The sequence below is a fragment of the Lithobates pipiens genome, unplaced genomic scaffold (assembly GCF_037356315.1).
Source record: "Lithobates pipiens isolate NorthernLeopardFrog02 unplaced genomic scaffold, aLitPip1_a1.2 Scaffold_25, whole genome shotgun sequence".
NCBI classification, from domain to species: Eukaryota; Metazoa; Chordata; class Amphibia; order Anura; family Ranidae; genus Lithobates; species Lithobates pipiens.
Genome location: NW_027507787.1, coordinates 124,755,057 through 124,827,145, shown reverse-complemented (window position 1 = coordinate 124,827,145; position 72,089 = coordinate 124,755,057).

Here is a 72,089-nt window from a genome sequence, read left to right as displayed (position 1 = left end):
AACTGTATCACATTAGAGATGTTTATCATCCCAGCAAATTCCTTGAGGTTTGGCTGCTAGCCGGGGGCTGTTGCTCTTGGATGGAGATGAGTCCTGCAAGCCATTGGAAATAATGTTTGTTAGAAAACACAGGAGTATGTAAAGACAGCAGCAAAACCCTTTCTTTTTTTGTAAACATTTTTTTTAAGGAATGTACATCAGTACACAACTTTATACATCAGAAAAGTATTTTAAAATTATTTTTTAAGAACAACTGAGAGGCGAGTAAGGAAAAGGTAAAAACAAAACAAATGAAAAGAAAAAAAAAAAAGAATGAATCTGAACATATAAAGCTAAAGTCTACATTTTCTGGAGCAATCAGAATCTGGTGTAACAGTGCACAGCACAGTGGTGTAGTGGGTAGCACTCTCACCAAGCATTAAAAAGGATTGCTGGTTCAAAACCCAACCATGACACTACCTGCCTGGAGTTTGCATATTCTCCCTGTTCCTGCATGGGTTTCCCCCAGGTACTATGGTTTCCTCCTACACTCCAAAGACATGCAGGTAGGTTAATTGATTTCTGTCCACAATTGGCCCTAGTATGTGAATGGAGACCTTGGATTGCAGGCTCCTTGAGGGTAGGGACCACTGCAAGTGTGCAATGTACAGGGATAGAGACAATTGTAGACACTCACTCAGGTTGAACTGGATAGACTGGTGTCTTTATTCAACCTTACTATGTAGTGAGTCAGCCTTTGACTCCAGCTTGTTCAATTAAGCTTTGACAAGAAAAACTTGGAAGTTTCTATATAGAGCTGCACCATATTTTTTTTAATCTCCAGTTTTAGTACATCCCCCTCTATTTATACTTTGAAATGGGGGTAATCGTTTAGGCTAACACTTAACAAAACATAAAAATCACTACTCATGCTATACATGCTAAAGAAGGCATTATGTTATCCTTGAGGTTTTGTTATCCCTTTCAGGGGTGGACTGGCCAATCGGGCACTCGGGCACCATGCCACTAAGGGGCTCCATCAGGGTTGCCAGCCTCAATAAAACCAGGGACAGTATGTAAAAATATGTGTTTTTAAAAAAAATCCCAAGCCTCTACAGTACCTTTTCAGTGTGTGTATGTGTATTCTGTGTGTGTATAGTGTGTATATACTGTACGTGTGTGTGTGTGTGTAATGTGTGGCCCCATAATCTATTGCCTGGGGGCCCCATAATTTCTTATTGCCCAGGGATCCCATAATCTTCTCCTATTTCCTGGGGGCCCCATAATCTCCTATTGCCCGGGGGCCCCATGAGTTGTCAGTCCACCCCGATCACTTTTATTAGTGACCTTCCTATAGAAAAAAATAATGATTGACCTGAGGCAACAAGATTACATTTAAAGGGTAAGCCATCTAAAGTGAAGTATCATTTATGGGGGGAAATATTTTTTTTTAAGTAGCTAGCATAAATGCAAGGGGTATTTAAAACCCAGTAAACCCTTAAAATTCACATTCATTTTGCCTTCCCCAGTGATTTCACAAAAATGTAAAAAAAAAAAAAAAAACTCTAAATTTCATTCATCCATAATAATATTAAATACAATATAATTTCCATCAGGGAAACTGTAATTGATTTAGCAGGTGTGTATACCTGGAAAGTCAGGTGCTGAATCTTGGCAGTTTTTGATGTATTTGAATTGTCAGCCACCACCCACTTGCAATCTCTCTAATAAAAATTGAAGGAGCCAGGTAGAAAATTGTCAGCTGAACTGTTCGGGCAGTTTGACAGCCAGTGGGGCAAGCTGTTAATATACAATAGCTGCAGTAGGAGATTCCTCCATCCACACTGTATAGCATCAGTGGAGGAATCTATTGTTTTTTTTTTATGTATTTAACCTGCAGACTGAAGGAAGAAAGTGAATACTGTATGTGCATGGCCAGCTTATATTGACAATTGTAAAACAGCATCTGTCATCGAATACAGACCTTCAAGGTTTCAATGCATACCAATATATAAATTAAGTGGAGAGAAGAAAATTACTTAAAATGCTTAAATCAAACCTATAATCAGTGGCAGAACTACCAGGGTTGGAGCAGTCGCACTTGCCACTGGGCCCTGGAGCTCCACTGCTGTGGGTGGGGCCCAGACCCGCCCGGTTGTTCTGCACTGTTCTGGCTGTGCTTAGCTACTGCTAGAAACCCAGCCCCATGCTCCAGGGGGCCCTTGTGGGGGGCTGTCAGTAACCTCCAGCATATTATAATCTTTTTCCTGTGGTGGGCTCCGATTCTCCTAGAGCGATGTTGCTCCTATCTCTGACCGTACCATGTGCTGTGTGGGGAGCTTTGTACTAGGCACATACCGTGCACCACCCCCCTCCGCCGAGTCCTGCAATGGAACATTCCAGAGTGCGGTCCTCATTACTGTGAGAGCCAGCCCTGCACACAATGGTACAGAGACCAGCCAGGCACATGGGGCCCCTCTGGGAGTCCTTGACATGGCCGCTGTCACTGTACAGGGCTGCATCACTCTGAATGGAGATATGCAACAGAGTGTTTTGCACCCTCTATGAGTGGGGGGGGGGGGTGATGGGAGACCTGTCAGAGGGCTGTTCTATTAGCAATTAGTATGCAGTGTGGGCTAAAGAGCCAATCAGACAGAGACATCTGCAGAGTATGAACACAGGGGGTCTATACCTGGCACCTTCCTACATGGGCTGAGATGTCTGTATATGGGGAGCTGTGGGCACAAAACTGTGTGTCATATGTGCTGCATGCAGTCTGCAGGTCATGTGAGCACAGTGTAAAATTCATATAGGATGTGTATGGTGGGTATAGTAAAGTCTTGTAAAGAGTTGTGTTCAGTATAGTCATACCATGCACTGTGTAATCTATAGTGTGAACATGGCATAACCCTGGTATTGTGGTACCTGTGGAAACAAGATAGTCTGTACCTTGTACATCTGCCTGCAGCATGCTCTACATCATATATATAAAACACAAAGCCTAAAATCCAGCCCACCAGGCATTGTCATGTGGCCTTCCCACCCAGTTTTGCAGCCAGAATGTGGCAGAACTCCATTCTGTCACCTCCAGCTGTCACCTTCCGCTCCCGCTCACTGCTGTCACTTGTAAACACAGAAGAATTCTGTATTTACATGGGACAGCTTTGCTCTCAGTGGATTCCAGATGTAACCGATCCCTGCACACACTTGGAGTGGAGTGGAGGGCCCACACAGGGAGGTATAACAGTGCCACCTATACAGGATGGGCCTGGGGCTGCCTACACAGGGAGTTACTAGAACCAGGCAAGTTGGGGAGTGGGTGTTGTGAAAAAGAGCACCACTAAATCCTGCATTTTGTACTTAGCGCATCCCTAAACCTTTTACTCTGTACATAGTGCACCCCTGAACACTGAATTTGGTGAAAAGGGCAACCCTGGAACTGCACTCTGTTCATAATGCAACCCTGAAATCTGCACTCTGTACATAGGGCTTTCCTGAAACTGCGCTCTATACATAATGCACTCCTGAACTCTGAACTCTGTATGTAGCTAGCGTACCCCTGAACTCTACACTCCGTGCGAAGCGTAGAGCACACCTGCGACTGGGCCCTGGTGTTCTGCCACCATGGGAGTTCCCAGCTTGGGGTCAGGGGGGGCCCTTTATGTTTTTTTGCATCTGGGCCCTAAAGATTCTAGCTACGCCTCTGTCTAATACACAAACATTCAGACTGGCTTGTTGAAAACTGAATAGCAAACATCAAATCATTCATTGGCCCACCGTTTCTTTTAGAGCCCCATATAGTGTTCTGACATAGGCAAGCATTAGAATCTTTATGATACAAACACACTCAAGATGAGAGAACTCAGTATGGCAAAATCATATTTTTTTTCGTAAGCTTTTTGTCTGAATATAGATCCATGTTTGTCCCATGCATGTTTAAAACCATTTACTATTGTCTGACTCACTACATCTGTTGGAAGTGTATTCCAAGCATTACAGTAAAATAATACTTTATAGGAATGGTTTTGAACTTTCCTCCAGTTAGTTTGAGGTCATGTTTCCATGTTCTTGATCTTGGTTTCATATTGAAAATACTGACCTCTTGAACTTTAGCCATCCCCTTGATGTATTTGAAGGTTTTAAATCATGTCTCCCCTTTCTGTCAGGTGCATGCTCACTCCTGCTCCATCATAGCTGCTGGTTCCGGTGTCCTGGTTTTGGCAATAATGCATTTTCCCTGTCTGTCTGTCCACCTGCAAGGTGATTGACATGATTGAGTGATGATCAAACCTGATTTAAGTCAGCCAAGCCTGCAGTCTCATGCTTGTGATATTGCATTTGTAACATGTGCTCCATGCTCTCTATTTGTCTGCCCTGCTAGATTGGATTCCCTCATCGGCAACCTCGGATCAGATATCGACTACTCTCTGAACAGAAAACAGGTTATAGGTGTTACAACCTTCCCACATAACAGTTCTGCCTGGTGCTCAGACCATGAGGCTTCTGGCACCTCCAATGTACCAGAATAAGGAAAGGAATGGTTGGCACTCAAGATGACATCCAGAAATTGTTATTCCTTTATTGAAAAGACATGTACTGCGCTGTAAAAACAGCCTGTCAGCAAAGGCTTGCCAGAAACAGAAGATCTGTGCAAGCTGGTGCGCGATTGTGGGAGCCAACGCACATGTGCAAATGCACACGTGCATGAGTGTGCACGAGAGCGAGATTGCTATCCCTGGCACCAAACGGGCTATTTAAACCAGGCTGACACACAGAAACATTGCTGTCTGATCTACAGCATCCCCCGTGTGTTACCTGCAACTCTGCATCTGTTCCTGTGTATTACCCGGCTTGCCTCTGACTATTCCTGCTGTCAGCCTACATCTGACGCCGTCTTGTCTTGACTTTGCACCTGCCTGCTCCTCTGGTCCTTCTGTTGCCTGCCTGATACCGAGCCGGCTTAGTCAAGCGACCCTGCTCTTGCCTCTGCCTTGTTCCAGTATACCTATCTCTGTATGACCCAGCTTGCCTGACCCTCCTGAGTTCCAGCCCTGTGGGAACCTCCTCCCTGTCTGTTCCAGCCTTTATTCTGCTGTTCCAGCCTGCTGAACACCCTGCACAGTGCCATGTGGAATTACGGACTGACCTCCTTGCTGGTGATCCTGCCAGGCACTCATGCTACTCTGCACTCCTGCGCCTCCTGTTTGCTCTATCAGGGGCCTCGAGTCAGAGCTATAAGAACATGTTCAAGCACTATCAGCTCTAGCCAGCACCCAGGGGTCTCCACATCCCTCTGCTTCCTCAGCCAGTACAGCCTCTCCTCCTTCAGTAGATATGCTTCCTCCTGAGCAAAGAGTTTCCACACCTGAAAGGGCACACCGCCTCCTGGAACAGAAAGCAGCAGCTTTAACTAACCTGACTACATTTTTTGATGCTAGGGCCCAGCTTTACGAGGACCCTCAGGTTTCCGCAACCGCTGAAGCCACACTGAATACTCTACAGCAAGGACGCAGGGCAGCGGAAGACTACGTCTCTGAATTCAGACGTTGGAGTGCTGATGCTAACTGGAATGATGCTGCCCTCCACTACCCGTTCCGTATGGGGCTGTCAGACCCTCTAAAGGACAAGCTGGCCGGAGTTGGGGTACCCCAAACCCTGGATGCACCCATCAACCTGTCCATACAGATTGACCAGCCCCTGAGGGGAACAGAGATCAGAGAGGTCTACAAGTCCATCTCGTCCCACCTGGATGCTACCAAGAGTCCCCTGTTTCTCTAATTCGGCTCCTCCAGTACAGCCAGCTTCCGCATCTGATATTTCAGAACCTATGCAACTGGGTTTGCTCCATCCCTCACTTATGGTTGAAGAACACCAACTTTGTTGGCTGAACAACCTGTGCCTATATTGTGGAGAACCAGGGCATCACGTCAGAACCTGTCTAGCTAAGCTTCGTAAGTGCCTATCAATTTCTTCTGACCATGCATCTGCTTTACCCAATACTTCCTCTCACGTCGCTCTTCCGTCGCTGTTGCAGCTTCTAGGAAGGAACTTACAAGTTTCCACCATTATTGACTCCGGAGCCTGTTGCTGCTTCATGCACTCATCTTTTGTGGCCAAACACTGGATTCCCTTACAACTCAAAGCCCAAGGACTTTCTATACATCTGGCTGACATGTCTGCTATTAAGAACTGCTATGCTTGGATATTATCGCCTCATCCTTGTTCCCAGTCATCCTTGGCATGCCTTGGCTGCAGGCCCACAGCCCACACATCAATTGGGTCACTAGAGAGGTAATTTTCCCTTCTTCATATTGCCATCAGTTCTGTCTCCTTAAAAGCACCTGTGACCTGCCTTCCCTGCTGTGTCTGGACATGGACACTGAGATATACCAATCAATCCTGAAGGCTTGATTTCATAGACATTTTCAGTAAAAAGGGAGCAGGGACTCTTCCTCCCCACCGGGCCTAAGATTGTCCTATTGGGGGGCCAAATTTCCTTTTGGGAGAATCTTTCCTCTAACAGAGCTGGAGCTGGGGACATTAAAGGAGTACATTGATGAAAATCTGAAAAAGGGATTCATCTGCCCATCCACATGCCCAGCAGGAGAAGGTATCATCTTTGTACAAAAGAAAGATCACTCCTTACGGCCTTGCATTGACTACTGCGAACTTAACAAAATTACCGTTAAGAATCGATATCCTCTTCCCCTGTTGCCTGAACTATTTCAAAGACTTGGAGCTGCTACCATTTTCACTAAACATCACCTCTGAGGGGCCTACAACTTGATCCGCATCAGGGAATGGGACGAATGGAAGACGGATTTTTCGCACTCGATTCGGGCGCTTTGAATATCTGGTGATGCCATTCGGGTTGTGTAACGTTTTTTGCTGAATTCCAGTATTTCATCAACAATATCTTTTGAGATTGTCTAGATCTGTTTGTCATCGTCTATCTAGATGATATTCTGATCTTTTCATCCTCCATAGACTCTCACTGCAAGCATGTCAGATGTGTGTTGGCTCAGCTCCCGCAGCATGGCCTGTATGCTAAGCCCGGAAAGTGTGAGTTAGAGCAGCGGAGTATCCATTTCCTGGGACTATTTATCTCAATTGAAGGAATTAGGATTGACCCTCCAAAAAATTACTGCAATCCTGGATTGGCTAGTCCCTGTGGACAAGAAAGGGATTCAACCCTTTGTAGGTTTTCCTAACTTCTACCGAGAATTCATTAAAGGGGTCTCAGCCACCATCATACTAGCTCATTATGCCTTTGTCTTGCAGGTTTTTTAAATTTTTTAAAAGGGTTTACAACCACTTTAGCCAAGCAGGGAATCTGGTTCTATTGATCTCCTAAAGCCCAGGTTGCTTTTGAGACCCTTACGAGACTGTTCACCTCTGCTTCTGTTTTAAAGCATTCTGATTCGACCCTGCCATTCGTCCTGGAAGTTGACGCCTCCAAAATTGCTGTTGGAGCAATACTCTCCCAACGACAGGGAACCAGAGCCCAGTTACATCCAGTTGCTTTATTCTCCCATAAATTATCAGCAGCATAGAGGAATTATGATGTTGGGGACTGAGAACTGTTGGCAAAAAAATCTGCACTGGAGGAATGAGTGTACCTGTTAGAAGGGAAAGCACATCCAATCCTGATCTATACGTATCATAAAAATCTGGAGTATCTGAGAACTACAAAGAGATTAAGGCCACATCAAGCCAGGTGGACATTATTATTTTAAAGATTTTCTTTCCATGTCACCCACCAGCCCGGCTTGAAAAACACGAAACCTGATGCATTGTCTCATATGTTCAATGAATCTAAAGAAAGTACATCCCGGACACCATCCTGTCCCTAGGAAATGTTTTTCTTGTGCAGGAAGATCTATTCTCAGGGATTAAATAAGCCTCCATGGGGTTGACTTGCTCAGAGTGGCTATAGATGGCCTGTTCTGGTACAGAGACAAAATCTTCATACCTGAGAGTCTACGGGTCACCATACTGGAACTCTGTCATGATCATGTGCTGTCTGGACATTTTGGCATAGCTAAAACTTCTGATTAGGGATGAGCCCAACACCCCCCCCCCCCAGGTTCGGTTTTCAGCAAAACATGCGAACAGGCAAAAAATTGGTACGAAGATGCGAAGTCTATGGGACATGAACGTGAAAAATCTAAAGTGCTCATTTTAAAGGCTTATATGCAAGTCATTGCCATGAAAAGTGTTTGGTAACCCAGATCTTGCCCCAGGGGACATGTATCAATGCAAAAAATAGTTTTAAAAATGGCTGTTTTTTTCGGGAGCAGTGATTTTAATAATGCCTAAAGTGAAGCAATAAAAATGAAATATTCCTTTAAATATCATGCCTGGAGGGGTCTCCTTAGTCTGCCTGTAAAGTAGCACATCTTTCCCTACATAACAGTACCACAGCAAATGGTACTGACATTAAATTACAGCCGCAAGCAATTTTAAATGATATTTCTAAAGGAAAAAATGTAATTTAAAATTCCTCGTGTATTGTCGGATCCTAGCAATATAGACAAAAATCATTGAAAATAAACAGTGTGGGTTCCCCCCCCCAGTCCATTACCAGACCCTTTGGTAATGACCAAAAAAAAAAAATGGCGTGAATGCCCCCCCCTCCCCCCCCCCCCCCGCCCAAATCCATACCAGGCCCTTCAGGTCTGGTATGGATATTAAGTGGAACACTGCAACCATTTTTTTTTTTAAATGGAAAGGGGGTTCCCCAGGCCCTCAGGCACTATATACTCTGAACAGCATTACGTATACTATACAGCCTTCCCTATATACTGTGCAGAAATTTTTTACCTCAGGTGTTGGTGGTGCCAGAACACTGTAACCCCTCACAGTTACTCTTTGTCGCAGGAACGGGTTCTGCTGTTAAATATTATATCAAAAATTTTAATTATATGTCCCTGTTACACAGGGGAAGAAAAATTGGGCCTTTGATTTTGGTGGCGCCAGAACACTGTAACCTCTCATTTACTCTTGTTGGGCGCAGGCTTTGGTGGTGCCAGAACATGGTAAGCCCTCACAGTTACATTTGTTGGGTGCAGGAATGGGCCCTGACTTGAAATATTGTATCAAAAATTTTTATTACATGCCCCTGTTGAACAGGGACAGAAAAATTGGGCCTTGGGTGGTGGTGCCACAACACTGTAACCCCTCACAGATACTCTTGTTGGGCGCAGGAACGGGCCCTGCTGTAAAATATTATATCAAAAATTGTAATGTCATGCCCCTGCTAAACAGGGGCAGAAAATTGGATCTTGGGTGGTAGTGCCCTAAACCAAAAATATTGTTGGAAGCTAGCATCAGCAAGATTGCGGAGGAATAGAATAGTTAGCATAGGCAGTCTTCAAGGGATCCCAGATCCATAGCAAATTCAATCAGTTACTTCAGCATCAGGTCCTTGATAGCTGCTGATCTAAGACTGATTCATTTTTATGTGAGCCTATCAATGGAGTCTGTGGACAGCCGCACTCTTTGATTCATTAAAAACCCTTCAGCAGCACTAAATGTGTGTTCAGAAAGCACACTGGATGCAGGACAGGCCAGTAGCTCAATTGCATATTGAGCAAGTTCTGGCCAGTGGTCCATCCTCAAGACCCAGTAACCCAGTGGAAGCTCTGTTGGAAAGGTCTTCAATTCTGCTCTTGCCCCTAGATATTCTTGCACCATACAACGCAGACACTGGCGATGGTTGCTTAAACCGATCAGACTTTGGCACTGAGGACTGAAAAATTGTTTAAAGGCATTGGTTAGCCAGCCACCTGTTCCACCGCTAACCTCCCAAGATTTTCGAAATGTGTTACACAAAACGTTCTTCAAGGTCTCCTGAAGATGTTTCATCTTTTGCTTCCTCAGCGAAGGCAGGATGAGTTCTGCAACTTTACCCTTGTAACACGTTTGCAGAGGCATTTGATTCTGAGTCCTCTGGGTCACTAAGGATTAGGGATGAACCGAACACCCTCCCGATTCGGTTCGCACCAGAACTTTCTAACGGACCGAAAATGTGCGCGAACTTTAGAACCCCATTAAAGTCTATGGGACTCGAACGGTCAAAATCAAGAGTGCTCATTTTAATGGCTAATATGCAAGATATTCTATTAAAAAGGGTTTAGGGACCCGGCTCCTGCCCCAGGAGACATCGATCAATGTTAATTTGTTTTTTTTAAATGGTTGTTTTTTCGGGAGCACTGATTTTAATAATGATTAAAATGAAAAAAAAGTGAAATATTCCTTTAAATATCGTGCCTAGGTGGTGTCTACAGTATGCCTGTGAAGTGGCACATGTTTCCCGTGTTTAGAACAGTCCCTGCACAAAATGACATTTAACTGAAAAAAAGTCATGGTGGTGGTGCTGGTACTGGTGCCACAACTATACTATAAGTCCTCACAGTTACTCTCGGTGGGCACAGGAACGGGCCCTGTTGTGAAATATTATATCAAGGATTGTAATTACATGCCCCTGTTAAACAGGGGCTGAAAAATTGGGCTTTATGTACTGGTTCTGATGCCATGACACTGCAACCTCTCCCAGATACTCTAGTTGGAGAGCAGGAATGAGCCCTGCTGCAAAGCATTGTATCAAAAATTGTAATTACATGCCCCTGTTAAACAGGGGCTAAAAAATTGGGCCTTATGTACTGGTGCCACGACACTGCAACCTCTCCCAGATACTCTAGTTGGAGTGCACGAATGAGCCCTGCTGCAAAGCATTGCATCAGAAATTTTAATTACACACCCTTGTTAAACAGGGGCTGAAAAATTGGGCCTTAGGCACTGGTGCTGGTGCCACAACACTGCAACTTCTCCCAGATACTCTAGTTGGAGTGAAAGAATGAGCCCTGCTGCAAAGCATTGCATCAAAAATTGTAATTACATACCCCTGTTAAACAGGGGCTGAAAAATTGGGCCTTAGGCACTGGTGCTGGTGCCACGACACTGCAACCTCTCCCAGATACTCTAGTTGGAGTTCAAGAATAAGCCCTGCTGCAAAGCATTGCATCAAAAATTGTAATTACACACCCCTTTTAAACAGGGGCTGAAAAATTGGGCCTTAGGCACTGGTGCTGGTGCCACGACACTGCAACCTCTCCCAGATACTCTGGTTCAGTGATGGCGAACCTTGGCACCCCAGATGTTTTGGAACTACATTTCCCATGATGCTCATCCACTCTTCAGTGTAATGGAGCATCAAGGGAAATGTAGTTCCAAAACATCTGGGGTGCCAAGGTTCGCCATCACTGCTCTAGTTGGAGTGAAGGAATGAGCCCTGCTGCAAAGCATTGCATCAAAAATTTTAATTACATGCCCCTGTTAAACAGGGGCTGAAAAATTGGGCCAAAAATGTTCTTCCAAGCTATCAGCAGGATCATTGAGGAGGAAGAGGATAGTCAGTCAACATAACAGGACACTCGGCATCAGCATAGGCAGCCTTGAAGGGATGTCGCATTTCAAAAAAAATGATTCAGTTACATCAGCTTCAGGTGCTTGGTAGCTGGTGGTGATCCAAGACTGATTCATCTTTATGAAGGTCAGTCGATCAACCGAGTCGGTGGACAGGCGCACCCTGTGATCGGTTACAAAGCCTCCAGCAGCACTGAAGGTGCTTTCCGAAAGAACGCTGGATGCAGGACAGGCCAGTAGCTCAATAGCATACTGTGCAAGCTCTGGCCAGTGATCCATCCTCAAGACCCAGTAAGCCAGAGGATTTTCGGTGGGAAAGGTGTCCAAGTCTGACCTTGCCCCTAGGTATTCCTGCACCATGTAAATCAGACGCTGTCGATGGTTGCTGGAACCAATCATACCTTGGGGCTGCGGACTAAAAAATTGTCTGAACGCATCGGCCAGACGGCCAACTTCTCCACCGCTCCTTCTGTGACTGACCGAAGCCTCAGCAACACGTTGTCCAGGACCAGGAGTTTGTAACCTCCCAGTCTCTGGGAACGCATTGCACAGACCTTTCTGCAAGGCCTCCCGGAGATGTCTCATCCTCTGCTTCCTCTGCGATGGCAAGATAAGGTCTGCAACCTTACCCTTGTACCGTGGATCAAGAAGAGTGGCCAGCCAGTAATGGTCCCTCTCCTTGATCTGAAGAATACGAGGATCCTTCTGCAGGCTTTGTAGGATCAGGGAGGCAATGCAGCATAGGTTAGCTGAGGCATTAAATCCGGAGTCCTCTGGGTCACTAAGGACAACATGATCCGCAGCCACCTCCTCCCAGCCACGTACAAGTCCACGGGTTTCTTGGGACTGTAAATCATCCCTAAAAGACTGATGCTGATGATGCTGAGTGCCAGGCTCCACCTCCATGCTGACACAATCCTCCTCCTCCTTGTCCTCTTCCTGTATGATGGGTGGGACAGCAGGAACACTGTCTGGATAAAGAGGGCCATGAGAGGCAAGGAAGTCCTCCTCTTCCTGCCTCTGTTCTGCCTCAAGTGCCCTGTCCATTATTCCACGCAGCGTATGCTCCAACAGGTGGACAAGAGGTACAGTGTCACTGATCCATGCACTGTCACTGCTCACCATACTCCTGGCCTCCTCAAATGGTGACAGGACAGAGAATGCATCCCTGATAATGCCCCACTGGCATGGTGAAAAAAACAAGCTCCCCTGACCCTGTCCTGGTGCCATAGTCGCACAGGTACTCATTGATGGCCAACATTGAGTTCCACCTGGTGGGCATATCACATATAAGGTGGTTCTTGGGCAGGTTCAACTCCTTTTGGAGCTCAGCCAGCCGAGCACTGGCATTATATGATCGGCAGAAATGCACACAGACTTTTCTGGTCTGCCTCAGGACATCCTGTAAGCCTGGGTACCTGCCCAAGAACCGCTGCACCACCAGGTTAAGGACATGAACCACACAGGGCACATGGGTCAGTTGTCCCTGTCGGAGGGCGGAGAGGAGGTTGGTGGCATTGTTGCAAACCACCATTCCTGGCTTAAGCTGGCGTGGTGTCAACCACCTCTCGGCCTGCCCCTGCAGAGCTGACAAAATATCTTCCCCAGTGCGGCTCCTGTCCCCCAAACAAACCAGCTGTCAGGTCACCTTGAGGCAAGGTGACAGGTGCACACCGTAGGGATCAGGAGTGCACTGCAAGGTTGTGGACCCTACGGCTGACTGCTGCAGATGGGGGACAGATCCCACTGGGGTTAGAGCGTAAGATTCCCTGGGGCGCGGAGTCTAAGAGCCAGTAGGTGTTCACCAGCGCCTCTAGTGGTGAGAATGGACTTGGCTGCAACTGGCTCCAGGTCGCGACCCCCAGGGTCCCCCAGCTCACACCCACAGTAGGCAGCAGGAGGATAGGGATGGTGAGGGACAAAGCCAAGGTCTGGGCCACAAGCAGACAAGAATAGTCGGGTACATGCCAAAAGGCCAGGATCACAGGCAAACAGGGATAGTCAAGACACGCCAAAGTCGGTAACGGAAAACAGAAGCAGAGCACACGGCAGGAAACAGGAAGCTAACACACAAAGGAATACACAATGGTTGATCAGCACTGATGGCCTGCAGTGCACAGGTTAATATAGGGCTCCCTGATAGGGCCTGGGGTGGAGCCATGCTTAGAGGAGAGGTTATAAAAACCACCAGGTGGAAGTGGCTGACCTCTTAGTCTGAAGAGGGAAGGTAAGCAAACACAGGAAGATCACTGCATAACCATGACACCAGCGCAAGCACTGCATGGCATCTTTTTTCCTACATACTTGCGTAGCCCCTTGAACGTCTACGGAGCACCGCTGATTTTGAGGACAAAGCCCTGGAAGAGGCCATGGAGGAAAAAGAAGAGGAGGGGGTGGAGGAGAGAGGTGTGTCACAACCAGTAGTAACATTTTGGAGGCATGGTGGTAGAACAACCTCCAACACTACTGCACCTTGTCCTGCATCCTTCCCAGCTGCCAGAAGAGTGACCCAATGGGCCATGAAAGATAGGTAACATCCCTGTCCATGCCTGCTGGACCATGAGTCAGTGGTAATATGCACCTTACCGCTGACCGCCCTGTCCAGCGAGGCCTTCCACATGCCGGTAGAGAGACGGAATCGCCTTCTGTGAGAAAAAGTGGCATTTGGGAACCACACATTGCACAAACTCACGTAAGGGGGCCGAGTCTACCAACTGAATGAAAAGGCAGCAGTTGAAGTGCTAGCAATTTCGCCAAGCTAACATTCAACCACTGGGCATGTGGATGGATGGGAGTGAACTTCTTTTGACGATCCAGCAGCTGGGGCAGGGAAATTTGCCTGCTACAATCGGACATCAGTATACTGCTAGCAGAGTGCCCACAAGAACTTGGCTGTTTCTGCCTGTATTGCAGAAATAGAACACCAGTAATAAAGGGTAGCTTCAGGTGTATATTGTGCGGGAGGCACACAACACCCACTTTAACTTCTGCAGATGCCTGTATTACAGAAACAGAACACCAGTAATAAAGGGTAGCTTCAGGTGTATACTGTGCAGGAGGCACACAACACCCACTTTAACTGCTGCAGAATGCAGATGTATGTACTACAGAAACAGAACACCAGCAATAAGGGGTATATTCAGGTGTATGCTTTGCAGGAGGCACACAACACCCACTTTAACTGCTGCAGTTTCCCAAATGCCACTTTTTTGCATGAAAGGCGATTCTGGCTCTCTACTGGCATGTGGAAGGCAATGTCTTGGCCTTACTGGACAGGGTGATCAGCAGTAAGGTGCATATTACCGCTGACTCATGGTCCAGCAGGCATGGACAGGGGCGTTACCTATCTTTCACAGAGCATTGGGTGACTCTGCTGGCAGCTGAGAAGGATGCAGGACAAGGTGCAGTAGTGTTGGAGGTTGTTCCGCCACCACACCTCCAAAATACTACGACTGGTGATTCTGACACATCTCTCTCCTCCACTCCCTCCTCTTCTTCTTCCTCCATGGCATCTTCCAGTGCTTTGTCCTCGGAAATAGTGGTGCTCCGTAGATGTTCAAGGGGCTACGCAAGTATGTAGGAAAAAACATGCCATGCGGTGCTTGCGCTGGTGTGCTTGGGGGACAGGAGCCACACTGGGGCAGATATTCTGTCAGCTATGCAGGGGCAGGCTGAGAGGTGCCACACCAGCTTAAGCCAGGAATGGTGGTTTGCAACAAAGGCACCAAACTCCTCTCTGCCTTCCAACAGGGACAACTGACCCATGTGCCCTGTTTGGCTCACGTCCTTAACTTGGTGGTGCAGTGGTTCTTGGGCAGGTACTCGGTTGTCCTGACGCAGTCCAGGAAAGTCTCTGTGCATTTCCGCCAGTCATATAATGCCAGTGCTCGGCTGGCTGACCTCCAAAAGGAATTTAACCTGCCCAAGAACCGCCTAATCTGCAACATGCCCATCAGGTGGAACTCAACATTGGCCATGCTGCAGGGAGCTATCAATGAGTACCTGTGTGACTATGGCACCAGGACAGGGTCAGGGGAGCTTGTTTCTTTTCCCCCACGCCAGTGGGCCATGATCAGGGATGCATGCACTGTCCTGTCACCATTTGAGGAGGCCACAAGGATGGTGAGCAGTGACAGTGCATGCATCAGTGACACTGTCCCTCTTGTCCACCTGTTGGAGCACACGCTGCATGGAATAATGGATAGGGCACTTGAGGCAGAACAAAGGCAGAAAGAGGAGGACTTCCTTACCTCTCAAGGCCCCCTTTATCCAGACAGTGTTCCTGCTGGCCCGCCGATCACACAGGAAGAGGACGAAGAGCAGGAGGAGGAGGAGAATTGTGTCAGAATGGAGGTGGAGCCTGGCACTCAGCATCAGCAGCATCCGCAGCAGTCTTTTAGGGATCATTTACAGTCCCAAGAAACCCGTAGACTTGTATGTGGCTGAGAGGAGGTGGCTGCGGATCATGTCATCCTTAGTGACCCAGAGGACTCTGAATGCCTCAGCTAACCTATGCTGCATGATCTCTCTGATCCTGCAAAGCCTGTGAAAGGATCCTCGTATTCGTCGGATCAAGGACAGGGATCATTACTGGCTGGCAACCCTCTATGATCCATGTTACAAGGGTAAGGTTGCAGACCTTATCTTGCTGTTGCAGAGGATGAAACATCTTTGGGAAGCCCTGCAGAAAGTTCTGTGCAACGCATTCCCAGAGACTGGGAGATTCAAAATTCCTGGTCCTGGACAACATGTTGCTGAGGCTTCAGTCAGTCACAGAAGGAGCGGTGGAGAAGGTGGCCATCTGACGGATGCGTTCAGACAATTTTTTAGTCCGCAGCCCCAAGGTATGATCGGTTCCAACAACCATCGCCAGCGTCTGATTTACATGGTGCAGGAATACCCAGGGGCAAGATTTGACTTGGACACCTTTCCAAGTCCTTGACCTTTGGCCAATTATGGCTCTCTTATGGCTCTCTTAACTGAGGGCGCTGTGATTGGCCAAAGCATGCAGGTCATGGTGCATGCTCTGGCCAATCATCATACAGCAATGCACTGCCCTCCCGCAGTGCATTATGGGCCATTATGCACAGCTTGAATTTGGCGCGAACGCCCCATAATGTTTGGTTTTCGACAAACGGGCAAACAGCCAATGTTTGAGTCGAACTCATGTTCGACACGAACAGAAAGCTCATCCCTACTAGAGGTCTAAGAGCAGCTACGCGACATCGGAGAGGACATCAAAGATAACCATATTGTTGCCCTGCTCCTTTGCAGCCTTCCAGAGACCTATAGTGCTCTTAATAACGCTTTATAAACCAGACCCGAGCAGGAACTAACACTGGAATATGTCAAAGGAAAATTAATGGATAAGGAAACTGTAGACACATCATAGAGTGACACCTTTAAAGTGACACAGAGTGGCAATCCACGCGGCTGGTGCATAAACTCAGGAGTGACAAGCCACATGACTAGCGATGAGACTTCCTTTACAAACATTGATTACAGTGCAAAAGACAAAGTTTTCCTCGCAAACAGGAAAAGCATTACTGCAGAAGTTAAAGGCCAGGGCTTCCTGAACTGCATTACACCACAAAGAGGCACAGTATCCTTGCAAAGAAAGTGCTGTATGTTCCAGAACACGAAGGCAGCCTTCTATTAGTGAAAAGTCTTGCAAACAAAGGTCTCACAGTTATGTTCCAGGGTGATGAATGCACAATTCACAATAATAAGCAATTCCCCGCAAAAGGAAAACTGGATGACCAGCAAGCCAATTTAGTCTCTAATGACCTACACAGTAAATGTATTCACTTATGGCACAGAGGGCTGGGGCACAGAAGTCCAGAAGCTATACAGGACATTATAAAGAGAGGCTTATCAGAAGATTTGACAATAGTACCTTGCAAAGTGTTTATAAAATGCAAGTGTTGTACTGAGGTGAAAGCCACATGTGCTCCCCTTTCACAGGCATCTGAAAGAAAAGTTACACACACCCTGCTTCTCATACGCAGTGATGTAAGCAGTCCAATGAAAACTCCTATGTCAAGCAGGAACAGATATCTACTGACTTTCATTGATTATTCCAGGTACACAACTACTTAGCTGATGAAACACAAGAATGAAACATCAGAGAAACATGTCTAGCAACAAATTCCAACAGAAACCAGGAATAATTACGTGTCGACAATGGGGGAGAATACATAAGCAAAGAAGTGACCCCATACCTGAAGGGACAAGGAATAGTACACCAAAAAACCACACCATACACTCCTGAACAAAACAGTGTAACAGAATAATTGCACACTTATAGGAATGGCCAGGTCCTTGTTGCATGCCAACCTACCTCACAAGTACTCGGGAGAAGTAGTCAGCACAGCAACCTACCTACAGAACAGACTACCCTTAAGAGCCATTAAAAGTACTCCATTCAAAATGTGGCATGGATCAAGGCCAAGCATGGGGCACATCAGAGTGTTTGGATGTAAAGCATATGCCTATATTCCAAGTGAGAAGCAATCCAATCTGGAGACCAGAGCCATAGAGGGCATTCTAGTAGGCTACAGTGAGAAAACGAATGCCCCATACACACGGTCGAACATTCCGACCACAAAATCTGTCAGATTTTTTCTGGCGGATTTTGGCCAAAACTTGTCTTGCATACACACGGTCGCACAAATTTGTCTGAAAATCCGATCGTTCCGAACTAGGTGACATACAAAACGTACGACAGGACTACGTAGAGGCCAGTAGCCAATAGCTTTCGTCTCCAAATTTTTTCTGAGCATGTGTGCCACTTTGTGCGTTGGAATTCTCTATACACGATTGGAAAAAGTCAGATCGGATTTTGTTGTTGGAAAATTTTAGATCCAGTCAGAAATTCTGACAGAAAAAGTCTGATAGAGCCCACACACAATCGGATTTTCCAACAACATAATCTGATCTGACTTTTTCTGTCTGAATTTCCGACCGTGTGTATGGTGCATAATGGTTACAGAATCCTACACCCAATGACTGACAGAGTGACAATAAGGAATTGTGTTTAATTTTATGAAAGCCCATCACCATAAACACAGTTCCCTGAAAGCTGTGAAGTGAATATGCCCAGCAAACCGGAAGAACAGGTTGACCAAAGCAATATCATGTGCAGGAATCAGAACAATAGGTGGAACTCACATTGCCTAAATCAAGCTCCTCACCAGATCCTGCTGAACTGCCTGAAGTCAGAAGATCCACTCCGACTACAAAGGGGATACCACCCTGCAAGCTGCTACACATTGTCAAAACACACATCATACTTGAACCAACATCCTGGGAAGACATAGAAAACAGCCAAAATGTGAAGCCAATAAATTGTGAAAGGCAGCAGAAGAAGAATTAAAGTCACTTCAAGAAAATAAAACCTGGACACTCACAGTGCTCCCTCCTAACTGCAAAACGATAGGACTTTCAAAGTAAAGTCAGATGCAGAAGGGAATACCCACACATACAAAGCCAGACTAGTTGGCAAGGGTAACTCCCAGAAAATTGATGAATATTACTATGAAACATTCGCTCCTGTTGTAAAACACTCCACCGCCAGAGTGCTTCTTAGCATCGCAGCAAGAAACGGCATCCAAGTCAAACACCTAGACGTTAAAACTGCTTTCCTATATGGAGACAATAACGAAGATCTCTACATGGAGCAATCACCATGGTTTGAGCAAGGAGATAACCTTGCGTGTAAACTTCAGAAGAGCATCTACGGTCTTAACCACTTCAGCCCCAGCAGGATTTACCCCCTTCCTGACCAGAGCACTTTTTGCGATTCGGCACTGCATCACTTTACATAGTTACATAGTTAGTCAGGTTGAAAAAAGACACAAGTCCATCCAGTTCAACCAAAAAAAAAAAAAAAAAAAAAAAAATATATATATATATATATATATATATATATATATATATATATATATATATATATAAAATAAATATCATACCAGCCCATATACCCATTTCTATACCCAAAGTTGATCCAGGGGAAGGCAAAAAACCCCAGCAGAGCATGATCCAATTTGCTAAAGCAGGGGAAAAAATTCCTTCCTGATCCCCCGAGAGGCAATCGGATTTTCCCCGGATCAACTTTACCTATAAATTTTAGTACCCAGTTATATAACGTACACTTAGGAAATAATCCAGGCCTTTCTTAAAGCAATCCACTGAGCTGGCCATAACCACCTCTGCAGGGAGTCTATTCCACATTTTCACAGCTCTTACTGTGAAGAAACCTTTCCGTATTTGGAGATGAAATCTCTTCTCCTCTAGACGTAAAGAGTGCCCCCTTGTCCTCTTTGTTGACTGTAAAGTGAATAACTCAACACCAAGTTCCCTATATGGACCCCTTATATATTTGTACATGTTGATCAAATCCCCCCTTAATCTCCTCTTATCAAGAGTGAATAAATTCAGTTCCTCTAATCTTTCCTCATAGCTGAGTTCCTCCATGCCTCTTATCAGTTTGGTTGCCCTTCTCTGCACTTTCTCCAGTTCCCCAATATCCTTTTTGAGAACTGGTGCCCAAAACTGAACGGCATATTCCAGATGAGGTCTTACTAATGATTTGAACAGGGGTAAAATTATATCTCTCTCTCTGGAGTACATACCTCTCTTAATACAGGAAATGACTTTGCTCGCTTTGGAAACCACAGCTTGGCATTGCATGCTATTATTGAGCTTATGATCTACCAAAACCCCCAGATCCTTCTCCACTATGTATTCCCCCAGTTGTACTCCCCCTAGCGTGTATGATGCATGCATATTCTTAGCCCCCAAGTGCATAACTTTACATTTCTCAACATTAAACCTCATCTGCCACATAATCGCCCAATTAGACAGAGCATTGAGGTCGGCTTGTAAATTGGTGACATCCTGCAAGGACGTTATTGCACTGCATAGCTTGGTGTCATCTGCAAAGATGGAAATGTTACTTTTGATCCCAGACCCAATATCATTTATAAAGATATTAAAAAGCAAGGGTCCCAGCACTGAACCTTGGGGTACACCACTGATAACCTTAGACCATTCAGAGTAAGAATCATTAACCACTACTCTCTGAATTCTGTCTTTTAGCAAGTTTTCTATCCATCTACAAACTGATGTTTCCAAACCTGTAGACTTTACCTTACACATGAGCCGTGTGTGCAGAACTGTATCGAACGCTTTTGCAAAATCCAAATATATCACGTCCACCGCCACCCCTCTGTCCAAGGTTTTACTTACCACTTCATAAACTGACAATTGCATGGTCGTGCGACGTGGTTCCCAAACAAAATTGGCGTTCTTTTTTCCCCACAAATAGAGTGTTCTTTTGGTGGTGTTTTAATCACCCCTGCGGTTTTTATTTTTTGCGCTATAAACAAAAAAATAGAAACATTTTTGAAAAAAAACAAATTTTTTACTTTTTGCTATAATAAATATCTCCCAAAAATATATAAAAAAATGTTTCCCTCAATTTAGGCGAATACGTATTCTTTTACATATTTTTGGTAAAAAAAAATCGCAATAAGTGTTTATTGATTGGTTTGCGCAAAAGTTATAGCGTCTACAAAATAGGAGATAGTTTTATGGCATTTTTATTAATAACTTTTTTTTTACTAGTAATGGCAGCGATCAGAGATTTTTATCATGACTGCAACATTATGGCAGACACATTGGACAATTTTGACACATTTTTGGGACCATTGGCATTAATACAGAGATCAATGCTTTAAAATTGCATTGATTACTGTAAAAATGGCACTGGCAGTGAAGGGGTTAACCACTAGGGGGCGGGGAAGGGTTAAGTGTAGTGATGGACGAACTTCCGACGGGACGTTTCGCGAACGCGGACCGCAAACGTGGCCGATAGTTCGCGAACCGGAACGTTTGCGGCGGGCCCGATTGACTTCAATGGGAGGCGAACTTCGCAAACCTACAGGTCAAATTTGCAGCCACAAAATAATTAATAGCTGTGCAAACATAGTCCCACCACATGACCAATGACATAACACATGTATGAGGTGAATCTGGGATCGACAACTACAAGCATTCTTTTTTTATATGAGAAATTGTTGTGACAATTCAGGACTGTGGAGCGCATGAAGGCAATGGAGGAGAGGGAAGGTCAGGGTAGGCAAAGAAGAGGGTGCAGGAGATGATCACCAGCAGCGTGACATACAGCAATGACACCTGCACCGTGATAGAGTCATCTGACACCAGCACCGTGATAGAGAGCACGTTGGATTGGTACCCGCAACTCCTTCTCTGGGAGTGGGAATTGCTCCTCTGCCAGCGCACGCAAATTCAGAATGCAGCATTTCTCGAAGCAAGGCCTAGAAGTGCTCCATTCTGCCAGCCCTCTGTGACGGCAGTAACATTTCCGCCATTTTGTGTTTGTACCGGGGGTCTAAGTATGTTGCCACACAGTACTGGTCCTTGACCCTTATGCTTTTTACGGGGGGCCCTATTAAAACACTGGAGCATGAAGGCCCCCATTTGCACTAAAGTGGAAGCGGTGTGGTGGCCTGGCTCCTGCTCATAATCCAGGATAATGTCGTCCTCTTCATTCTCCTCTCCCCATCCACGCACAGCAGGGATCCCAGAAAGGTTTAAAGCATGCTCTTCTTGCTCCTCCTCATCCGCCCCGGCACCATCCTCCTCTGACTCCTCTTCAGACTCCTGTTGTTGACTTGTCTCAGATAGAGTAGACCCCCTGGGAATTCATCCAGCATTGCGACTTCCTCATCTTCCCGCTCCTGCTCCTCCACAGCTTGATCAATGACACAACGCAATGCACGCTCCATAAAGAAGGCATAAGGTACCATGTCACTGATGGCGCCATGGCTGCGACTGACCAGTTTGGTGATCTCCTCAAATGGGCGCAGAAGTCTGCATGCGTTGCGCATGAACAGCCACTGGCGCGGTGAAAAAAAACCCAGCTCCCCAGAACCTGTTCTGCCGCAGAGTTCATACAGGTAGACGTTAACTGCACATTTCTGCTGGAGCAGCCTATCAAGCATATAGAAGGTTGAGTTCCATTGCGTCGGGCAATCGCAAATAAGACGTCTGACCGGCAGATTGTGTCGCCGCTGAATGTCAGCAAGGCGAGCCATGGCCGTGTAAGATCTTCTGAGTTTTTTCTTGCCTGCCGCAAGATGTCCTGGACCCCAGAGTATTTGACAAGGAATCGCTGCACGACCAAGTTTAAGACGTGTGCCATGCATGGCACGTGCATGATTTTGCCCTGTTTCAATGCGCTAAGCAAATTGGCACCGTTGTCACACACCACTTTACCAACTGTCAAATTGAGCGGTGTTAGCCACTGATCTGCCTGTGAACGCAAAGCTGAAAGGAGTTCCGGGCCAGTGTGGCTCTTGGCTTCCAGGCACAACAGACACAGCACGGCATGGCAACGTCTCACCTGGCATGTCGAATAGGTTCTGGGGAGCTTGGGCGGCGCAGCGGAAGAGACGCTAGCAGAGGAAAAGGAGGAGTCAGCCGAGGAGGAGAGGGAGGAGGATGGAGTAGGAGGAGGAGGAGAAGAAGAAGAGTCAGGCCTGCATGCAATCCGTGGCGGTAAAACCAAATCTACACCGGTGCCATGGGTTATATGCTTGACGGCCGTCAGAAGGTTCACCCAGTGGGCAGTAAAAGTGATATACCTTCCCTGCCCGTGTTTGCTAGACCATGTGTCTGTGGTCAGATGTATCTTGGCACCGACACTGTGTGCCAGAGATACATTCACTTGCCGCTGAACATGGCCAAATAGCTCTGGGATGCCCTTCTCTGAGAAATACTTCCTTCCTGGGACCTTCCATTGTGGTGTTCCAATGTCCACAAATTTTCGAAAGGCCTCCGAGTCCACCAGTTTATATGGCAGTAGTTGGCGGGCTATCAGTTCTGACAAGCCAGCCGTCAACCGTTGGGCAAGAGGGTTATCCGGCGTCATCATTTTTTTACGCTCGAACATTAGGCCCACGGAAGCCTGCCTTTTTACAGAAAAACGTGAGCTTGGTGTGATGGAAGGTGGAGTGGAGGACAATTGTAAGGAGAGAGGAGAAGGAGAAGTAGAAGACGAGGCTGGACGGTGAGAGCCTGGAGTGTGGCTTTGTGTGTTCCGTTGCTCCCACTGGGCTCGGTGATGGCTGCTCATGTGCCTTCTTAAGGCGGTCGTCCCTAGGTGAGTGTTGAGCTTACCGCGACTAATGCGTTGACTGCAAAGATTACAGATGGCAACGCTATTGTCAGCAGCGGACACGTTAAAAAAAGCCCACACTGCGGAGCCATGTGCCGGTGTCCTGGGAGCGCCAGATGTGACCGTACATGGTCGATGACTCGCTCATGATACATTTGCAGTCTGCTTTGTCCCTCCTGTGCAATGTAAGTTATTCCTGCTTCTCCTCCCTATCTGCTGGTCCATATCTCCCTCTGAACTCCCCTACTCTTCCTCTATTGTGGGCACCCACGTGACATCACTAGACACGTCATCATTGACGTCACCTTCCCCACCGCTATAAGTAGAGATCTCAGAGTAGGCAGCAACACCGGGGACCAACCTCCTCCTTGGGCTGATCTGGGTACAGTTGTTAGACTGCTGAGTGGCGGTTGTTGCTACCTCCTCTTCCTGATCCAATACCAAGAGTGAATCAGAAATGTCTTGATATGGATCAGAAAATAATTCCTGTGACTCAAGCGGAAGGTATGTGGTGGTGGTGGTGTTGTTGGTGGTAGTGTCTTTGGGGGTGCACATAGCAGAGAGTGAAGAAGAGGGTGCAGATCGATAGGATGAGGAGGGTGCAGAAGAGTAAGGCTGAGTGAGCCACTCAACCAAGTCTGGTGCGTCCTTTAAAGTAATTGAACGCACCTTCTGCAACTTCCCACTTTGGCTCAAGCCTGTTGCTCCTGCCCTACCCCTACCACCCCTGCGGAAGGGCCTGCCTCTTCCTCTGCCTGTCATTTTTTAAATGACCCTGTGACAAAACTCTCAGTCCCTATACCGATGAAGGACTGCTGCAGTATAAGGAAGCGGTCAGCAGTAGTGCACCTCAACCCTATGTATTGTGGACATATACCAGTCCTTATAGAATGGCAGACTGTACCTCACTCAACCCTATGTACTGTAGCACCCTAGACAGACCAAGTTACCAGTCCTTATAAGGACCTTTGTGGAACAAGTAGGCTGTGTGTGACTGATTAGCAGACTGTACGTCAGTCCCTATACCGATGAAGGACTGCTACAGTATAGGGCAGCGGTCAGCAGTAGTGCACCTCAACCCTATGTATTGTGGACCTATACCAGTCCTTATAGAATGGCAGCCTGTACCTCACTCAACCCTATGTACTGTAGCACCCTAGACAGACCAAGTTACCAGTCCTTATAAGGACCTTTGTGGAACAAGCAGGTTGTGTGTGACTGATTAGCAGACTGTACGTCAGTCCCTATACCGATGAAGGACTGCTGTAGTATAGGGCAGCGGTCAGCAGTAGTGCACCTCAACCCTATGTATTGTGGACCTATACCAGTCCTTATAGAATGGCAGACTGTACCTCACTCAACCCTATGTATTGTAGTACCCTATACCTTACCAGTCCTTATAAGGACCTTTATGGAACAAGTAGGTTGTGTGTGACTGATTAGCATACTGTACGTCAGTCCCTATACTGATGAAGTACTGCTGCAGTATAGGGCAGTGGTCAGCAGTAGTGCACCTCAACCCTATGTATTGTGGACCTATACCAGTCCTTATAGAATAGCAGACTGTACCTCACTCAACCCTATGTACTGTAGTACCCTATACCTTACCAGTCCTTATAAGGACCTTTGTGGAACAAGTAGGTTGTGTGTGACTGATTAGCAGACTGTACGTCAGTCCCTATACCGATGAAGGACTGCTGCAATATAGGGCAGCGGTCAGCAGTAGTGCACCTCAACCCTATGTATTGTGGACCTATACCAGTCCTTATAGAATGGCAGACTGTACCTCACTCAACCCTATGTACTGTAGCACCCTAGACAGACCAAGTTACCAGTCCTTATAAGGACCTTTGTGGAACAAGTAGGTTGTGTGTGACTGATTAGCAGACTGTACGTCAGTCCCTATACCGATGAAGGACTGCTGCAGTATAGGGCAGCGGTCAGCAGTAGTGCCCCTCAATCCTATGTATTGTGGACCAATACCAGTCCTTATAGAATAGCAGACTGTACCTCACTCAACCCTATGTACTATAGCACCCTACACCAGGTTATTACCAGTCCTTATAAGGGCCTTTGTGGAACAAGTAGGTTGTGAATGATTAGCAGACTGCAGCAGAAGGGCAGCAGTCAAGTATAATTTTCTTTCTATATTTGGAAGAAAGAATATTATACGTGTACAAGCTTATTACCATACCACTGATACCAGTCCCGAAAATAACCTTTGTGGACCTAATATAGTAACAGCTACTGATTAAACTGACCCTCACTGCCTCACACACTGCTTCCTGCCTGTCCCTATATAAACTGACAAAACAGAGGCTACTGGAACAATAACTGGAATAGCACTTTTGTGGACCTGATAGTAACAGCTAATGACTAAACTGACTGTCCCTACAGCAGACACACCGTCCTGTCCCTTTCTCTAAACTGACAAAAGACACTCAGGCTGCTGCAACAATCAGTAGCACAGCAAACCTATATACACCTAACACCTATACCAGTCCTGAAAATAACTTTTGTGTACCAAATAGCTAGCGATTTGGGTCACTGCAATCTCTCCCTGCTTCACACAGCAACCTCTCCCTATAGTGACAGAAGAAAGAATGTAAACTGGCCGCCGGATCTGGTCTATTTATAAGTTAGGGGGAATGTCCAAGTGTCCATGTGCTGTAATGTCTCAATTGGCTGTCCTGTACCCCATGATGGATGTGTCATCATAGGTCAAAGTTCTTTTACACAGTAAACACGGAAGTCCGCCGGGCGAACGGCGCCAATAGTCCGCCGAACGGGCGGACCACGGATGGGCGGACCGCGAACAGCCGAAATTCGCCACGAAACGACCGCCGGGCGAACCGTTCGGCCATCACTAGTGAAGTGTGTCCTAGGGGGGTGTTTCTAACTGACTGGGGAATGAGCTTGTGTGACTTTGACACTGATCGCTGTTCCCGATGACGGGGATCAGACGATCAGTGTCCTGTCATTAGGCAGAACGGGGGGATGCTGTTTACAGCGGCATCTCCCCGTTCTTGAGCTCTGTGACATGATCGTGGGTATCGCCGCAGCGTTCGAGTCCACGTGTCCTGCAGGCACGGTCAAGGAGCTCCAGGCAGGTGTGCAAGTGCGCACGGCGGGAACTTCAAAGTAACGTATGGGTACGTTACTTTGCCCAGCCGTGCCATTCTGCTGACGTACATATGCCGACAGCGGTCAGCAAGTGGTTAAACAATCTGCAAGGATGTAGAATAAGAAAGCGAATGAGGGGCTTACTAGAGAGGAATTTTTAAGAAGTAAAGCAGACCTACTCCAGAAATCAAGAAGACAGATGAATATACAGTATCTCACAAAAGTGAGTACACCCCTCACATTTTTGTAAATATTTTCTTATACCTTTTCATGTGACAACACTGAAGAAATTACACTTTGCTACAATGCTACAATAGTGAGTGTACAGTTTGTATAACAGTGTAAATTTTCTGTCCCCTCAAAATAACTCAACGCACAGCCATTAATGTCTAAACCCCTGGCAACAAAAGTGAGTACATCCCTAAGTGAAAATGTCCAAATTGGGTCCAATTAGCCATTTCCCCCCCCCCCCGGTCTCATGTGACTCCTTAGTGTTAGAAGATCTAAAGCCCCATACACACTACCAGTTTTTCCTTCAGATTTACCAAAACCATATAATATGAGGTCAAACCTTAGAAGTTTCAATTTGTATGAAATCAGGCAGGCCCTTGCACTACATGGTTTTGGTAAACCTGAAGGAAAAACTCAGCAGAAAAACTGATAGTGTGTATGGGGCTTTAGATTTGAATGGGGAGCAAGTGTGTTAAATTTGGTGTTATCGCTCTCACTCTCTCATACTGGTAACTGGATGTTCAATATGGCACCTCATGGCAAAGAACTCTCTGAAGATCTGAAAAAAGAATTGTTGCCCTACATAAAGATGGCCCAGGCTATAAGAATATGGCCGTGACCATACAGGACAGGTTCCACTCATGACAGGACTCGCCATGGTCGATCAAAGAAGTTGAGTGCACGTGCTCAGCGTCATTTCCAAAGGTTGTCTTTTGGAAATAGACATATGAGTGCTGCCACCTTGCTGCAGAGGTTGAAGAGGTGGGGGGGGGGTCAGCCTGTCAGTGCTCAGACAATACACCGCTCACTGCATCAAATTGGCCTGCATGGCTGCCATCCCAGAAGGAAGCCTTTTCTAAAGATAATGCACAAGAAAGCCCATAAACAGTTTGCTGAAGACAAGCAGACTAAGGACATGGATTAGTGGAACCATGTCTTGTGGTCTGATGAGACCAAGATAAACTTTGGTTCAGATGAGGTCAAGCATGTGTGGCTGCAACCAGGTGAGGAGTACAAGTGTGTCTTGCCTGCAGTCAAGCATGTTGGTGGCATGGTCTGGGGCTGCATGAGTGCTGAGGGCAATGGGGAGCTACAGTTCACCGAGGGAACGGAATGCCAACATGTACTGTGACATACTGAAGCAAAGCATGATCCCCTCCCTTCGGAGACTGGGCCTCAGGGCAGTATTCCAACATGATAAGGACCCCAAAACACACCTCCAAGATGACCACTGCCTTTCTAAAGAAGCTGAGGGTGATGGCCAAGCATGTCTCCAGACCTAAACCCTATTGAGCATTTATGGGGCATCTTCAAACAGAAGGTGGAGGCAAGCAGTCTCTAACATCCACCAGCTCCATGATGTCGTCATGGAGAAGTGGAAGAGCACTCCAGTGGTAACCTGTGAAGCTCTGGTGAACTCTATGCCCAAGAGGGTTAAGGCAGTGCTGGAAAATAATGGTGGCCACACAAAATATTGACACTTTGGGCCCAATTTGGACATTTTCACTTAGGGGTGTACTCATTGTTGTTGCCAGAAGTTTAGACATTAATGGCTACGTGTTGAGTTATTTTGAGGGGACAGCAAATTTACACTGTTATACAAGCAATTAAGCAGAAAACGTGCTATCTAACAATGGTATTTATTACAGAACATGTCCCTATATTTTGCCACTGTAACAAGACCAGCCATAGAAGTGGGCATACTATGCAGTGCAGGAAAGTCTCAGCTCCTTGTCAAGTTATGATTACCAGCAACATCCAATCCAAAACTGGTTGAATATGTGGATGCTGATTGGGCTGGGGACTGCACAGACCGCAAATCCACAAGTGGAGTCATCTTCCAGTAAGGAAAAGGAACCATAAATTTGCCTAGTCGAAAGCAGGTAACTGTTGCTCTATCTTCAACTGAAGCAGAGTACATTGCAGCAGTGTATCAAGAAGCAATATAGATTCATCAACTTTTTTTGTGGACATTGGGGTAGACATGTCAAAACCAATTCTCATTTTTGAAGTCAACCAGGGATGTATAAAGCTGACACAATTAGAAAGGGTCAATCCCAGGACCAAACACATTGATGACAAGTATCACCTACTGAGGGACAATCAAGAGCAAGGAGTTATTGACATTCAATACGGCCCATCAGAGGAGATGACTGCTGATGCACTCCCCAAGCTTTTGTTGAAGGAACATCATAATTAAGTCAAGAAGAAGCTGAATATAATTTGACAAAGCACATGCTGTTGAGAAGGGGTGTTGGAAGAACAACAGCATAGTAGCTTTATACACTATGAACTATACATATGCATTATACCTGTATTTACCAGCAGGTGGCGCTGCATCATTATAGTGTGTATCTATGATATGATGTAATAGGAGGAAACACTGTTTTTCCTCTGTGTACTTGTTTGTGGTTAGTTCCTGTTTCCTGTTTCTCATGCTGTAAGATAATCTAATAGCTTCAATGAAACTAAAATATTCTCTGCATCCAAGAAGCTTCCAGTGCATTTTTTTCAATATTCTGCGCAACATCAGCCAGATTTTTTTTACAGTTTAGAGAGAGGCAGATTAGGTAGCACAAGAACTGTGCTGTTTAATCTTGTATAAGGGAACTGGATCTCTTTTTTGTTTTTTTTGTTTAGGGTTACAAACACTTTAACTACTTGCCGATCACTGTCGGCATATATACATCGGCAGAATGGCATGGCTGGGAAAAGTAACGTATTCATACGTTACTTTGAAATTCCCGCCATGCATGTGCGTGCGCCTGCCGCGAGCTCCGTGACCATGCCTGCGGGACCCGCAGCGATCGCTGCGGGGATACCCACGATCATGTCACGGAGCTCAAGAACGGGGAGGTGTCGATGTAAACAGCATCTCCCCATTCTGTCTAATGACAGGACACTGATCGTCTGCTCCCTGTCATCGGGAGCAGCGATCAGTGTCCACGTCACACAAGCCCATCCCCCAGACAGTTAGAAACACTCCCCTAGGACACACTTAGCCCCTCCCCGCCCCTAGTGATTAACCCCTTCACTGTCAGTGACATTTTTACAGTAATCAATACAATTTTATAGCATTGATCGCTGTATTAATGCCAATGGTCCCAAAAATTGGCTGATGTGTCCGTCATAATGTTGCAGTCACGATAAAAATCGCTGATTGCCGCCATGAATAGTAAAAAAAATATATTAATAAAAATGTCATAAAACTATCCCCTATTTTGTAGACTTTTGCGCAAAACCAATCAATAAACACTTATTGCGATTTTTTTACCAAAGATATTTAAAGGAATACGTATTGGCCTAAACTGAGGGAAAAAAAATGTTGTCAATATATTTTTGGGGAATATTTATTATAGCAAAAAGTAAAAAAAATTGTCGCTATTTTTTTGTTTATAGCACAAAAAATAAAAACTGCAGGGGTGATTAAATACCACCAAAAGAACGCTCTATTTGTGGGAAAAAAAGGACGCCAATTTTGTTTGGGAGCCACGTTGCATGACCGTGCAATTGTCAGTTAAAGCGACGCGGTGCCGAATCGCAAAAGTGCTCTGGTCGGGAAGGGGGTAAATCCTTCCGAGGCTGAAGTGGTTAATATGGTATAGCAGGTGATTGAGCTGTGACTGGCTTAATGTTGGGTTTTTCAGACTTTCTTGTTTTCCTTTTGTTTTCTGCTTTTCCTTTTTATTCTTGTATTATATTTTATGCGACAATGTTTAATGTCCATTTTACCTTGAGGAAGCTACCTTACCAAAACACTTTACAGTACTTTGATATTTTGCTCACCTTTTTGCATTTGTATCTCTGCTATGCAATATGAGAAGCTTTAATAGTTTGGTTGTACTTTTTTGAGGTGGCTCAATAAAAAGCTTTTTTTGATAAAAAAAAAAACAAACACTGAAAGGATTAGAGAAAATGTGAATATCTCCTTTCTCCCAAGGTAGACATCAACAAGAAAAGGGGGGTGAGTATCGGGACTATTACGGGGCACATAAAGTATTTTTTATACATAAGAATTGGATATCAGGACAATAAGTCATAAAAAAACAATTTATTTAAGGAAAGCAGATAAAAATGAGACATATAAAAATATACGAAATCTCAAAATACAGTTGGTAGAGACTCATGAGGTGATTATTCAACTAGTTTCGCTTAATTGCTTCGTCAGGATAACACCTAAGTCTGCAGATATACAAATAGATATAGACATATCATTAATATCAATAGATACAAAACTCACAAATAATAATAAAGTTAGACAAATCTGCACAGTTTGTTGAGACATGAGAGAAAATGTCATCATTACAATATTAAACCCATAATAGTCCCGATACTCACCCCCCTTTTCTTGTTGATGTCTACCTTGGGAGAAAGGAGATATTCACATTTTCTCTAAACTAATCTAATGGGATGAGGGTGCACACATACGATCATTAAACTATTATACCCTTTAAAGCGCCTTCTTCCTTTAAACACTGAAAGGACATGGATGTCACAAAAGTGACATCCATTCTGTTCTGCTTTACTTCAGCAGGGGGGTCTGTAAGGGGGGGCCGACTGGTGGTCCATCACATCCTCCATTTATTCTTCTCTTGTTGGGTGCCAAACATGGTCACATGAGAGGTTTCTCCTTGGGGTGGGCTCTTTGGACTACACCAGGCATTGAACAGGGTTACTAACCCTTGCACGGGGTAATAGTTGACCTAAAGTCATGCTCACCAAAGCTCGAGGACCAGGCAGGAGCCATAATCATGTGCAAAGTCAAATATTAAGGTGGTCTCCTTACTCCACGATGAGTCATATGTGTACAGTACCCAAGATACAGAGTTCCTCCTAAAGCTTATTTGTCCCATGTTTTAGACACATGCTGTGATGTATGTGTTGCATTCAGAAGCAAAGGCTGAATGATTGCCCACTCCACTATTCGTCGTACTTCTGTCACAGAATGGGTTCCATGCTCTCATTTAACTTGTCTCCTTCCTTACCAAGGCAAGTGGTTTGGACTGCATAATGCTAATCCACTCCCAGTGACCGACGAAAACAGACAACTAGGGAGGGAGTCTAAACACCGACCCCATCACCATCGGATGGGGTTGGTGTATTACCTGTCACCTATCAGGTAGCACACCAATGACTGGTTGCTGATTCTCCTCATAGCTACTCATCACCTTTTGCTGTAGTGATGTTACACACACCCATATGGTAGTTATGGACCCAAGCTCTTTAACAGTATGCCAAAACCTCAAATGCACCCTTTTGAATAACTTCAAACGAGGCTCTGAGTTGAATCAACACTACATAACTTACTGTAAACCTGGCAACATATATAACATGCAATATTATTCCATTCCTAACTGTACCTAACTGTGGCTGCCCCAAGTTACCTGCACAGGTGAAGTTTCTTAGAGGAAACCCAGACTTGGCAGTGCTCTAACAGAGAAGTCCATGTCCCATCAGGAATTTTTAATCCATTTGAGAAACTGACGCATCCATGAATCTTGGGTTATATGAGATAAGCTGAAGATCTTTGGATATACAGTTTATATGGTAGAGATGGTGTATTAAGGAGATCAGCAGAACACGTTATCTATACACGCTTTCTGCGACCCTCTGTAATGGGGGGGGTCACAGACTTCTGGTAAGAAGTGAATCTTCAGATATTGGTGGTGGATTGCACACAGTTCACAAGTGGAGGAATCTGCTGTTTTCCCTTTTTATTGAAGGACTTTTATGTTTATTTTTGTTAAATATGCATGGGTGTAAGCTTTATTTTTAAATCACCTGTAACTGGATTTTATTTTAATGGTCATCACCTTTATAGGAATCTTTTTTACACGTTCTTCTAAATTCATTCTGGTGTCATTTTGTTTTTTCACAGATGTTATTATTCTTTTATAGAGTTTATTTGAGTTTAGATTTATTGTCTAACACATATATAGGTTTACCACAGAGTGGTTACTGTGGCATTTGCATTGCTCTGGCCGGTGTGGTGTAGCACACAGGTGAATTTATAACACTCATCTATTTAATTTGTATGTTATCGATGTAGCGCAGCTTATTTATTTTTCTTCATGAAAGACAAAATGCAATAGTAGAACAAAATATGACTATCAACTGAAATAAGTCATGGGGCAGTATGATGTTTCCATAAATACGATGGATGGTTGAAAGAAGTGTTATGACAACAGGAAGTGTGAGATTGCGAATATAGTATGCTTTATAAGATGAATATGTACCATGGATTCCTGTGACATCTTAATGGATTTTAAAAGACAGCCCACATGCATTCAAAGCCAATGCTTGTTGAGTAAAAATACAAGACTGTGATTCTTCTTGACTTTTAATTAATTTAATTCTCCTCATCTTTTTTTGATCATTCTTTGGGTTATTACATTTTTTGAGAGAGCGAGGGCAACAGAAAGTCTCCATGTTTGCTCTTCACTGCTTTTTCGGCTTCCAGACAGCTGGCACTGAGCTGGAAAACACCAAAATAAAGTGGACCCATCTGGAACTAATCCTCACAAGGACTTCCAGCTGAAATGTTAATTGGCTGAGATTAATCTAGGTGCAAATCTCCAGTTTTACCAAGTGATTTCAAGAGGATAGGATTTGGTCTAAATGCACACTATGAAAAACAACTGTAAACATTAGCTTTTACTTGAAGGTATCAGAAGTACGTGGCAAGAGAAGGAAAACAAACAGTGTGCTGTAATGTGATGCATAAAAAATAAATAATTTATATTTATGTACTACATTTACTGACTACCAGACAGTTTGGCATTGTATGTGCTGAGTTATTTAAATCTAGTGGAAGCCTTGTTTGTATTTGCCGTCATTAATGCTTTAGTCCATTTCAGTAATAGCTTGAGCTATAAAGTTGAGGAGCACCCTGCATGTGTGTGTACTTAACTTATCTGTACTTTAATTTCATATATAATGAATTCCCTAAACTGGTTTTAAATGAGCTCATATAATCGGTTTGTAACTACTGCATAAAGCTATGAATACACTTCACATGTTAAAAATTCAAGAGTCATAAGAATTTAAAACCTCAACCGCAAAGAAAGTCTGTTTTTAACTGTCAGGATTTCTTTACATGATGCAGTCTTGTGAATTGGTCCCATATAAACCGTATGTACCCCTAGGCCTACTTATCAAGTCTTTCCAATGGTCACATATCTTTGTACCTACAAAGATCTCTAAAGGCTGCATAGAACAAAAGGGTAAGTATGTGTATTTAAAAGGATATTTTTTATGTGTTTTCACATGACTGGTGTATTGCAAACTTACCGGCTGCCGTGACCACTTGCTCCTAACTCACCAACCTTTATACAAATAAAACACGAGAATGTTTATGGGTTTTAAATCACCATAGCAGCCTTTTATTAAACAAATGGAAAAAACATCAACCATAATATATCATCCTAACTAACTGGCTCTTAAAGCAGGTATTTGGAGGTGAGCATGGGCTACCAAATCTGCTGTATCAAGCTGCCTTTTTCATACCACGGCCCACAGCCGCGAATACTCCGGCTTGAGGACAATTTGTAACACCTTACCAACCTGATACAGCCCCAATACCATTCTCGTCTTAATGACGTCACTTAATTCAGGAAGGTACCCATACCAAAGAGGAGCCCCTCCCACCATACTCCACATAACATTTTGACCATGCCCACCTTCAAAAAACCCAGAGACCCCTGCCGCTGCTATGACACAAACCAACCCCCCCCTCGCATGACCAAATAACCAGACAACACACAACCCCCTACCCAATTTAACAGTCCAACTGCGAACCTAAGGGAGGGAGGGAGGGAGGGAAAATTCTCTTGAACTACCTGGCTCCAACTGACCCTATCATGCTCCCCCACTGCCTACACCCTCCTTGACTCCACCCTAACTTGACCTACTCCGCCCTACCACGCCTTACTCTAAACCAATGTCTGTGAACCTTAATATTTAATTACTTTTTTTTTTCAATCTGCCCAACTACAGACTACCCTGCCCCCCCCCCAATCATGCAGGCCTTCCACTCTAATGCTGAGCATCCCATTACAGGCCTGATTCTTGACTGGTGTATTGCAGACTTACCGGTTGATTTATTTTAGGGAAAGGGGAAAGGGAAAAGGGTGCAAGTTTATCCACTAATAATGGGTCACTTTTATTTGACCACTATTAAATCCTTAATTAGGGTATTGGTGCCGTAACCAAATAGCATATGAAAAAAGAAAAAACGCAGTTGAAAAGACTCAAACTGCAAAAGAGGTTACTTTTGGGCACCAAAAAATATATTTCAGGATAAAGTTAATTCATACAAAAAATTATGTTTTTATTTTTATATATTAAATTACATTATTAACCATAATTAAATTAATTCATAAAGAATACCCATATTTAAATAGACAGTACATATATCAAGAAAGACTGACTACCAACAGGACATACATAAATAACACACACAACAAACACAGAAAGTGACGCTGGTCCGGACCAATTGCTGTTGGCTCCTGTAATTGATCTTTATATATTAATTAAACCTTGAGAAATACTCCAGTATCTTTAAACATTTACCAAGCAGTCAATAGCAAGCTTAGGGGAGAAGGCAGGTAATTAGCCTACAATTATTGCTCTCAGCCTGGTTTCTACCTAGTTTTGTAGCAGAGCGTTCATTGACTAATAAATATAAGGTGCAAGTCCATTCACCAACATTAGTGTAAACAAATTTCATGTAGATATATTTTCCATTTAGACCATGCTACTTTGTTTCAAAGAATTTTGTCCATACAAATATCCATTCCTTTAGACAGGCTAAAACCGAAGCCACACAAGGTAAGTATGTTACAAACCTACTGAGCTTTTCAGACAATGAGGCTATTCATTACAGTTATATCTATGGACCCCGCGGTATCCCAATAATTCTTTGGCTGATTTTAAATGTTCAGATAGATGTACGTTACCACGGCTCTCCTGAGCACCGTTGTCTGATTCTCTGTTAAGGTAAAGACAAGAAGTCCAACCTTTCACCATTCACTCTGCGGGCATATCATAGGCGCTATAATCCAACATTTAGCCAAGTCCACTCAGTGTGCCGCACACACAGACCGATCGTACACCGATCATTTGTTTTCCGATGTGGATTGCTTTTATCAGCACTTGTGGTCCTGTGCTGTTAGGAGTCCACCTTATGTAACCCGCATGAGCTGAAAAAGGTTTCGGTCTTCCTTATGGGAAAGAAGTGTTTTGTAGCTGGTTTTTGGAAAAAAGACACTCTGCTAACCAAGCTGCGTCCCCTGTCTCCAGCCTATGCAAGGCTCGTCCAGCGTCCTGGTGTGACGTCAATGCGTTTTGCTGGCTATTAGCGTAGCTTCATCTCGGACTTACCGGTTGCCATGACCACTTTCTCCTAACTCACCAACCTTAATACAAATAAAACACCAGACTTTTTATGGGTTTTAAATGGCCATAGCAGCCTTTTATTAAACAAATGGAAAAAACATCAACCATAATATATCATCCTAACTAACTGGCTCTTAAAGCAGGTATATGGAGGCGAGCATGGGCTACCAAATCTGCTGTATCAAGCTACCTTTTTCATACCATGGCCCACAGCCTCGAATACCCCGGCTCGAGGACAATTTGTAACACCTTACCAACCTGATACAGCCCCAATACCATTCTCGTCTAAAGCCTTGTACACGCGGTCGGAGAATCTGTCGGAATGCGTCTTATCGGACCGTGTCGTCAGATAATCCGACTGTGTGTGGTATGCGTCCGACTGATTCCGTCCGAATCTCCGTCCGACCCAATTTTCCAACATGTTGGAAATATTTCCCGACCAACTGGGCCGGTCGGACCTAATCCAATCATGTGTAGAGCATTTTCATCGGACCAAGTGCCACGCATGCTCACATTCAAATTCCGACACGGAGGGGGCGTGGCCTGGCACCGGAGCGAGATGGCCGCTTAGGAGACGAGCTCCGTCCTCCGTTCCTCATATAAGCCCTTACATACGCAGGGAGTCCTCCGAAAAAGCACCGCGGATGGCTGGGAGAAGTCGCTCTACCTCCCGGCCGCAACAGGATCCGGCTCCGCCGCTCGGCAGAAATATACCGGCGATGTTTCGATCGCAGCCGGCCGAATCACAGGCAGCACCACAGGCCGCATTGCAGGCCGCATCCCAGGCCGCGCCACGAGCCATGGCTCAGAGTGGACACCTCCCGGCGGCCATGGAGCACACGGACAGCCACCAGTCAGGTAGGGGAGCTTCACACACCTCACCCCTCTTATGCCTGGCTGACCTCCAACAAGTGGCGGCTGACATTAAATGCTCACTGAGCGCAGCGGTCTCTGACTTGAAGTCAGAGATTAGAGCAGTGGCTGGCAGGCTGGACCAAGTTGAGACATCCACAGCAACACATGGGGTGGCCATTCACCAACTGCAGCAGGCATCCACTGTAGAGGCGCAGAACCTTATTGACATGCATAGACATATGGAGGACCTTGACAACAGGGGCCGCAGGCGCAACCTCCGCATCATAGGGATTCCAGAAACAGTGGAAAGCCCCCACCTACAAGCTGCAGTATGGGCGATCTTTAACACGCTTTTGGGCAGACTGCCAGACGCCCCGGTGGAGATGGAGAGGTGTCACAGAGCGCTTAGACCAAGAGGCAGAGACACTGACCCACCTAGAGATGCTGTATGTTGCTTGGTTAACTTTGCACAGAAGGAAGAAATTCTGCGACTTGCACGTACCCACGCTAACCTAGAACATGAAGGAGCGCGTATCCAGATATACCAAGATTTGTCCACCATAACCCTACAACACAGAAGGGACCTTCGGCCGCTTCTCCAAGTTCTCAGAGAACATCGCATCCCCTACCGCTGGAAATTTCCACTCTGCCTGCAAGCTACAGTTGGAAATCGCACAGCAATGTTGAGGACACCAGGGGACCTTCGACAATTTTGTGATATTCTTAACATACCGTATGTAGAGGTGCCAGACTGGTATGGCGCTTTTATGCAACCGGAGCCCTGGATCTCCTCGAGGCAGGAAGTCACACCTCGGACCCAAAGAAGCAGACAACGACGAAGAAGATTCTCGTCAATTACCCCGCCAAGAAGACGTGGAGACATGGAGACAGAAGAGAGCCCACGTGCCTCACCATCTTCAGTACGCCGCAGAACTGACCGGCTATAACACCATACCTGGCTTGGTAAGCTGTTCCCCTGACTGATTTGACTGGGCCCTTGTTCTCCATTGCCACAATCCCACCCCCTCACCCCCTCGCCCCCCGTTACCCCTGGGTCCCGAGATTATACCTAACCCTGGTTTTTGGATGCATCCCGGGGTTACACTATATGGTCAAGCCTTCACTCCGCTTTGGGTGGGAGAGGGGGGAAGACGCTTTGCCGGTCTACCTGATGCAACCGTGTTTGGTCAGCTTCAAAGAAGGAGACTTCTATGTTCGGCCGCTGCATCGCTACGGATATGGAGTGTGCGTCCACTTCACAGGCTCCCAGGCATTTTCATCGTCCCTCTGCCTTGGGAGCGGTCATCCTTCATTTGGTCTGATGCAGAGCCATATCTGGAGTATGGGAGGAATGCAACCCCCCCCTAAGGAACTAACCCAGCTACGGTCTGTGCCTTACTCATCCATAGCTCGGTTTGCTTAACATGGAGCCCCCCCCCCCCGATGTGCTGGACTTAGACTTCGTAAAGTAGTTATTCCCATCTATAGCCGTCCACCCCCCCCCCCCTTTTTTTTAATATATATATATATATATTTTTTTTTTTTTTTTTTATTATGCTACTTTGCCCCCCACTATCTTTGTCTCTTGTGGACACCGGGGACTTAACCATCACAATAGGAGCACTGGTTAAGGGGGTAGGCGCCCCTTAAACAAATAGCCGAGGCACCGGGGAACTGGGGTCCATGTCAACTAGGTGAGGGGTAGATATATAGGTAATTTGACAGGTCAAGAGGAGAATTAGTTGTAGAATTTTTTTTTTGTGTTATAGTTATCAGCATCGGGGGTGCCTTACTATCCTGAATGGTGTAGGGGTCGAGGAAAACGCTAGATTACACCAGGGAGTGGCATCCCATCCCTTTCTTAGAGCAGGTCCTAGGCTCCTAGGTGGGGGGGACCACAGCATAAACCCTGGTTAACAAATTGACTTTAAGTTGAGGATTAGGGTGCCGATGAAGCTGGGTTTGAAGCTGGAATTCATCACGGAGGAGCTATGAAACTCTGGATACAGGTTAAATAAGTTACTGGATTATATGTTCGGGTTTACAGCTTTTATTTGTATTGTTTTTGACACTGTTTCTTCTTATGCCTTATGTATATATCTCTCATGAACACCCGGTCATGGGTGGTCTAGATTTGCGCGTTTCTGTGTCTTGGGGCTCCCCCCCACGGATGAGGCTTCAGGACACCGGAACACTGAGATACCGGCCACAGAGAGATCCTCTACAAGGTGTGTAGTGGTCAGTCAGGAGTCTTGTGCTTGTGACTTTCCCTAGGCGACTCTGGTATTATGTGGGGGCGCGCTGTTGGGACCCACTCCCCTAATCGGGGATGGGTTGTGATGGCGGGCTCCACACGCTCTTTGCGGGCCGATGCAGAGGACTCCCCCTCACAAGCTCGCCATGATATATGGAGGGATTAGAGGACGGACGATTATACTGGTTTTGGTGTTAGGTTCCTTCCCCAAGCCAGAGTAGGCTGGTTCCCCCTCTGGAAAGACCTGGTTGGGACTCACAAAAACACTGTCCCGCAGGGCTACCCTGCCTAGATAGCCTAGCAGGCTGAGGCTGTCTCCGGTTATCACCTCTCTAGACTGAGTAGGTGTGCTTTTGGTGCGAGAAGAGTGTCCCGTCTTTCATCCCATTGGAATACGGTGTCACCCAGGGTTTCGGATTGGGGTCCGTGGACCCTGGCCCGAATCTCTGCTTAAGCTCGCATTTTCTTCCCTACCCACCTGTCCCTCCCTCCCCCTTTTTCCCTCTTCCTACCCTTACCCCTCTCTCGCCCTTCCTCATCCTCCCCCCCTTCTGCCGCAGGCCCTCTCCGTCTGCCATTAGTTGGAGCGCCTTCTATCTTGTAGCGTGGTCTTAGAATACCCTTTGAGATGCAGTCCTCAGCTCCCCTGTCCCTCAAGGTCTACTCTCTAAATACAAAAGGACTTAATGTTCCAGAAAAGCGTAGTAGTTTATTATCCGAGGTCCAGAGGCAGAAAGCCCACATCGTATTTATTCAGGAATCCCACTTCAAAACAGGGTCCATTCCCCGGCTTTCTAATCATCGTTTTGCAACGGTGTACCATGCAACTTGTGCTGAATCAAAGACCAAAGGGGTAGCTATCTTAATGGCAAAGACGTTTGTATTTACTGTCACTGATAAATTGGTAACATGTCAAAAATATAGTGTAAGCGCTCAACTTGTATATATTTCTTATAGTGCTACAAAATGATATGTGCTCAAATGTATATATGGTTACCCAAAGGAAGAAGGTTAATACTCTATTATAAAAATACAAAACATATAGAAATATAAAAAGTGACTTATACATATATATACATAAACCAAAAAATGGTGACTAGTAGGATGTTTTATCCCAAAGGAGAAAACGGTGACTGTAGATTTATATAGGAAATAATCACAGTGATAAAGTCCATAAATGGATATATAGTCCAAAACAATCGTGCAAAGTGTCAATAACAGCCAGGGTTCTGTGATGTTATGACCGAAGAAAACAATATTTCACCATGTGACGATCCCACCACCGTATAGGGTACAGGCTTACCGGATCTATATGACCCTAGCAGACATACGCCTCAGGGGTCAATCAAAGCTTGTGATCCCAGCCAAAATGGTCTCAAGGATTAGATGTATCAGTCATGGCATATACGATCCCAACAAATGACTAGATGTGGTCACTATTCCTCATGTGCATATACAAGTCCAACAACGACTCAGGCATGGAAGATGAAGAAACAAAGCCAACATGGCATAATAACGTTTTTAAAAAAACTTTAATAAAAAATTTTTATTTGCTAAAACTCACATTTCCAAGATGAACAATCAAGCATGTCAGAGAGAAAAAAATGGCAGTAGCGGAGTCCTCCCGACGCGTTTCGACCCACCGGTCATCATCTGGGGTGGGTCCCCCCACCCCAGATGATGACCGGTGGGTCGAAACGCGTCGGGAGGACTCCGCTACTGCCATTTTTTTCTCTCTGACATGCTTGATTGTTCATCTTGGAAATGTGAGTTTTAGCAAATAAAAATTTTTTATTAAAGTTTTTTTAAAAACGTTATTATGCCATGTTGGCTTTGTTTCTTCATCTTCCATGCCTGAGTCGTTGTTGGACTTGTATATGCACATGAGGAATAGTGACCACATCTAGTCATTTGTTGGGATCGTATATGCCATGACTGATACATCTAATCCTTGAGACCATTTTGGCTGGGATCACAAGCTTTGATTGACCCCTGAGGCGTATGTCTGCTAGGGTCATATAGATCCGGTAAGCCTGTACCCTATACGGTGGTGGGATCGTCACATGGTGAAATATTGTTTTCTTCGGTCATAACATCACAGAACCCTGGCTGTTATTGACACTTTGCACGATTGTTTTGGACTATATATCCATTTATGGACTTTATCACTGTGATTATTTCCTATATAAATCTACAGTCACCGTTTTCTCCTTTGGGATAAAACATCCTACTAGTCACCATTTTTTGGTTTATGTATATATATGTATAAGTCACTTTTTATATTTCTATATGTTTTGTATTTTTATAATAGAGTATTAACCTTCTTCCTTTGGGTAACCTTATATATACATTTGAGCACATATCATTTTGTAGCACTATAAGAAATATATACAAGTTGAGCGCTTACACTATATTTTTGACATGTTCTCCAGCTAAAAAATCCCTAATTTTAGCGTGTTGGCAGCTCATCACTTATATATTTCCATATTTTTCGATTTTCTCTTTAATTTTTTCATTTGCGCAATATTGTTGGTGTATAACTGATAAATTGGTAGACTCGGAGGGCAGATTCCTCTTTTTGAAAGGTACCTGGAAAGGTAAACCGCTGACCTTGGCAAACATCTACTGTCCGAACTCAAAACAATTACGCTTCCTAAAGGAAACCCTACTGAAACTGACCTCGTTCATGTCAGGCCTTGTGATTCTGGGGGGAGACTTTAACATGGCGCTAAATCCACTTTTAGACACTTCCACAGACACCTCGTCTATACCATTTTCAACTTTGCGACAGGCGAAGTTACAGCTAGCTTCCCTTGCGCTCCATGACTCTTGGCGTACTCTAAATCCAACGGGGAAAGATTTTACATTCTATTCGGCCCCTCATAACCGCTATTCGCGATTAGATTATCTGTTCGTGGCCCAGAGAGATTTGAGTTACCTACACAAAGCAACGATAGAGCCCATGGTGATCTCAGACCACCATCCGGTCACCTTGACCCTCCGGTTCCCCCAGAGGGATACATACTCCAAAATTTGGAGGCTGGATTCATCCCTCCTTACAGACGTAGGGGACGTGGCCACGATTAAACAAGCCATTAGTGACTTTTTCCGACATAATGATACACCAGACGTTTCCCCTATGGTACAATGGGAAGCACACAAATGCGTGGTACGCGGGCACTTATTGGCTCTCGCTGCAAAGAAAAAACGGGATCAACAAGCCCGTATTTTGGAGCTGACAGCCAAAATCTCACAGTTGGAAGCGCAACATAAACGTTCAGGGGCAGCTAGAGTTGCGACTGTACTGGACGCAACTCGGATGCTCCTACGAGAGGAACTGTATAAAAGGGCACGGAAACAGCTGCTGAGATCACAGAAGTTCTTTTATGAAAATAGCAACAAACCAGGTAGGCTCCTTGCACGATGCATACAGAAACGTACCCTCTCCCATACCGTTCATCATATTGTAGACAAGCAAGGGAAGGTTCATACGAAAAACAAAGAGATAGCACGTCAGTTTCACGAGTATTACCAGGGTCTCTATAACATACAGCAGACGGAAGTTACTCTAGGCCCGATGGGGGAGAGGGCGAGCCTGATTGAAGATTTTCTCCAACAGCACGGCCCAACAACCCTATCATATGAAGACCAGCAAGCCCTGGAAGCCCCTTTTTCCTCAGAGGAATGGGTGGCAGCCCTAAAATCCACGAATCCGGGTAAGAGTCCGGGGCCAGACGGCTACTCCTCGCAATATTATAAATGCTTCCCAGACCTTCTTGGACCGCACTTTCTGAAGGCCTTTAATTTAAAACTTTAAAACTGCAGCTATGGATATTTTTGGATACATGGGGAGTAGGAATATAGATATAAAAAGTATTTTTAATCAGGAAGGAGTCACGAATACACAAGATTTGTGTAGTTTAATGAAACAACTTAAACATACAATGGAAAAGCAGTTGAGAGTATGGTGGGATATAGCCAGCTTAGAGATGTATATAAATGCTAAGATGACACCTAGAAGCCTAAGATGGAACCTTAATCCAAACGACAATCTTGAGGATCTGGAACTCATGGATGAATGGTACTCCTTCTTTAACAGGACTGAGAATGAATTATTACAAGTTATAGTTAAAAGAAGACAATATAAATTGAAAGGGATAGAAACGATTATTTCTGAAATTAAACAACAGTTACTACCTTTTAACAAACATAGAGATTATGAAGAGAAGGAGAAAGAATTACAAGAATCAATTAAAAAGTATGACTTGGATATACAAGCAAAAAAGTTAAAAAAGTTCAAAAGGGATGTTTTGGACTATAATGACCTGAAAGTGTACAAATGGCAATCAGGCCTTCAAGATTTTATAGATGAAATAGACACAGCCCATGACAACGAGAGTCCAGACGGGTCAATAGAAATTATGAATTTAGACCAACCAACAAGTACACCACAACCAATTATTAGAACAAATTTGACACAAGGAAATAGGCAACTGAATAGACCACCCAATCGTAGAAATGTGCAAATAGATGATCAAAGAAGGTATCAACAAGAACCATATATATCGGAAGGCCCGACTACACCTAGGTATAATATACCCACAAGAAATCGGTTTACTCCTTTGAGGGATTATCCACAATACACACATCCACAGGATCGAGGAGATTATAGAGAAAATAGATATTCCCAACCCAGAAGAAATTTTAGAGAATATAGGGATTTTCCCAGGAATGGGCAATGGGACAGGCCTCCAGGGAGATGGACCGCCAGACCACCCTACAGAAATCCAAGGTGGAGAGGACCAGCAGGCAACAGAGGGGGATCTCAAGCAGCTCTTTACAGGACAATGAACAGAGATGGACAATATCCAGACCACATGGAGCCATGTCCCCCAGGAACACCATGGGAGAGCAACCCAGGAAGAGATGGAACAACTATGTGGAGACACAGGGAAGGAGAAAACGGACTAGGGGAAGTAGAGGAGGAAAGAAGGAACAAAAGAAGAAGAACTTAATAGGGAAAGGCATTTATAATTTGAGTGACTGATAAAGAATAGATAAGGATTCTGGATTTGGGATTAAAATTTTCCCCGGATAAAACACTAGACAAGTTTGAAACGTATATCGATCTAAAGAAGTTCATGAGGAAGTTGAATATTAAAAAACATTTCGTTATGAACACAGGAGTGAACAGTAAAAAAGAATCCTTATATGTTCAAACCGATTTAAAGAACAAATCCACGTTTAATCCTAACACACCAGGAAATCAATGCCTGGGGGCATTTAGTAAAATGGTGGAAGGCGATCTAAGACAATTGGAGAAAACGAATTATAAGAAAACTGTGAATATCTGGAAAACCATTAAGGAACTAGGAGATAAGAAAGATGTAATTATCAGACCAGCTGATAAGGGGGGTGGCCTGGTAATTTTGAACAAATCTGATTACATAGAGGAGATGGAAAGGCTGTTGAATATTGAGGACACATACAAAAAGCTGAAGGGAAACCCTAAGTATGAGTATGAGAAAAAACTAGCAACCTTTGTGAAGAAGGGAAAGGAAATGGGAATTCTCAACGATTGTGAAGCAGAGTATTTAATTTCAAATTCGACAAAAACCCCGGTGATGTATTACATGCCAAAAATCCATAAGAGGCTTATCAAGCCCCCAGGAAGGCCCATAATTAGTGGAATAAATTCCATCTTCTCACGTCTAGGGAAATACTTGGATAAATTCTTGAAACCCTTAGTACAAAAAGGGAGATCCTATCTGAGGGATAGCACACAACTTCTAAAAGAACTCCAAGATATAGTAGACGTTGAGAGATATTTGATGGTCACTATCGATGTAAACTCGTTATATACAAGTATAGTGCAGCGTGATGGCCTAATGGGAGGTGAAAAGGCATTATATGAAAATACGGATATGCGACAAGAACAAATAGAATACATCATTGAGGGATTAGAGTTGGCAATGGAATGTAACTATTTTTGGTATGATCAAAAATACTATGTTCAGACAAAGGGGGTGGCCATGGGGGCTCGGTATGCCCCTAGCGGGGCTAATCTTATGATGAACATGTGGGAGGAGGAATATATCTATGGTAAAAATATACCTCAGGTGAGGTTTTACCGAAGATATATAGACGATCTCATTTTATTATGGGATGGCACCCCGGAAGACCTCGAAATATTTTTGAACAACTTAGATAATAACATCTATGGACTCACCTTCACTGGAAAATATAGTGAACATAGTATTGACTATCTGGATCTCCAAATTTCTAAGAAGGATGGAATTTTTAGTACCAAGACCTTTTATAAAACAACAGATAGAAATAGCTACATCCCGATAACAAGCTGCCACCATCCCAAGTGGAAAAACATTCCCAAGGGACAATTGTTAAGATTAAGGAGAAATTGCTACTCAACAGAAGACTGTCACCTCCAAGCAGATATTATTCTAGAGAGATTCCAAGAAAAAGGGTACAGGCCGGAACCATTACTCCAATTAAAGAGGAATATTGGGGGTCTAGAGAGGAAATCGCTGCTGGAGAAACAGAAGAAGAAGGATAGGAAGATGGAACTGGCTTTCATCACAGGCTTCAATACTCAATACAGGGATTTTGAAAAAATTATTAAGAAATATTGGCCCATACTTCAAGAAGACAAAATACTATCAAAGGTCCTCCCTAAAAAACCCTGTTTTGTGTACAGAAAGGCCCCTACCCTACGCTCCTTTCTAGTACATAATGCAATAGATCCACCAAGGCAAGTTAAAATTTTTAATGATATGAAGGGATTTTATAGGTGCCAAAGATGTCTCCCATGTAAAGCTAGTAAAAAGCAGCCACGTAAAAAAGAAACGTTTAAGGCAAAAACAGACCACAAAGAGTACAAAATAAAAGAACTAATTACCTGCCGGAGCACACATGTAACTTACGTTATAGAGTGCCCGTGCAATCTGCAATATGTGGGTAGGACCACACGCCCCCTTTTTGTTAGGATTAGGGAACATATTAACAATATTAAAAAAGGTTTCCCGAATCACAACCTTTCCCGTCACTTTGATGAATTCCACCAAAGAGACCCATCTGGGTTAATTTTTTATGGGATAGATTGCGTTAAAGGGGAATTGGAGGGGAGGGAATAAGACCACCCTCATCTCGCAGAATGAAACTGCATGGATATACAGGTTGGGGTCTCTCGTGCCACGAGGCCTCAAACTGGATATAGATTTGAACTGCTTTATAGCTAATCCTTAGTTTCCTTTTCTTGATGTTTTATCTTGTTGCTCCTTGATAAGGGAGCTGTACTCTTCGTTAATTGACTATAGATAAAGATTAACATACCCCTCTGCGTTAAGTTGGGGGAATGTTGGTTAGCATTATTATGTCAACTTATAACTTATAATATAAGTCCCTTCTACACATACCACCTTTGTTTGGAGGTTGTAGATTCTTGTTGAGCCGTTTCTAGTGGTGTGATAATTATATAGATGGGATTTTCTCTTATCGTTTCCCTTATAGATCGGGCCTTTTTGGTATTTTTTGGTATTCATTGGCCTGGTCACGTTTTTTCCTTCTTTCCTTGCATATAGATATGCTTGTATTTACAAACATATATATATATACTTTTTTAGTTTTAATATTACGATACTGTTTATTATATCTTTTCTTTTCTTCACTCCCCTTTATCTTCCATTCCAGCCTATGGGGTGTGGAGAGAGGAAGGATTAAAAGCTTTTAGAAGATTACATTTTACTATATAGTAGCTGGATTGCAAAGAAAAAATAGAAGGGTCTCTCCGAGATTTCTGTTATGATTCATTGTATTTAACCATCTTAGCTTTAGAAATGACATATTTTATGGAGGATGTCCTCAGACATTTATTTATTTTTGGTCTTTGTAAATGTTTAAAAGCTATTTATGTAAAAGAGGGTCATTAAGGTCATTATGGAAAATAGAAACAAACTACTATTATTTTTAAGTTCCCCATCGGATAGATCACCCTGCGGGTTATTTTCTTAAGTGATGGGTGTTAGTAATTATTTGATATTATTTTTATTATTCTTATTATTTTTATATTTAACTTTATATATATTTTTTACAAGCTGGCCGTTCTCTTTGGAGCTTTGGATGTCCTTCCCCGCATTCCAGTCTGTGACTGGGTGTTATGAATATGCGGAACGAATAGGGAGTTTGTCTTCCCATACTCTCGGATACCTGGCCCGCCCATCAGGATTTGATTGGGTGTTGGATATGGGGGACGACCAATAAGGTGTCTATTAGTTTGTGTATTCCTCTATTTAACGTGCAGCACGTAGTAGCGTGACACCGCGGCTGAAGACGTCAATGACGAAACGCGTTCGAGGGAGTTATGCTTACTACGTCATTTCCGGGTCGCCTACGGTGGTTGGAACGCATTTGGAGCGCACGCTGCGTATCCACTGAACGGTACCCGTTGTTTATTTGGAATTCGCGCTATAAGGGCTCTATCCTAAGGGGACTTACAAATATTAGAGCTATCTAACTAAACAGGATTAATCCCGGGACATCGCCCTGGAGCGATTGTTATATTCAATACTGTTTTTTTGTTTTTCCTGGGACAGAGAGTCATTAGCGTGTTTTCCATAGTTTGATTTTATTACATATTTTTTATCTTGTTTTTTCTGGACTGCTACCGGAGAATTGGATCAATAATCTATGGAGTCTATGTAAAGCAGATCTCTTGGTGGATTGTGTTTCCACATTTTTTATTCTTATTATATGAAATTTGTTTTTTGTTTTTGTATTTTTTGTGGAAATAAATAGTTTTTTATACGGATTACACTATGGAGACTATAATTTCTTTCCTATGAGGATATAATTGGAATCTCCTTCTGGATACGAATGATCACAAAATACACGGGTCAAGGAGCTGGATATCGTCAGATTTGGTTTAAAGGCGAATTACCCCTGCAGGGGTGTATTCTTCTGGTGAGTGGGGTACCTTGTGGGGGAGCACGGAAGTCACTTTGAAGATTGCACAAGAAGCACTAAAGTCACATTATGAACATTTCATGTTGGATTTGCACTACTGAAGATTTTTTGGATAATTGGACACTATACCTTCACTTTTATTTTTATTTTTATTAATTTTATTTTTATATTTTGAGGGTCATTATTATATTTTTTATTTATATATATATATATATATATATATATATATATATATATATATATATATATATATATATATATATATATATATATATATATATATATATATATATATATTTTTTTTTTTTTTTTCACAGGTGTATTTTTTAGTACATATATATTTTTTAGGTCTTGTGATTTTGGGTATGAGCTGTGTTATATAATTTGTTGTTTCTTTATATACTTTTTGTTTTTCCACTTGCACTTTTTAATGCACTTTTATATATATAGATTCTTTTAATAGAATTTGTATTTCCACACTCATTTTCACATATATTAATTGAGTTGTATTTTCACAACCATTATCTTAGCTGATAGAATGTTGGTATAATTACACTTTAGCACTGATGCGACTTTAAGGTAAAGTCGCACCAAGTACTATCTTTTGTTATTTAGTTTTTTTTCCACAGGATTTATGTATGGTTTTTTTCGGGATTATATTGAGTCTTCAAAATAAGGTTATAAACAGTCATACTTACCACGGCCGTGTCTGAGTCGCATTAGGTAACCTGTGCGACTGCACACGATTCTGGCAGAAGCTGTTTTTGTGTTTTTTGTGTTCTTTCTTGGTTTGGACTGAAATGAGTGGGTTCTAAAGAATTTATTGCCTTCCGTAAGGAGTAATTATCTTTATTTGGTTGTAATTGGATATATGAAAACTATTAGTTGTGAAATAGGTCGGTCTTATTGGATTTGCTGGCATTTTTTGACTTTTTCCTCTAAAAATACATCCTTTTCAGTATTGAGAATTAACATTTGTTCGTGCTAAATAGGTAGCGCCAGTTACCCCGGCTGTTAAATTGTATTTATTGTTGGAAGAAACCCCAATTGGGGATTTTCTTTTTGTGGGGGGGCTGCAACCTATAATTATACATATATATATATATATATATATATATATATATACTTTCTTCTGAGCCCACTGCCCCTTTTTTTATCTATCCAATACCTAGGGTTGATTAGCGCGGTTTCCTCTACTTCTATAACAAACCAGGTAGGCTCCTTGCACGATGCATACAGAAACGTACCCTCTCCCATACCGTTCATCATATTGTAGACAAGAAAGGGAAGGTTCATACGAAAAACGAAGAGATAGCACGTCAGTTTCACGAGTATTACCAGGGTCTCTATAACATACAGCAGACGGAAGTTACTCTAGGCCCGATGGGGGAGAGGGCGAGCCTGATTGAAGATTTTCTCCAACAGCACGGCCCAACAACCCTATCATATGAAGACCAGCAAGCCCTGGAAGCCCCTTTTTCCTCAGAGGAATGGGTGGCAGCCCTAAAATCCACGAAACCGGGTAAGAGTCCGGGGCCAGACGGCTACTCCTTGCAATATTATAAATGCTTCCCAGACCTTCTTGGACCGCACTTTCTGAAGGCCTTTAATGCCCTGACAAACACTGTGAACCCCCCGCGTAGCCTGTTGGCTGCACACATTGCGGTGATTCCGAAAGACGGCAAAGACCTTACCAACATAGCTAATTACCGACCGATCTTGCTCTTAAATGTGGATGTAAAAATTTTCTCCAAAATGTTAGCAAATAGGCTTTCCTATCACGTGTCGGCGTGGGTGGGATTGGACCAGGTGGGCTTTGTCCCTGGCAGAGAGGCCAGGGACAACACCATTAAGGCTCTAAACCTAAACCACTGGTTGACTTCCACACGCAGCCCAGGTTTTTTCCTTTCTATGAATGCGGAGAATGCCTTTGACCGGGTGGCCTGGGATTATATGGACGCGGTCCTGGCGAGATTGGGCTTGGGCTCGCGTATGCGAGCATATATTATGTCCCTGTACACGAATCCAAGTGCCAGGGTCCGCGTCAACGGCCACCTGTCAGAGGCCTTCCCCATCCAGAATGGCACCAGACAGGGCTGCCCCCTATCCCCCATACTTTACATACTTACACTCGAACCCTTTTTGAGATGCATTTGCGCAAACCCGGATATAAAAGGCATTGAGGTCAATAACCGGGAATTTAAAGTTGCAGCGTTTGCAGATGACGTCCTTCTCTTCCTCTCTTCTCCCTTAACGACCCTACCGAACCTGATGAAAATACTGACACAATTCCGACTTATTTCAAATTTAAAAATCAACTTTTCAAAATCGTTTGCTCTAAATGTCACCCTTCCACCCGACGTAGTTACACATTGCCAGAGGAATTTCCCCTTTACTTGGAAAACTGACGCTATTACTTATTTGGGTATTCAACTGCCAAGTAAGTTGGAAGATCTTTACATCCTAAACTTCCTGACTGAGCTGAGAAAGTTGAGCCTGGACTTAAATAAATGGGATGTGCCCGGCATCTCCTGGTTTGGGCGTGCGGCGATCTTAAAGATGACGGTGCTCCCGCATATCTTATATAAAATGCAGACAATACCAATCGGCTTGCCACCTTCCTTTTTTACGACATATAAAAAACTCTGTAGCACTTTTCTGTGGGGAACTAGAGGGGCTAGAATCAAGTGGGCTAAATTGGTACTAACCAAGTCCGAGGGCGGTATTGGGCTGCCAGACTTGCAGAGGTATCATTGGGCTACGCAGTTAGCCCGAATTGTGGACTGGAGAGTTCACATCAAATGTAAGGGCTGGGTACGCCTGGAGAACCTAATGGTGGACTCTGACCTTAAAAAGGTCCCATGGTTAGCTAAAAGACATAGAACGGTAGGTGTACGTACTCACCCTCTAGTCATTGCGACCCTAGAGGTGTTTGATCGGGTGTGCAAAATACATGCAGTCTCAGATATAAACTGCGCTCTCACCCCACTCAGAGGAAACCCCGCCTTTACCCCAGGGCTGGCTGGGGGATTTCTCTCTCGGGAATGGCCACATGAAGAGATGCAAACCAGGCATTTCTTCTTGAGAGGTAGACTCCTTAGCCAAAGAGAATTGGCAGCCCGTTCGCCCACTAAGTCTTTCCCCCTATGGCCTTATCTACAACTCAAACATTACTTAACCAGCTCAGGAGCCAAGGGAAATTTCACAAAAAACCCTACGACGTTCGAAACGATGTGTATGGAGCAATCCCCCCAGAGACACGTTATTTCGGTGCTTTATGCTTCCATGTTCCATGAAGCACAGAACATCCTAAGAACAGAGCATGACTTTTGGGAGAAGCAATTAAATACCGAAATATCACACACAAACTGGGAACGAATCCACTTATATATCCATAAAGGCTCGCTAAATGTCCACACTCAAGAGAATGGATACAAAATTAAGGCACGGTGGTACAAAACGCCAGAGATTCTCCACAAATTCATACCCTCAGTTACTGACCGATGTTGGAGATGTGGCCAAGGTCAAGGCACTTTCTTACACATATGGTGGAGCTGCCCCCAGATTCAATCATATTGGCAAAAAGTTCATGAAGTAACGTCTTCAGTGTCACTGCTCCCCTTGGAATTTACTCCAGCACAATATCTCCTTCATCACTCAAAAATAACCAAAAAGAAATATTTTAAATCAAGTGCAATGCATATGATTAATGCGGCCAGGCTTTCCCTGCCTGTTCATTGGAGGTCCACGTCGGTCCCAACATTGACTGAATGGACTTCGCGCATTGACCATATTGCAGGGATAGAGGAGCTGATATTTTCCTCTCAGGATAAAATCACCAGATACACGGCAATTTGGGAAAACTGGCACAAATTCCATAAATCACAGGAATTCCAACAGCTACTGGCTCGTAACGGGCAACGATAGCAGACACTAATATCTAATAGCTTCACTAACCATTCACTGAACTGTCACTGGCAAGGTGACGTGAGCTTAGTACATGGTAGACGGAGAGGGCGGGGGGCTGAGTCCCTTCAACCCTCCCCCAAACTTTCCTGATTTTTCCTTCCCACCTTCCCTGTCCCCCTTTCCCAATTTAAATTTCCGAACTCCCCATCCCCTAATTATTTACGTTGGGCAATGACCAAGGGAGGGGTGCGGATTGTGGGGCCTAATGTGAGATGGACCTGCGGTCGGCATCCCCCCAAACAAGAAATGTACAACTAAAGGTGGGGTTTTTCTAAGAGCCCACACGATTGTCTTTACCTCACCATGCTTGCCCTACATACTATAGATTGTTCTTGTAGGACTAAGGGGCATACACATAAGGCCTAACGTAGTTCTTTTAAAATTACTTGTACATGTTGCTTGTACTCAGACCGAAGATGATGTACCATATTCTTTTCTGTAATGATAACAATATATGCTTGTCTGTCGCATTATTGTAAGGTATTTTACATGTTCTGTTTACCATTATCTTTAATAAAAGAAAAATTTTCATGGAAAAAAAAAAAAAATTCCGACACGGAAGCGCTCGTTCAGGTAAAACTACTGCTCGTAAGCGATATAGCACATTCGTCACGCTGCAATGTTAAAAAATCATTCATCAAGCACATTCTCTTGTTCTTTACAATGCTGCAAGAACCAACTTCTTTTGATGCTCATAGTCACACACACTTCTCCCGAACGGATTTCATTACTCTTTTTTAACCATTTCAGCAATACAATTTTAGTTTGCGTCACATCTACACAATGTTTGATTTGTTTTTTTTATTTTGGGGATGTTTTTTTTTGGGGGGGGGATTCCCTAAAAATCTCCTTTAAAGACACTGCTCATTTCTCCTTTTTTTTTACTTTTTTTTTGGGTGTAAACTTACAACAACAACATTATTGTATTTTTTAGATTTTCTTTTTCTTTTTTAATCTACAGGAGGTTGTTTAGTGTTGGTACCCCTTGTTCTTTAGTTCACTTTGTATTTTGGAAATGTACCTGCCTGCTCACAAATAAACTCTACTTTTTGAAGGAAAACACATTATACAAGTATTTCATCAAACAAAAATAAAATGTATTTTGTTTGCTCGAAAATAAAACTAGGAACGCAGCACTGGAGAAACTTCTTAACTTTGGTGCAGCCTTTGGCCCCCAGGGCAGACATGACTAAATGAGATATAAAAAAATTGGTGGCCTGAGGAGTACATATCTCGGGGAGAGAAGTCTGCTCCTAAAGTCCTAGAGAGCAGGAAATTCAGATGCCATTTCTGTCCCCAGGATGGTGATCTTCAAGAGGCTGCATCTTCTGGCACACCAGACTCAACCCAGGCCATCACTCTCTGGTCTTCCTTTGTGACTTCCCACCAGGCATCCTTCCAGGCTGTGGCTGGGCTCCTGTAGCTGGGGCAGGAGGAGAAGGAGGGCGTTGGTGGACCTCCTGGCTGCCACTTGCCACAGCCCCCCCCCCCCGACTGAGGTCTTCCTGTGTATGAAAAGGGGACATTGTTTTAGTATTTTGATCATCAATCACAACATTTTGTGCTCCTGGCTTTTGCTATTTGAATGTTACCAAATAGAACAGACTATCATTCTGACACCAGCATTTTTCTTTCCCGTCCCAATCATTTTTGGTCACTACTGTCTATTGAGATGTAAACCAATTGGAGAAATCTCAACTTACTGATCAATAAGAACATCTAGTTAACATCATTAAATGTAACACAAGAAACATGTTCAACAATGCAATACCTGTCTCAAGCTGGGCCCCACCACATGGTGCTGCCTGGAAGGCCAAGGTTGTACATCAGAAGCCTCAGCTGGGGGTGAAGGATGCCTTGGAGGAAGCATGGAGAGTGGTAGCCTGAGTGGTGGCCTGGGTACCCCCTGGTCTACCAGAAAATGCAGCCTGTCAAAGTGCACCATCCTGGGGTAATAAACAGCATCTGGATCTCCTGCTCTCAAGGACTCCAGGTGCTTCTTTCTCTCCCTGAAATATGTAAGCTTCATGGCCACAATTTTGCGATTCAGATATGTCATGTCTGCCGTGTACAAAATACAAAAATGTATTTGTAGTGAAATTTGAGTTTGTGCTGAGAAGGAGTGCGATTTAATAAAGGCAACTCCACTTTGCACTCCAAGTGCAGTTTCAGGTGTACTTTTGCAGTGCACTTGTAGTGCATAGTGGATGTGCCTTTAGTAATAAGCACCCACAGTGAGGTGTAAATTTGGACAATCATGCCATTTTCCAACCATGGTGCTGAAAATGAGCATGATTTAGATCAGTAATGCACTACACATTAGTTAACAAAAAGAAGGTGTGTGTGTGTGTAGCAGACCCACAACATAATAAGATTATCTGAAGAAGAGACTGTCCCCTCATCTCACTCTGAACTTGGGTTTGCACTGTTGGTGAAAAAGGCACAACTTGACGAAAAATGGCAAAGTGGGAGGCCACAGTCTGCCATTCCTGTGGCGATGAAGGACACTGTGTATTGACACAAGAAAAAAAACTAGTAATTTTACAAATCAACATTGCATGCAGATTAGACACCCACATTTTTTGACAAAATTAGTATAACATTTTTTTTTAACTGAGTATTTAAAGTATAAGGTCCCCTTATGAGAGTCCTAACCTCCCCCCCCCCCCCATCTCCCCCATCTGATGGGCCCTTGCTAAAAAATGAGGGAGGATGTTTAGGACAGGTAACCCTCTCCACTTGATTGAGAGCTAAATGCCTAAATAATGTGTGATACTTTGTGAAGCCCCTCCTTAGTTACACTATTGGCAGCCCACCGGGCAGGTAAGAAGTGTCAGAATAACAAAATGGAAGCACATTTTGACATTCTGCTATTACATAGCAAGAAAATGAATGTGTTAAAAAAATAAAAATAGCACTTGAAAGTATTGAGGCAGACCCTTACACTACATGCTTTGGTGAATTTGTCCATAAATGTGATCATGAAAAAGGTATTTAGAGTGTGTATTGGGTTGGGTCAAGTCATCAGATAGAAGATTGCTATCAGCTGAGCTAGCAGTTGGGGAGAGGGGGGTTACTAGTGAGTTTGGCACAACTCCGAAAAACACAAAAAAGGTCACTTTGCATGAATTGAAGCATACACATCACATTTGTAGAGATTTTAGGGGGTGTTTAGGGGAAAGCAATACTATGGAGCTGACAAAAGACATTGTCAAGTGACTAGACTATAGTTTTAGGGGCCAAGAAGAGCATGGTGGGGAAGTTAGTGAGGCAAATATGCATGAGGACAAAGGGGCAGAGCATATGAATTAGAGCATATTGCAATGATGGTAGTTAGGGAATGAGGAAAGAAATGCAAGACATTAGCAATCATGAAATACATAGAATGTGATGTTTAAGGATAAAACTTAGCAGAACATAGTCCTTCTGCAGGAGCTGAATGATGGCAGAACAGGTCTCTGGAATAATGATCCCCAGAGCCTGGGGGGAGATGCCTGTAGAGAACTTGAGGTCCTGAAGACTTCTCCCTGTCGCCAAGTAGCGCAGCGTGGCGATGAGCCTCTGCTCCAGAGTGATGGCTTGCTGCATGCAGGTATCCTGCCTGGTGATATAAGGGGACAGCAAAGCCACCAGACAGTGAAAAACGGGGTCCGTCATCCTGAGAATAATCCAGAAATGATCAGGATTATTCTTGCGGATCTCACGGAGCAAAGACATGTGGGAGAACTGGTGACGCTGGCGCAACCAATTCTTGGTCGTCCAAACATGTTTCGTCTACGTACTCATCTTACAGTTTGTGCTGTGCAGGGGTTCTTACTTTGACTTTGACACAAGACAAACATGTTTCGTCTACGTACTCATCTTACAGTTTGTGCTGTGCAGGGGTTCTTACTTTGACTTTGACACAAGCCCTTTGGCTTGTGTCAAAGTCAAAGTAAGAACCCCTGCACAGCACAAACTGTACGATGAGTATGTAGACGAAACATGTTTGGAAAACGGTCGGCTGGTCAGAACGGACACCAGAAAGCAACGCTAAACAGCAAGGCCTGAAAGGACGACCTGAATAGCAGAAGCAAGCAGACAATAAAAAATGCCTTTCAAAGCGTACTATACCAAGATAGAGTCCACAATGAGAAGCAAATACTTAATGACTGCACGCACTGATTATCAGATACGCAAAGACAAGCACAAACTGAAGAGCAGTAGCGATCTGAATCACTAATCTGAAAAGCGCGAATCGTCCTTCACCAAACCTACTAAAACACGAGATCAGCAGATGGAGCCCAAAGGGTGCCGGACGTGGTGCTGAACTTCCTCTTTCTAGTCCCGCCGTACACGGCTTACGTCACCGCGTTCTTGGCAACCGCGAAATCAGACAACTTGGCCAGACCGTGTGTATGCAACAGTTTCGGACACAATCCGTCAGACTAAATCCGACGGGCAAAATCCGACGGATTTGGTTGCCAAAATCTCCGACCGTGTGTACGTGGGCTTAATGACGTCACTTAATTTGGGAAGGTACCCATACCAAAGATGAGCCCCTCCCACCATACTCCAAGCAAAATTTTGACCATGTCCACCTTCAAAAAACCATGAGACCCCTGCCACCGACGCCCAAGTGGGAAACCTCACACTTGAGTGGACCGCCATACACTCAACGCCCTCTGGATACCATCCCACATATCTATACCGACAGCATTCAAGTGAACACCATCCCCTCGCAGATAGAGCCAATTGTCACCCTCCACTTCCATATGGCGCACCGCAAGGCCACCATTCTTGACAAAAACCGTGCCACTTCTTTGTTTAACTTGATCCTTGCCTTATTAAGCCTCTCCACAGATTGAGCGAGATGCCAGGAGGATCTGCCCACAATGTCAGACCAGACAAGTATGACATCTAGGAAAAAAGATCGAAAACACAAAACATCTAATTTAATATCACAAATCAACTGACAATAAAATTAACCTAGCAGAACGGATGCCCTAGATAATTACCCCCAGCATGTACAACTAAAATTACCGGGGGTCTATCCAATCTGGCATATTGGTGTACGTCAGGCAAAACCCTAGACCACAGCATGCCGGGACTCCGATCCACCGCACTCTGGCCTTCCTTGGGAAGCCTAATTGCTGGCCATTCGGTCGGATCGCAGCCCTTTTTGCACCCCGAAAAACATAGGAGTGGCCGATAATCCACACCAAACATTCTCTGTCTGAAAAACATAAAATAACATAAAACAAGAACAAAATAACAGAGTAACAAAACACCCCAAGACACACAAAGACAAACAAAAACTGCCACTACCATCACATATACAGGGGTATGACAACAACAAACACATCAAAGGAAATGCGGATGAACATATTATCTAAAATGCCTGGATTCCCAAAGACCAATCCGCTGTAAGATCCGGACGTCTAAACCCCACCTGGCAGCCTCAGTGGCGGTCCCAATGCTAAAATGAATGGGAAGCATAAGCCCCCGGATCAAAACCAGCCATCCGCAAGCATTTCCTAAAAGCTGAAACAAACTGGAAAAGAGACAACCCCGAACCATCAGCGTGTGTCAACAAAGGTCCCGGCTCCACAGTCCGGACTCCTAACCAATTGACCATGGCTGCGACTGGGAAGGCCAGAGAATTAGGAACTCTGCCAAGCACCACAGTAGCCCCATGGCCCAACTGGTCCGTTTTCAATTTTTTAATGCACAAATACAACTTGTCCCCCTGAACTGTGACCTCGGAAACCCCCTAATCCACCCGCAACTCTAGTCGCGGGGATAACCAATTCCCCAATCCACAGAGACCCGAAGAAAGCCAAAACAAAGACCATCTTGAAGAGAACTGCTTTGAAAGGAGTCGAACAGACTGTCGGCAATTGATCCAACAGTACAACCAGCATCCCAAAAGAAACTGGAAGGCGGGAATCAGGCACCCGCCGCCCCTTCCTGTAACCTCGCAAAGCTTTCCTAACATGGAAAGATTTAGTGATGTCCACCAACCCAGAGAGCTGGAAAAAGAATGATAAACCTTCCATCTTCATATTCAGAGAGGAGATCGAAACACCCTTCTCAAAATTTTTTCCAATATAATACAGCAGAACATGTAACCTATCGTCCTCCTGAAAACACCCCCCCCACCAAACTTACCAGCCTATGCCATTCCTCCCAGACCCGTTAAGCTGTCCAGGTAGCAGAACAAACTGACCGCCGAATCAATCCAGCTACGGTGGCAAAACGACCTCCCACAAGTAATCGGAGCATGTAATTCTGAGCTGCTCTGCTTCCGGTGCCAACTGGCAGAATTTTTTCCACTGCAGACGAGAAAGGGCATTTTCTACTGTGTTATTCACCCCAGGCAAATGAACAGAAAATACAAAAGCATTTAAACGCAAACATTGCAAAACCAAACGCCAAAGAAGACACACAACAGGTGAAGAGGAAGAAGTAATGGAGTTAATTGCTTGCATGACCCCTAAATTGTTGCAGTGAAACCGCACACGCTTATTCCAGAATTCCTGTCCCCAAATTTCCACCGCCAACACTATTGGAAATAGTTCCAATAGCACCAGATTACGGATGAATTCTGAACTGCCTCACAAATCTGGCCAACACCCCACACTACACCTTCCACCAAAATACACCGCATACCCGATTGAACCAGCCGCAGGTCCAAGTCGAAATTGGACACCGCCACTTCCATCCATAAGGATCTACCATTGTACTGCTCAAGAAACATTTTCTCGACCTGTAGATCCTCACAATGTGCCCTGTAGAGCTGTACATAATCATGTGGAGATTTTACCCCAGCGGTAAAAAACCCGCCCCATAGGCATGATACAGCAAGCAAAATTAAGCTTGCCCAAAAGTGACTGTAGGGCTCGTAATTGCAACTTCTTGCAACTACACGCCATATCAACCGTTCCTCGAAGATCCTCAAGTTTATTGGCAGGAAGCCTGCATTCCATCCGAAGCACATCGATAATGATACCCAGAAACTTCAGTTCCTTCGACTGGACCTTCCGTCTTTTCAGGTGCCAAGGGCACCCCAAAAATCTGGAACACATGCTGTAACGTCGACAATAAAATCTGCCAAATCCTCATCCCAGGAGGGCCTACTACCAAAAAATCGTCCAAATAATGGACGACGGATTGCCAACCAGACACATCACGCACTACCCAGTCCAGAAAGGAACTAAAAGTTTAAAAAAATTAACAGGAAATAGCGCAACCCATGGTTAAACAGCGGTCCACGAAATACTGTCCCTCCCAAACGCAGCCCAAAAACCAAAAACTCTGTGGGTGTACTGGAAGTAAGGGAAAAGCCAACTCAATGTCAGTTTTCGCCCACAGCACACCTTACCAAACTTACGCACCCATTTAATGGCATCATCAAAAGAGGTGTAAGACAGAGCGCACAACTGCAGGTCAATAGCATCATTGACTGACCCGCCCCGTAGGTGCGACAGGTGGCGAATCAGTAGGAATTTATTGTGTTACTTCTTGGGGACCACCCCAAGCGGCAAAACCACTAAATCTGCCAAATGAGGGAGAGAAAACGGTCCCGCCATCCCAACCATGGACACTTCCTTGGATAATTTTGCTGAAATCACCTCCGGACCTTTGCGGAGTATAAATTATCACCCGCAGAAGGAACGGTGGACAACGTACAAGGAATAATAAAACCCTTGGCAAATCCCTGGAATAGAAACTGCGCTGCGGCCCAATCAGGATACCTATTGAGGAAGGGGACCATTTTTTCCACCTTCACTGAGGTTCTCCCTTTTTCCAGCATCGGTCGACTTTGCTTTACCCTGCTTGAAACACTTTGACAAAGGGTGTGAACCTCTGCATCCGGAGCATTCGTGATGAAACCGGCATGAGCCTCCGAATATGTGCTGTCATTGAACTGGCAGCAGTACCTCTTGTGGTTTGTGGCCGATGGTGTTGGGGCACTGGCACCCCTGACCCCACCCTGAAAGGGTTGTGGAAATGTTCTCACCTGTGTCATTAACTTCATCCACAAGCCTATATCCTTGTGGTCCCATCTAAGAGAGGGTCTAACCGCCTTACGCTGACGAAATTGTTCATCATAGCGTAACTACGCCACACCCCCATATACTCTCTGGGCCTCGCTAATGGAGTCCAAATAACAGAAAAGAGCAGAAAAGCACTCCGGCGTCTTCTCCCCAATTATGCTGACCAAAATGGTGAATGCCTGAAGCCAATTTCCAAAAGTCCTAGGAATCAAGCGGTAGCATTGCTTCTCTTCTTCCTCCTTTTTGCTTTCATCTAGTTTAACCTTGTCAAGGTTAAACTTTTTCAACCTTAACAGGGCAAATATCTCAATGTACTCCCCCTTCCATATTCTTTCCTTCATCTCATCTTTTAGATGTGCACCTAGCGGGCCCTTGAAGCAGACGTAGACCTCCCCTTTTGCTGAGTCATCTAACCTCACCCCATCCGCAGTCCCTTCCAATGGCTTGGGTTCCAACGCAGTCTTCGCCACACCATCTCCAGTAACCACTTCCGGGGCCTTTCCCCGCTGTCACCGGAGCGCTCGCCGCTGCCTGCATGCCTCCTGCGACGGGCGTTCCCTTGTCCCACACCGGTGTCCACACGGCCACCGGCGACACCCCTGACACGGAGGAAACCCCCGCGACACCACTGACCAGCAATTCCCTGCAACCCGCCAATTCTGCAGAATCTGCTCCACCACCCCCTTTTGCCCTGCCCCAGCCAGAATCATAGAAGTACCTCCATCACATATAATCCCCTTAGCTCACCCCCCACTGCATTATTAGGCACAACATGAGGCAGCACCTGCACAGGAGGGGGGACAACAGCTGAAGGGAAAACAGGAGGGGGGACAAGAGCTGAGTGGAAAACAGGAGGGGGGCCACAGCAGCCAAGCATACAGAAGGGGGAATATTAGGCACAGACATAATACAGTCAGAGGATACAGTGACAGCATCACACATAGTAGATGACTTATCAGGCTGTCCCGGTGCTTGCCGCCGCGCAGCCACATCTCCAGCTTCCAGCAAACTCCTCATCTCTTCCCCAGCAGCCACATCTTCCTGGATCCTCTCCTCCTCGTCCGATGTTGTGATTTCCTCTTCAGATCGGTCCTCCTCTGGTACTTGCACCATGCCCAGGGAACAAAGCCACCCAGGTGCCCACAGATGCTATCATAAGCCTCTCCATGGCCTGACCGTCCTCCAGCACTGCTCCTCCCACACTGCGTGGTCTTCCTCACAGTCCTGGATGCAGACGCCGCTCTCCTCTTCAACATTGGGGGTGGTGACTTGGACGCCTGTCTCCTGGTACCTCACCTTCGGTCCGGCGGGGTCCCAGCCGCACCTGGGGACAGGTCAGTACCCGTGACTGCCGTTCTCCTCCACCGAGCCTCTCGAACGGGGGGAACTCCCCACGCTGCAGCCGCCTCATCCCGCATCTCTGTAGCAAGTGGGTGGGAGCCAGCAGACACTCGTGTGCTCCCACCGGGGTCCCGCCTGTTGAGAGGATTCCTCCCAGCCCTGCAGGCATTAGAGGTGGGTTGCCTCTTAGTCCTAGGTGCTGAAGGGCTGAAGTGCCCCTAGCGTGGCGGCAGACCCTAGGGGTCACCTTGGGACTCAAGCGCTCAGGAGAGTAAGACCTCCTAGCATGCAGTGGACAGGGGGCAGGAGAAACATGATCCTGCCCCAACCTCTGCAGCATGCCTGCCAGCTGTGTCTCAAGCCACTGGGGCCCATTAGCCACAGCAGCCTCACACAGCTGCACTAGCAATCCCTCCACGTCTGCCATGTGAAAGGTCTGTCTCACTAGCCTGAAACTAACCTTGACCGAGAAACTGCTCCTAAAATTCTCTTGCATTGCCTGGCTCCAACTGACCATATCCTGTTCCCCCACTGCCTACACCCTCCTTGACTCCACCCTAACTTGAACTACTCCAGCCTACCATGCCTTACTCTAAATCAATGTCTGCGAACCTTAATATTTAATTACTTATTTTTTTAAATCTGCCCAACTACAGCCTACCCTGCCAACCCCAGTCATGCAGGCCCTCCACTCTAATGCTGCACATCCCATTACAGGCCTGGTTCTTGCCTTAAAAGGCGGAATTTATTTTGAGATGATAAAATAGGAAACAGTTGCTGCCTTCTTTGCATTAGGTATTGACTTCTGCTTTTTTCACCAGGCTTGCCTATAACTTTGTATTGTAATAATGTTGCATAACATCTAAAATTATTGCACATTATTGGTCCACATTTAAATTTATATGTCTTTCTGTATTGGCTGGGACAATTTTATGATACAATCATAGAGGATCCCAACTAGGAATGATACTCTGTTGGACCTGGTAATCTCAAACCATGCAGAGCCTATTACTAATGTTCATATAAAAGAACATCTGGGTAGCAGTGACTAAAAGATGATTTCATTTAATGTTAGCTGTAAGTTGGGATGAGCTTCGTGTTCGAGTCGAACATACGTCGCTGTTCGCCCGTTCGTCGAATTCCAAACGTTATGGCCCGTTCACGCCAAATTTGTGTGGCGCTCACAACCCACAATGCACTGCGATGGCGCAGTGCATTGCTGGCTCATGATTGGCCAAGCATGCACTGTGACCCCACATGCTTGGCCAATCACAGCACCGGCAGCGAGGAGAGCCATGATTGGCCACAGGCAGGAAGCCTGTGGCCAATCATAGCTCAGGCTGTGTAGTACACGCCCCACACTATATAAGGCCGCCAGCGTGGCGGCCTTGTGTAGTGTGTTGGCGTCTGTAGCAGTTAGTGGGTGTTCTGTGTACCTTCAACACAGTATACAGATTTTTCGTTCTTGCTCTTCTGTAGTGGTTGTTGTCTGCGTGCCCTGACCGCAGTATATACTGCTATATTCACCCATATAGCTAGCGATATATCTATCTTTTATAATAGAGCTTGCAGTCAGTGTTAGAAGATTGTGCGTGCTGTCTGCGTGCTCTGAACCCAGTATACACCGCTATATCCACCTATATAGCTAACTATCTTGCTCGTTTTAAATAGAGCTCTCAGTCAGTGTTAGGAGATTGTGCGTGCTGTCTGCGTGCTCTGAACGCAGTATACACTGCTATATCCACCTATATAGCTAACTATCTTGCTTGTTTTAAATAGAGCTTGCAGTCAGCGGTAGGAGATTGTGCGTGCTGTCTGCGTGCTCTGAACCCAGTATACACCGCTATATCCACCTATATAGCTAACTATCTTGCTCATTTTAAATAGAGCTTGCAGTCAGTGGTAGGAGATTGTGCGTGCTGTCTGCGTGCTCTGAACCCAGTATACACCGCTATATCCACCTATATAGCTAACTATCTTGCTCATTTTAAATAGAGCTTGCAGTCAGCGGTAGGAGATTGTGCGTGCTGTCTGCGTGCTCTGAACCCAGTATACACTGCTATATCCACCTATATAGCTAACTATCTTGCTCATTTTAAATAGAGCTTGCAGTCAGCGGTAGGAGATTGTGCGTGCTGTCTGCGTGCTCTGAACCCAGTATACACCGCTATATCCACCTATATAGCTAACTATCTTGCTCGTTTTAAATAGAGCTTGCAGTCAGCGGTAGGAGATTGTGCGTGCTGTCTGCGTGCTCTGAACCCAGTATACACTGCTATATCCACCTATATAGCTAACTATCTTGCTCATTTTAAATAGAGCTTGCAGTCAGCGGTAGGAGATTGTGCGTGCTGTCTGAGTGCTCTGAACCCAGTATACACCGCTATATCCACCTACATAGCTCTTCTCTATTTGAGCCATCTGCCATCTGCAGGAGTTAGTGGAAGTTGTGTGTGCCTCCAGCACAATATACACTACCCAATTGCTGGTTTTCCCAACTCACTTCAGGCCATTACCATGTCTGGAAGGCCAGCAAGGAGAGGCAGACAGGTCGCGAGCCGATAAAAGAGGGCAAGCAGGCTCTGTGTCTGGAGACAACAGTGCTGGTCATGGACGCGGTGCATCGTCATCATCAGCACGTGGCCATTGGACACGCTTGTCCTTCTTTTCGGCAGCTGGACATGTTGAGCCGCAACATGCCAACGACTTGGTAGAGTGGATGACCAAGCCCTCTTCATCCTCCTCATTCTCTCTCACCCAGGCTCAGGGTACTAGCAAAGCAGTTGCCAACGCATCGTCTTCCCTCCTCTCAATGTCATCATCAGTGACTCCTTCCCTAGACCCACCACGTCCTCCTGAGGAGTCTCCTGAACTCTTTGAGCACAGTGTTGGGTATATAGTCCAGGAGGATGCCCAGTGTTTTGTAGGCTCTGATGATGATACTCAGCTAGAGGAAGGCAGTAGCGTGAATGCAGAGAGAGGGGATGCTCAAGAAGGACAGCAATCTGGCAGTCATGTTCCACAACCTGCAGCATACTGCCAAGTTTGCTCCAGTGATGAAGAGGGAGGGGATGATGAGGGCACTGACTCCACGTGGGTGCCTGGTAGGAGAGAGGAGGAGGAGGAGGAGGCACATGTCCAACGAGGCAGGATGCCCTCCGGGGGCCAGCTTAGGGGCAGCACACCGACTGAATCACACCGCAGAGCTCCGCCTGTGCAGGGCGCTGCCTCTGCGCGTTATTCTAAAAGTTCTTTGGTGTGGGCCTTTTTTGAGACGAGTGCATCAGATCGCACCGCTGCTATTTGCAACATATGTCTCAAGCGTATCTCGCGTGGCCAAAACATCAGCCGCTTGGGCACCACATGCTTTTTTTTTTTTTTTATTCTTTATTTAAATTTTTCGTTTAAGTTGCGTACAAAACATAATCAAGTATTAAAAGAAAACCATAGGACCAAAATACATTCATGCCCTTCAATTTTTCACATTATCCTGGTTTTCTTTCTTTACTTCTCGAGTTCTTCTAAAATATCTCCCTCCCACCCCTCTCCCCACCCCTACCGACCCATTACCTTGTTAAAAATCATAGATTGTCTAAAGATTTTCCAGTATTTCCATTTCACATGGAATCTCTTTCTTTCTCTTTCTTCCTCCATTCCCAGCCCTTCAATACTATACATTTCCTCAACTTTTCCTAGCCATTCCTTTACTTTGGGTGCTTCTATTTCTTTCCATTTTTTCGGAATCAGACTTTTTGCCACGTTTATTAATGAGCTTGTGAGGTAATTCCTATACTCCTTAATTGGGGTATCTACTGCATGGAATAGGCATAACCATGGGTTCTCAGGTAACTGTATTTTAGCTATTACTTCTATATATCTTATTATTTCTCTCCAATATTCTTTAATCTTGGGACAGTCCCACCATATATGGGCCAAACTTCCCGTTTGTCCACAATTCCTCCAACATTTCCCAGATTGTCCCTCCTGGTACTTTGCCATTATATCTGGGGTCCTATACCATCTTACTAAAATTTTATAATTTGTTTCTATCATCTTACTATTTTCCGTGGATCTGTGCACCATCTTCAATATTTTTTCTATATTTTGGTTTTCACCCCGTGCTCCTATCTCTTCTTCCCATTTTTTAATGAAAGTTGGTACCTCCGCTTCACATTCCCGTCTCAAGACCTTATAAAACTGGGCAATACCTGCCCTTGGGGATTTCCCCTCACATATCCGCTCCAAGGCAGTCAAATTTTCTCCATCTCTAAGCGGTTGTGGTAGTCTTGAGACGAAATGTCTAAGCTGCAGGTATCGCCACTCATTCAAATCCATCCAATCATTTTCTTTCTGTAATATTGCTAGTGTTTTCAATTTCCCCTCTTTAATTATGTGTCGTAATTGCATATTATCTTGTTTTATCCATTTCCCTCCTATTATACTTTTACCAGGTGCAAAAAAATCATTATCTTTTAAATAAATTAAAGGGGAATTATATTTCCACTTGTTATGTTTGTGTATTCCCTCCCATACTCTAAACACATTTTTTGTGACCAAAGGTGTTGTCTTCCCTAGTGATCTATATTTTAAGGGAGTCCAGATTTCTCTACCTAGATTTGTGCCTGATAAACTGTGTTCTATTTTTCCCCATCTTTTTTTACTTTCTAATTTTGCCCATTCTACCACCCGTGTTAACACTGCTGCTTCGTAATATTTTCTAAAGTCTGGGACATTCAGACCCCCCTCATCTTTTCCCTTTTGCAAAGTCTTCAGTGGGGTTCTAGGTTTCTTGTTGTTCCAGATAAATTTAGAAATTAAAGAATTTATCATTTTAAAATATAGGGGGGGGATATATATTGATAATAGCTGACATTTATAAAGGATTTTAGGTTGAATAATCATTTTTAAGGCATTAATTCTTCCTAACCATGACAGGGGCTTTGTTCTCATTCTCCTTATTTCTTCTCTCAATTCTTCTAGAAGGGGGATATAGTTTATTTGGTATATTTTTTCTATTGATGCAGTCAGTTTAATCCCTAAATATTTAATTTCTTTTTGCCATAGAAATGGGAATTCTCTCTTAATGTCAAGTTCTTCTCTCGAATTTATATTTACGTTTAAGATTTCTGACTTGCTTGGGTTAATTTTAAAGTTAGATAATCCCCCGTATTCCTGTAAAGCCTTTAACAAGTTTGGCATGGAGATTCGTGGGCTAGATACATAAAACAGAATATCATCCACGAATGCGGCTGTCTTATGTATTTCCCCCTCTATCTCAACCCCCTTTATATCTGGGTTTCTCCTTATCGTCTCCAGGAGTGGCTCCAATGCCAGAACGAACAATAGGGGGGACAGCGGACACCCCTGTCTAGTCCCATTGTTCATTCTAAAGGCTGTTGATAGTACCCCATTAACTCTTACCACTGCCTTGGGGCTGTTATATAGTGCCTTTATCCACTTCAAAATTTGGGGTCCAAACCCCATTCCCCTTAGGGTACCCATCATGAATCCCCAGTCTACTCGGTCAAAAGCTTTCTCAGCATCTATTGATAGGAGTAGACTGGGGATTCTACTCTCCTTCATCCTCTGAAGCAGTAATATTGACCTTACTCCATTATCTTTTCCTTCTCGCCCCTCAATGAATCCCACCTGATCTGCATGGACTAAGCTAGGCATTAACTTCTTTATTCTAGCGGCCAATATTTTTGCGAACAATTTAACGTCCGTATTGAGTAGTGAGATCGGTCTATAGTTTGAGCATATTGTATTCTCTTTTCCCTCTTTCAATATCGTGGAGATTGTCACAGTGGAGGCCTCCTCGCTCAGTCCATATTTTGTACCTAGTCCATTATAATATGCACATAAAATTGGGGCTAGTATGTCTCCAAACTTTTTTAGATATTCTATTATATAGCCATCAGGGCCTGGACTCTTTCCTCCTTTGGTTTCTTTTATTGCCTGTATTACTTCTTGGACTGAGATTGGATTCTCCAATTCCTGCGCCAATTCCCCCGGTATTTTAGGGATATTTGCTTGAAATATATAGTCTTTGATTTTTCCCCTTCTCTTCATCTCTTGTTTTTCTGTCTCTTTTTTTCTCACGGAATATAACTGCCCATAATATTCTCTAAAAACTTCTGCTATTTCCTTAGTTTTATAGACCGACTCTCCCTCTTTATTTAATATTTTCTCTATATAATTCTTCGATCTTTTTTTCCTCAATATCTTTGCTAAGATCTTACTATTTTTAATGCCGCTATAATATCTCTCTTTATTAATCCTATTATATATCGTCCTTATTTCCTGTTCTATTAATTCCCAGAGTTCCTCTCTTTTCATAGCCAGTTTATGTAATAGGTCCACTACCTGTCCACTTTCCCTGCCATTTGCCTTTTTATGTTCTTGCTCTAATCCATGGATTTCCTCCCTCAACTCCCTACTCTTTTTAATACCTTCTCTCTTCCTATTTGTACCTAGTGAAATATATATCCCTCTTATATAAGCTTTATGTGTCTCCCAAATAATATTTTCCATATTCTCTTCATTTAAATTAGTGGTAAAAAAAAAACTCCAATTCCTTTCTAATTATTTCCTCTCCCTTCTCGTCCAACAGTTCCCTATTCAATTTCCAGGAAAAAGGAGATTTCTGAAATCCTGGGATTTTGATCTTCAGGCATATTGGAGAATGATCAGACAATGTTCTAATTCCTATATCTGTGGATATCACCTCGTCCAGAACCCTATGTTCCACTAACCAGTAGTCGATCCTTGTGTACGTCCCGTGTACAGGGGAATAGAACGAGTAGTCTCGTATCCTTGGGTGCATAGTTCTCCACGCATCCATAAGCTGATACTGATATAGCCTGTGTTTTATTATTCTCCTCTGCTCCTTCCCAATCCCCTGCACACGGGACGAACTATCCATTTGCGGATTCATACAAAAGTTCATATCTCCAGCTATAATTACTCTTCCTCTTTTAAAATCCCATAATTTCTCCAATATTCCTTTCAGAAAAACCGTTGGACTTCTATTTGGGCAGTATATGTTAGCGAGGGTATAGTCTACTCCCCATAGATTCCCCTTCAGAAAGAGGAATCTACCCTCCGGGTCGACTAATCTTTCTTCTATTTTATAGTATACCTCCCGTCCTATACCGATAGCTACCCCTTTTGAGTTCCTTGAGTAAGAATCTCCATAAAACCACACCGGGAACCTAGGGGAATATATTCTAATCTTGCTTTCGTATGATAGATGGGTTTCCTGTAAGAACACTATACCCGCTTCATATTGTTCTATTTCTTTCAAAATTTTATACCGCTTTGCTGATTCATTTAGCCCCCTAACGTTATATGACAAACAATTAACTATAGACATAGATTTTAGTCAGGCTGTTTTTTTCTCTTTTCTCACTTAACGAGGTTCTCTGCTGTCGGGTCTTCTTTCTCCCCCCACCCCTCCCACCCCCCCTCCCAACCCTCCTCCCAACCCTCCCAGACCCCTCTTTGGTCCTTGTACCTATATCCAGAATATATCCCCATCCTGGAATATGTACCTCACCCCTTGGGGTGAAGCTCCAAGCCCGGCATTCCGTGTCCCTCCACTCCCCCCCGGCCATGAAGGCCCGGTAGACATGGGGGGGGAGAGGAGGGAGCAGATAGTCCAGGGAGGCTCTTCCCGTTTCCACCCATACCCACATTAACTTTTATTTACTTTACCTCTCCCATCTCGTTTCTTTTGTAATAAATTACCCCAGCCCCCCCTCCCCCCTCTCCCCCTACCCCCCCCCCCTACATTAAGCTCTCTGCCCTATTCCCTCTTCAATTAGTCTTTCTTCTCTTTCCGATCGCTTAGGTATACTAATGGTTGGAATCTGTAACTCTGTACAAAAGTCCTGTACTTCTTCCGGAAATTTCAATCTAACCGTCTTTCCGTCCCTATGTACTATCAATGCTGCAGGGAACCCCCAACTATATTTAATATTAGCTTGTCTTAAATGTTCTAGTAATGGTTTTAATTGTCTTCTTCTGGATAATGTTTCACTTGACAAGTCTGCAAATACTTGCAAAGTTGTTTGCTCGTATTGCAACGGGTGTCTCTCTCTGAGGTTCCTCCATATTTTCTCCTTGTCTGTATACCGATGGAATTTAACAATGACATCTCGTGGGGTTTCCTCCTTCATTCCTAGAGGCTTTCTGATTCTATGTACTCTATCGATCTTTAACTCCTCGTCCTCTTCTCGTCCTAGTAGGGGGTTAAATATTTTCCTTATTTTTTCTTCCAGTTTCTCTCCATTTTGCTCTGGGAGGGCTCTTATCCTTAGATTTTGGCGTCTATTTTGATTTTCCTGTGCTTCCATTTTATAAAAGGTATTTCTTTGGTTTATTTGCAGTGCTTTCACTTGCGATTTTAATTCTGCGATTTTTCTTGTGTTTGTTTCTCAGTTCTCTCCTCAGCCTCTTCTACTCTCCGCAGCAAATGGCCCAGATCCATCCGGACATTTGTAATCTCTTAATTAAACTTTCCATCCTTTCAAACATTGCCATCATCTCGATCTTTGTGGGCATTTGAGCTATACTTCGCTGTTCTTCCCCTTCCCCCTCGTTAGTTTCCATCTCTCTCTCTGTTTGTGTATCTTCTCTTGTTTTATCTCCTTGGGCTCCTTTTAACTTAGCCATTTCCTTTTTTGCATTTTTGGTTGGCAAGGATGTTTTTTTTTTCTACATCTGGGCTTTTTTGGTTACCCTCTTTAGTTGTCAAGTATTTTTGTATTGAACTAGCAGTTACACTAGTATTTAAACTCTCCCTCGGGATTTTAGGTTCTGTTGTTTTATGTGATCTTCCCCTCATCATGTATCTTGTTCACTTATCTTGTTTGACAAAATAGTTGTCCTGTATAGAGGGGAGTACCTCTCGGTTCCAATCCTTGCTTTTATTGATTTGAAAGGAGGGGTAAGGGGAGAGAAGAATATCCTGCCGTTTCACCTCTCAGGCTCCCTAGTTTAGATGGAATACTTCTCTTCACTTTTGCTTTAAGAATTGAAAATTCTGCGACTTGATGGATTTTTTTTTTTTTTTACTTTTTTTTATTAGGGCACCTGTAAAGATCCTGTAAAGGACCTATAAAAAAACGTACCCTTCGTCCTTTTTTTCCGATCTCTATATAGCGTAAGAGGGGCGGGAGGACACGTAGAGAGAGAGGAAAAAAAAAAAAAACGCATAGGGAAAAAAAAAAGGGAATGTCCTTATACTTTTGCAGCTCTATTTCAGCTTGACCCAATTGTCTAATCAGCTGCTATCCACCACATAATGGAAAGTTACTCTCCAGTAGATATCGCTCCGAGCTTATCGCATAGTTAAATTGCAGAGTTCATCATTTAATTTGCAGCTTAGTTCGTAACATAGTTCATAACCTTTTCAGTCAGTACTAAGCTGTATCAATACTTAGTCCTTAAGTGAGCTTAAAACTCAGTACTAGTTTCAACTATCAGTTTAGTAATTCCAGCGTTTAATCAATTGAGCCGCTCCTAGGGTTTTTAGGCAGTCATTGATATTTAAATAGGTCCTCTCGTTAATACAGTTCATGCAAACTGTTAAATTCCATAGATCTCATGGGTTCATAGTTTTCAGACAAAATCATTGCTCCATCAAGACCTCTCTTATGTCTCTAGTCACTTAACCCTCTCAGGCCCCCTAGTTTAGATGGAATTGAAAATTCTGCGACTTGGTGGATTTTTTTTTTTGTATTTTATTTTGCTGGGGCACCTATGAAAATCCTATAGAGAACCTATGAAAAACGTACCATTCATCCCTCTTTCCCGGTCTCTGTATAGCGTAAGAGAGGCGGGAGGATACGAGAAAAAAAAACGCAGAGGGGGGGGGGGGGGTTTGGGAAGAAAAAAAGGAATGTCCTTATACTTTTGCAGCTCTATATTAGCTTAACCCAATTATCTAATCAGCTGCTATCCACCACAGGAAGGAAAGTTACTCTCCAGTAGATATCGCTCCGAGCTTATCGCAGAGTTCATCACTTAATTTGCAGCTTAGTTCGTAGCATAGTTCATAACCTTTTCAGTCAGTACTAAGCTGTATCAATACTTAGTCCTTAAGTGAACTTAAAACTCAGTACTAGTTTCAACTATCAGTTTAGTAGTTTCCAGTACTTCCAGCATTTAATCAATTGAGCCACTCCTAGGGTTATTAGGCAGTCATTGACATTTAAACAGGTCCTCTCATTGGTACAGTTCATACAGTTCATACAAACATTTCAATTCCGTAGCTCTCATAGATCCATAG